Genomic DNA, 72,089 nt, shown 5'->3' on the forward strand with positions numbered 1-72,089 from the left:
AGATTATACCGTCAAAATGTGCACGGCTTTTAAATGATGAAAAGCTAAAATATAAATTGCATAGTTCTTATAACATATACAATTTTGCTTATAATTACCTTTCGTTGCTTCTTTTCCCATGCCCCAGATTGGATAAAAAGCGATATCAGCCAAATTGGGCCGGGTGACCCAGACAAAATATCTCTTACAATACGCCCAGCAGTTACCCCTAGAATAACCTGTAAGCCCGTGCAGGTATTTCCATAACTCCTTTGGCAACTCTTTGACATATACCCAGGGGCGGATTAAGGCTCACTGGTGCCCTAAGCACTGACAAATCTTGGTGCCCCCTCCTTTCCACGTACACCTGGGAAGATAACCCTAGGGTGCACCATGATCAAGAAACAGAACATTATGATTAATTTGCACTAGTTTTATCAATTTTTTTTTACAAATCTTCATTCGTTTTTTTCTTTCTTTTCACTCTTTTCTCAACTTTGTGGTGCCCCCTTCGGCCCTGGTGCCCTAAGCACATGCTTAGTCTGCTTAATGGTTAATACGCCCCTGCGTATACCAAGCTTCATAACAACAGACATAAAAATGTATTTTAAAAAATGCGTTACGTAGGGGAAGGCTTAGGTGAACACAATACATCATCTGGTGGCATGGGGCAGAAGACAGGCTTCATGCGATCCTCAGCATAAGAACAGAACATTTTTGTCCTAGCTGTTCCAATGGATTTGCTGTCTCCGCTGTTTAAGATGTTTTCTGTCGTTATCGATTTCCATCGTTCCAGTTGTTTCCGCTGACACTATGCAGCTAACATTTATGTAGGCAGATAACCCAGCCAGTTTTCATGATATCCTAGCGAGATTCTGCCTTTCCTCTTGTCTTTCCTTCGGCTTTCGGATTACTTTTGTCCCATATTCTTTAAGGCGGTTGTCTTCGCTTTTGAATTTGGTTTTTCTTTTTTGTTTCTGTACTTTTTGTACTTTTTGTATGAGCTGGAATTCATCGTCCGATGTTCCGTTGTCTTAAGGAGACCTCGATATGCTGTCCTCGATAGTATTTAATTTTGCTCTATACTTTAATCGTATGATGACACGGATGCCTATAAATCCACCATTACCAAAGAATATACGATCTGATAGGAGATGATATAGACTCAACTAAAATGCACGTGCATCCTTAGAGAAGCATATATTAGGCTACCAGCGTTTTCATTCTAAATCAGTCATATGTCTCACAACCGAGTGAAATTTATCGAACATAGTTGATGTACTATAATTTCAGATGATTGATGTATTATAAACTTTATGTCACTGACAAATTTATTTAAGTATAGACAAAAATTAGACGATACAGACTGCAGGAATACTTAGCCTAAAAATATGGTGTGATTTACGTTACCGTTTGCATGATAGCGTCGTGTATGCATTCTGCTTCCATATAATAGACATGATTCCTATTTAAGTGTTTACAGCATTGCTTTGAAAGCATATATTGAATTCAGTTGTGAGGTGTGAAAAACGGAAAATCACTGGGTTTGAAGAACAATACGTGTTTCTTTGAAATGATCCCATGAAAAAGAAATCATATAAGTGATCTGGAACGTACAAACATACTGTTTCAGTGATTATATCAATTGAAGTTGCTATGCAATACATAATGCTATCATATCAAATTTACTCTGACAAATTTCATTTTATTAATGGCAATATTGATATTTCCAAATTATGCATATATGGTAACGAATTCACTCCAGCGATTATTATTAATTTAGTGATTTTGTTTCAGAATCTAAGACTATTTGTCACTTCTCAATGGCACGGCATTTCTGAAACATTTTCCACTACGCTGACGCAGTCTAATCTCTTTATACCGACACACGACCCGTGCATTATGCTGTCTGAACTCAACCAATTCCTTCTGTATTACATCTAGGAAATATTTCTTGGTCGTTTCTACTGTTACATTCTGCACGCGTTTGATGATCTTATCTTTATGCTCCACATTCACTCTGTTCCATTCCTGTTAATGGAATTATGCCTTTCTCATTATTTTAGATTCTAGATAGTCATCCTTCATTAGAGCTTTGCTTGATCTGCTACTGGAGTACCCACGGTTTTATCCCTAGCTGACTTTACGGCCTTCATCTTAAGTGTTTTGCTTTGGCTGAACACTGACAGACTGACTGCCACCTCTTGGTTTTCAGACAGAAACCTTTGGTGCAAGTTGTAAAGATAGTCTTTTATTTCTCTTGCTTGCTTCTTTTCTTTCTTTATCTTCACTGTATCTTTCTCTCCTGACAAACATGCACTAGTATCCCTTCTTTACATGAACTTGATTACATTCTGGTTTATAAACTTCTTACTTTTGTGAACCGCGTTTTCTTGCTATCTATGTGGTGCCTTGTTTTTTTCAACATGTTTTCGATTTTTTGGTACCTTTCTAAAAATGTTGCTTTGCAGTCTGTACTGTTTTCGATAATTTCCATCAAAATATTTCCAGGGATGAGCTTTTACTTGTCCTTTTTCAATTTCTCTGATCCTTTTTATTAGCTTCTTCTACTAAGCGGTTGTGGAATTCTATTTGTTTACTACAGGACGAAATTTGCGAGGTGACATTTCGGCTTCTCTTACTTCGGCTTTATATTTAGTTCTGCGTTAGGGTTTCCATACTTTACTCGTTTTATCAGAGACTTTCTTCCAATACATTGTTTGTGAAGTCTGTCATGGGTTCTTTTCATGTTCCTTATTTTCATTTAGCAAGCCATTTATTTCATCCTTTGCTTCTTCAAAAGCTTAAACACTCTTTCTTCCTCGTTCGAAATTCATTTTGATGCTTAATATCAGTAATAGTGGCTGGCTTTTAGTAGCTCTAGGTTCTTCAGTCGCAGAATCGCAAGCTCCTGTTCGTTGCTCTGGCGTTTCAGTGCTTCATTTATTTCCCTGTATGCATAACTTAACTTTCTCTCTGCATCGTTTTAGGCCTTTGTAGAATTTTCTGCTGCAGGAATATAATAATTCTTTTGGCCGCTTTTTCTATGTAATTTGTCCATTCAGTGGCTCCCCCCTCCCTTCTCTCTATGTTTTTGGATTTCCGCGTGTGATTTTCCAATGGCTCTGTAACGATACAAACAATAAAACGTTGCTAATACTGCGTAACATAATTTGTGATTTACATTACTATTATTTAAATAACATTATCGGGGCCCCGAGTGGCCGAGTGGTCTAAAGCGCTCACCGTTAAATGCTACAGCAATTTTACAGCACATGCAAATTCAAAAGGGGGGGGGGGGAATTCCCCCCGCCCCCCCCCCCACGTTCCTGAGTATAGTATCATTTGCTATACAGGTATACTACGTTTCACGTGTCTTTGATTCATTTCAGAACCATTATTGACTTGTTTTGGTCAAAATTTCTCTATAAGCGATAATAAAATATAAAAGTGGAAATTATAAGTATTATGCTTATCTACTTCTTTTAGGCCAGAAAGGCAATGTGCCTCGATGGTAAAATGTTACTGTACTCAATGGTCATTAGAAATCTAGCCTGACTCAACCACGTTGTCGACTTGTAACTATATTTATGGTTAACCTTTCACACGTGTATAGTTAAGGAACAAGCCCTAATCATTCAATAGTTCATTTTGAGTGGTCGGGACAAAATAAAACTCGATTTTAAAACAGTGTTGAATTATGTTTTCAAACATTCTTTATGTCTCTCTCTGTCGCTGAATTTGTGTTTGGCACACACACACACACACACACACACACGGACAGACATACAAATTCCTATTTTTTAATGTTGTGACATTATACAGTATTTCCCTGCGAGTGCAGGTTATTACTTCATGCTCAACTGTTATGAAGGCAATTAATCAAGATCGCGCATGTGCTAGATTCTCGATAGAATGTATCCTCTGCTGACTCTATTTGTACAGGACCTATCCCCATCTTCGCTAGACAAGGTTCCGATAACCCTAGCTACATAGGGTTATCGGAACCTTGGCGAGCGAAGGTGACATATCCCCTTTTTGCTCTAAAGTGTCCTTTCTACGACATTCTAATCATTGTATACCACAGGATCGTCCGATGTTCCAGATGGCAAGTCTAGTTTTCTCCCCATGGCTTGCCAAGGCTATTGTTTTAAGCTAGGTGACTTCATTATCATCGTCGAACCATCATCATTATCATCGTTGTAACCATCATCATTACAATGATGTAGCTGAATCAAAATATCAGTAATGTCAGAAATCAACTGCTTATTTTGCCGAGGGCTTTATGTTTTTTTTTGAAACAGCTTGAAAAAAACTACTCTTTTTTGTGAAAAATCTAAATCCGTCATATTATGTTCGAGTTTTGTTTTTATCTTGAGATAAAGCGCCTCCCCCCCCCCAACTATATTCGTCTGATCATTAAATACTCGGTATCTAACTCTCGGTATTTAGTCAAAAGTGAGTGTACAATTATGGAGGTTAATAATATGTTAAAATTAGATAGAAGTAATTTAAATACAATGTCATTCTTTTCAACTTACAGGTTTGGCTGGTAATTTAGAAGGGGTTGTCTTAAGATTTGTAAGTTTCATTTGTAAGCAATCTGGTAAGTTGAAATCTGTTGGCTGGCTTCACGGGTTAAGGGGTGAGGCGGAGAAGATTAATTTTCATTCCTAAAATAAAACTGGCATCGGCCAACAAATTTCCGAGTTGAACTGGCGCGTGGCCACACGATTTCATTGTCAATTTTTTAATAATCCGCAGCAAATTTATTTAATCCGCCATTTTCATAATGTCTTATGACAACATCGTGCAAATTGTTCATTGACATGAATCTGAATGCGGCATAGACATATCTATGTTGGGGTTTGGACCGAGACAAGGAAATTTCAGTCAAGGTGTTACATTATTTGTCTCCCCACGAGGCTTGTAACCCCACAACTGGGATTTTCTTGTCTCGGTCCAAAACCTAACGTAGATTCTTTTTCTCACCCAATAATTTCCTTTAAAGTAAAAAAGAACGTCTCACATTTGCAATATAGTTCACGCGCAAATGTTTACATGCGGTGCATTAATACAAATATGTTTATGAGAACTGTAGTGTGACCGTGTCATCCGAAGTAGACAGTTTTTGTGCATGAGCCAAAAAAAATAACAACATAAAACGATGCATAGTATTGAGGTATTATCACATTTAATATATGGATGTTATATGAATTTAACAATAAATAGCTAATATTTATTACAAGAAAATGTTTCATTTTCATCAGTTATAATTTAGAAAATTATATTGTAAATAATGAAACGATACTGGGCCCAGACCTCTGTTGTAGTAGTATAGACTATTATTATAAAGAAAAGTTACATGTAGCATGAGTGTCCATGCTTGGGTTATTCACGGGTAATTAGTGATCTGTGTCACTATCGTATATAACTCTTCTTTTCTTTGGAGGAGGTGAAACTGTTTGTGACATACTTGTGTTGTCCTTAATATTGATTGTAAAATTAACCCCGTGAATAAAAGACCCTCCAAATACAGACCATAGCGGATAACAATGTGCGAAACTTTCACGTTCACGGATTTTCTGAAAATTTATTTTTCTGTCTTGGAAATATGGGAAGTGCTACCGTGAAATTCGCTTATGGATTAATGTTTTGACGGATAAATGATTCCTTCTGGCTGGTAAGTGCATTATTTGTCATTAAATATTATAGGTATATTTTTGATTCAACTGGGGCACAAAGGAGATGCTTAGCAAAATTAGAATAAAGCATGTTTGACTTAACACATTTTCTGGATGTTACTAAGTTTTCTGTAGTTGTTAAGAGGGTCGGGAGGCTATGAAGTGTATAGGTCTATATTCTATGTGCATGGATTAGTGTTTTCTGTCATAGTTCATTTCACACAGCATTGAGAATTTTATCCTATCTGTAGCAGTCATTTTTTTAGGTCAGCGTCATTAAATGTAGCTAACAGTTGACGATTTGTTTCACACGAATTATTTAAAACTAGCTACGTAGTTTAGCTACATTTAATGACGCTGACCTGAAAATGTGTCGAGCTAGGTCTGCATATAGACCATGCCGTGTGGAACGAACTAGCATATCACCAAAAAGTTTGACATCGTATGCATGTGTGTCTTTGTCTCTCTCGAAATGTTTTTGACTGGTGTGTTCTCAAAGATGGATTTACCTTAAGTTATTATGATTTTGTTATATATTTGATGTTGTTGTTATTTGAATTTAGAACAACTAGGTCAAACACAGCAGAAGACAACAAGGGTTTCTTTTTTAAAAAGTAGTTCTGAGCGCGTGGACACATTGACTGAGACGACTGGTCTGAGATGACTAGACTGAGATAAGAAAAGTAAGTATAGCAAAACAGCTATATTTCTCTGTCGCATGGGTGAGGAAAGATCTTCCTTCCCACGTATTTTTGACCTTTCGTCAGAGATATACTCAATATTAAAAACTGAACACACTCCGATGGTCTGTATTTTCATTTTGGAAATGCTCCTATTGCAGAATATTGATGCACCATAGTGTATATTGTAATGGATAAATGTATCTTCTGTAACAGGACTGAACATATTGCACATCTGGCGGAGACCCGGATGTAAAATTGTGACGACATTCATCATTTCTTAAAACGTTCACTTTAGTGGCGTAGAGGGAGCCAAAGATAGCTGAACTGGATGAGAATCCAGTCGGTTGTGTGTTGATGTTGCCACTCGGCATCTAATAGCGTCTGCAGCTGAAACCTTAGTCCGATACCCCCCCCCCCCCAATCTGTGTTGATATTGATGGACGATATGTGGGTTAGGATGTCATCTATTAATTAAATGTGCAGCTTTGCTGCATGCAAATCTTTCCGTAACACACCTGCGTACACTTTAAACACTTACCGTTAGTTTGTAACAGCCATATCTAGCGCGAAATTAAATTGGATTTACAAGTCGCCAAACATAAGATTTTGCTCCAAAAATATACTGTACATGCTCTTCAAGTCAATAACAAAAGGATACTCACAAATATGAATATTTGTTGTCTTTATCTGTCAGTCAATCTTTCTATCTTAGCACCATTATATACTCGTATTTAACCAGAAGTATGTTTATGTAATATACGTATGCGAACATACATTCATTCAAGCATATACATATCCATGCACCAGATGAAATGAGACAAACAGACAGACATGCAGATAGGTGAGAGCCACAAATGTCCTATACATGCATAGTGTGTCTAACATTGATATTTCTCCAAACTGTGTACTCTAAAAATTCCAACCGTTCAGGGAAATAAAATTAAAATAATCATCAAGGAGACTCGTACGTGCACCTGTCTGTTCAAGGATGGATGGCATTTGTCTTGAAAAAAATCATTCCTAGATATAACTCAAGTTATTTCATGAACAATATAAATAAACATTAGTAGAAATGCAAGTCTAAATCAAGAATAAAAGAACCTTAAAAAGTTAGAATTTTTTTCAAATTGTCGTTAAACCTCCATTAACTGCAATGATTAAAACTGTAAAAAAAACCAAATAAACATATTTTCATTATTCTTCAAGCGAGATAAATTGCAATACAAATCTTTTTACGCAGCGATACACTTTCGCACAATCGAATAATACAAACTAGAGCATGAGGTAGTAATGGAAAGATAATGAAGCTCTGAAATGGGCAGAGAACATTTATTTGAAAGCTGGGAACAGCGCAAGTTAGTGAAAAAAAAGATGTAAAAACAGTTGATCAAATATTCATAGAATTTCTTTCTAAGATAGTGAGATATCGATCTTGCTTGTGAAATGTGAGTGGTCTGTCACATTTTCTTGATCTACATCTGCCATTTTTATTGATTGAAATATCCGGAAGTGAGTTGCACAGAGACGCCATCTGGTGTTTTCAAGAGGATATAATAACCGTGAAATGGTCTATAGACGACACGACTTGCAATGTGCTTGCAGAACGTGTATTACTTCTTAATGTCAATTATTTGATATTACTGGTGTGTTCTTTTTATTATTTTTTCTAAATTTTAATCGAGAGCTTATGCAAGCAGCCTTCACGTAATCTTCGCGAATCTAATTTTCTATAGGATACAGTACGATTGTCTCCGTAGGACTCACCGCTTGCAGGAATAGTTTTTAGGAGGGAACATTTCCTTCTAGAATTTTCACGATTATGTTAATATGGTCGAAATGGACATGAAGCTGCGATATGTTGATGAATATAGGCAGGATTGTGAGCTAAGTCTATGATATCCGGTGATAAAATCTTGTCTCGGTTGTTTCCAAGGATGCGGCCGGGTGGAAAGGAGATCAATATCCTATACATGGCTGTGTCTGGGTGCGAGATGCTAACCAGCCCGGTTACTGCGCTGCAGATCACAGTAAAAAAAGGAATGGTTGCCTGTAATATTTTTTCATACATATGTATGCTATAACGCCCATTCGGAATGGTGATATCTAGTATCATCGCGTCTCAGGGCGGTTGCGTCTTACAGCTGTTTTAACCAAGAGTAGCCATAATGTTGAAACGACATGGTGTGTACGATGATTTCTGCAGAATCACACGCAAATATGAATCGCCACAGCAGCAGGGAGGGCGAATCATACAAGGTTTCCAGACCAAACAACCAGTTCCACCAATCAATTTACAACAGTATCCCGCATTTACGGATACAAACCCTTCCTCGTTTAGCATCGACAATAGAGATGTCTGCGCGTTAAAATAACGGGTTTCACGGGATAGTCAGCGCGGTTTATTGCGCTGCGGTTGCCCATGAAAACCATCGTGGATTTGCCCTCGTTGCTGCTCACAAATTGTTAACTAAAAAGTGTGTCGAGTCCGACTCGATATCTCGTTGCAGGGTCGTGTAAATTTATCGTCACAAATCCGTGCGGGCGCTGCTGTGCACGACTAAAGAAATTCCTGAATTTAACCAAATCCATGTCTCCGCTGCACCAGGTTTGATGGATATTTCTTAACGTGTGCACGTCAACGCCGTTGAACACCGCGAGCAGGTTACAATTATCTCTGATCACTTTTGGAATTTGTGTATATCGCTGAGTCACATAAATCACATCAGTGTTTTTATGGCGACCGCGGAAAAATATTCTTGCCGGGTTTGTCTGCTTATCCAGCATGACATCGTCGTACACAACCAGATTGTTAATCTCGCCATTGATGTCTTCAACGCCAGGTGCATCACCGATATCAGTTATGAACTCGATTACGTCTTCGTCGGTTCCCACAGCCATTTTTGCACTTTCGTTGAAATCTTTTAACACCTGATAGCATCGCTGATCGTCCACCGACGGTGCTACCAAATATAATTTGTCCCATTTCATCCACCTCATTATCAGATTCAGCAGCAGCTGTGTCTTACCTGATCCGGATGGTCCTATGATGATCATTCTAATTGAATTTGGTAGCACACTATTATGCTTCACCGGTTCTTTTATCTTCGTTGCAGAAAACTCGGTAACTTCCATTTGTATACAAATAAATAATATTATGGATTTATATTGTGTGAAGTGCCGTGCACGAACCCCCACAAACGATCTAACAACGATTACAACAAAAAATAATCGATTCGCGCTCACAGGAAGATGTGCTCGATGTGACACAAAAAAATTTAGATTCCAAAAAAAAAGTTTAGCGGAGGCGACATTGCAGCCCAACTTGGAAAGTTCCCTGGCGCTCCCTGGGCAAAGTATCCCGGTGAAAAACATCTCCCCGGATACAACTACTGTGGCCCCGGAACCAGACTTGACATAAGACTTGACATCGACAACCAGCCTAAACCTGGCGAGTATCCCGTGAATGCTATCGATGCAGCTTGTCATGTTCATGACGTAGCTTATAAAAATCCTGATTTGCAGCAGCGACATATCGCAGACGTAAAATTAATTCACGCGCTAAACGCCATTAAAAATAAATCTCTCAAAGAATCACTTGCTAACTGGTTAATAAAATCCGCAATGAAAACTAAACTAGTATTAGGCGCTAGTAATTAATAATGGAGGCAATTTATTATTCACCGATCGGATACTGGAGAGGTAACGCAGCAATCAGCAAACTCGCTAGCGCAGCAGGGGTTACGGCGGTTACTGCCAAAAATTGGCTATCAAAACAGGCAGTATGGCAAATTTATTTACCGCCGCCTAGCCGAATCAACTTTGCACATTTCGATGTTAGTGTGCCCAACGAAGTTCATCAGGCCGACATACTATTCCTGCCACATGATACAGTTCGGCGGAAAACGTACAAATACGCGTTAACAGTAGTTGATGTTGCAAGCAGATACAAGGAAGCAACGCCGTTGACAACAAAGACAGCATCTGAAGTGGCCGATGAGTTTAAACGAATTTATCAGCGAGGACCTCTACGATGGCCACATCTGCTACAAGTTGATCCTGGCAAAGAATTTCAGGGTGCAGTATCGTCGCTGATGAAGCAACATAACGTTACCATACGACGAGGACACACTGAAATTCATCGTGATCAGGCAATCGTTGAGAGATTTAATCGAACACTTGCCGAAAGATTATTTGGGTATCAGTACGCGAAGGAATTTATTCATGATGCGAGATCGCGCGAATGGGTTGCAAGATTACCAAGCGTGATAGCTGCGCTAAATAACGAGATCACCCGAACAACCAACATGAAACCTGCCATCGCAATCACAAAAAAATATATACAGTTACAACGTAATACTATTTCAACACAGCCAGTGTTGGGTAATGTCACAGTTCGATATTTATACGAACCGGGCGAACTTGAAGGTGGCAAACGAAGAGCTACGGATCCCATTTGGAGTGTTACCACACACAAGATATCCACCGTGACAAGATCCACTGGCAGACCAGCAATCTACAGATTATATTCAACTGCTCCTCAACGCGGATTTACCCGTGAGCAACTTCAGGTGGTTCCCGATGATACACAATTGCCGCCCAAATCGCTAAAGTGATTTCGATCACTAAGGTGATTCCGTTATCGTAGCTGCGCCTCTGCGTCTATTACACTCAAGACAGGTCAACATAATATTGTCACGTACGTGGCCAAGGGTGCTATTCTTTCTGTCTACCGTGAATTGTCTTGGGTCATTTTTCGGGTATTTCCACAGCATCACACAATTACAGCTCGCGCAATGATTATTTTGCTGTTGTTTCAGCGCAATAACGAATTCAGCATCAAGATCAAACTTCCGATTATTTTTTTTGTCGCTGTGTTTGTAATCGGTTAATTTTTTTCTTATCGTGTTAATCATCGCCGACTCGTCGACGACCGATGTCGTTGACGTATCTAGCACAATTCTTCCCAACTGAGACATTCTTCGCACTCGCGACACTGCCAGGTAAACTAAATTGGACCACTCGATGCGATCATCAACAATCCAAACTTTTGTGTGTTCGATGGTTAATCCCTGCGCGGAGTGAATTGTCATAGCGTAACCTAACATCCACGGTGATTTATCAGCGGCAAGTGCAGCATCAACAACATCAATATCGACCAGCACAATATCGTTTAACACCAGCTGTTGCTGTTCTGATTTCCCAGGAATGACAACATCGATATTTTGCTGTCGTGTATCTGTTGGTCTATAACACAGCGGCACCGGCAACATGGGAAATTTTTCTTTGTGTAGTTGAAATAATCGCTGCTGAAGCGCGTCCCTGACCGCCTTTCTACTTGCCACTATGAGATCATCTGGCTTCCACGTCGCCATGAAGTCTTTCATTGATGTCCTAGGAATTATCTTACGCATACAGTAGCACTGGGTTTTATTATTCTGTAGCCGGATCAGCTTCTTAAACTTCTTTAGTTTGTCATCAATCGCTCTGATGTCGTCGTCGATCTCTTCGTAATAGTCAACAAAATTTTTTAGCCAGTCATGTGGAGATTCGCCTGTAAACGGTGGTGGCTGATCGTGATCGCCGCACATAACGACTGCAGTATTCTTCGTCAACAACCACTCAAGAAACCGCTTTAACATATCCAGCGGTACCGTGGCTACCTCATCCCATAACACCTTCTCAGGAACATACTTTGTGCCCATTCGCTCAGGTGTCCACGTGCCTCCGCTGTACTTGAAGAAACTGTGATACGTGCACGCGTTAACGCCGCGCTGTTTCATCTCCCTGGCAAGTCTGTGTGTGGGAGTTAGCACGATCATATCAGAGTTTCGAAACAACTCAATTACCCTGGTTGTTTTACCACAACCGCCCGGTCCGTTCAGATACACAGTTCTGTGTCTGGCAACAGGATCGTGCACTGATGGTAACGTCGACGCCATCGATGCTGTCATCGCTGATTCAACGTAACTGTCTTTGATCGTAACATCAGCTGATTCGCAGTATTCATGCAATCGCTCCTGTTTCACACGCCAGTGGCCCCATTCCGCCGACTCTCCGACGATGCTCTTTACCGGTGGCAGATGCTCCCGTGATATATAAAATGAATCCGTTGCAACTCTCACCGCGGTCCGGGAAAATCTGTTTACCATCGACAGCAGATTTACGGTAACATAAGCCAACATCGACGATCTCAAATGGGTATACTGACGCGATTCCCCGTCGAGGTAACTAACAATTGTGCCTAATTTTTTTCCGTTCGATAACATCGCATCTTCGCGATGACAAAACACATCTCGGGCGGCAGCATCAGCTATTATAAAATTCAGCTCGGCCTCATCAAGGATTAATCTGCTGTGATGTATTTTGTGATCAAATGCTGCGCCCTGGGTAAACTTCCCTATAAGTCTTCGTCCAAGGTCCTTCGCTTCGCTTTCCCTCATGGCCATGTACCTGTTGACCTTTTCTGGGGTCCACTGGTCCATGGTTTCCTTGGAGACAAAAGCGACCGGCGTTGGTAACCAAACTGTAGTTTGTTTCTGATAACATATAATTGCCTCGCCGACGGTTAACGACGTTAGTATTCCGCTGTCTATCATGAATCGCAGCAACACAGTAGGCGCCCACGCTTTCTCGGCGAGATGTTTTCCAATCCACACATAATTGATCGGATGCAGCCCCGCAGCGAATCGAAACGAGGTCACCTTGGCGAATCCAGTCAGGTCATAATCGGGCAGTGGTCCATCAATGGATACTCTGGTCATCAACGCAGTCGGATGGCCGAATCTTTTCAAATACTCACTGCACTCTCCGTATCCAAGGAAGCTTCCCGGGTAACACGCGGCCATATCTACTGATATCATATCGCGGTAATCATACCGGGTATTCCACAATCCGCCGTGACCGTATTCGACACAGCTTAGTTTGACATCCTCGAGGAATCTATCACTGGTTGGCTTCCACGAGTTTCTGTCTCTGGCTATATGCGCGGCAACACTGGGAACAGTAAAGCAGCGAGTCAGCAGCTGATCTATCGAGGAATCATCAACTGAGTATTTTTCCGCGAGTGTTCTCATTGTGTGTTGCAACGACTCGGTTCGGTATACCTCCCCGTTGGGCTTTACGAATTGATCGTATTCAGATTCTTCGTCGCTGCTAAATAACCACACCGACACGGGATCTGTTTTACTCGTTTCATAGATGTAATCAAATATGTTACCGTCGTAGCACCTCACAACACGATCTCGCGGAAATATCCTAACCGACTCCGTCCAGGCGTGACTGTTGTGATCAATAATTTCAATAGGGGATCCGTAACTGTTGTATTTTGATTTGTATAGTTGCTCTCCGGTCAACGACTTTACCGTGATGGGAAATCTCAGCGACCTTTCTAGCGCAGCAACATCCGCTATTGATGCTCCGCTGTCATTGACGCTGCTGGCCCAATCCATTATCTTGGATTTTCTTGCCGCGGTTAAACCGTTGCCTCGCATGGCGTTGCTGAAATGTTCCATTACTCGCTCAGCTACGCAGTTTAACGTCGTTGACATTCGCATAGGAGCGAGTTTACCAATTTCTGGTTTTTTTTATCGGATATAATCCGTAAACGACCGCAGTTACAGGGTACGCTCTGTTATAATATGGACTATCAATTCCAACAAGCATACCTGGTCTGCTAGCGCGACTCAACAAAACAGTTTTGCCACCAGCAAGAACAGGATCGCGTTTATCGCGGGTAATCCATTTATCGTTGCCATCCTCGTCGACGACTCCGGTTATAAATTTTATCAACAGCGTGTAGTTGGTATCGCCGAGATTTTTAATGATGCTACTGACGCGGTCATCTGACATCGTACCGTCGATGACGTCGCCGACGGGATCATTATACCCAAATAATTCCTCAAAGATATCATCGACGGAGAGATCGTTGATAATTTTATACGTCGAGAACACGTGAGCCGCGCCGTCGTCACGAAATTCTTTTTTCGCCTGCTGGATGATCCTGTTCAGCTTGGTCGGCGTATTTCGTTGCGGATCGCTGGTTAATTTGTCAAGATCAAATCTTTTCCTGGTTGACCTCGTCGATGGCAACCTATCAAAGTCATTCATATATAACAATAGGGCAAATTATGTTTAATTAAAAAAAATCATATATATATATGCCTGAAAACTATTGTGCGTGGAAAATCATGGGAACCAAAGAGCAGTGCCAGCGTAAATGTGTCGGCGTGTATTGTTTTTCACACAATTAAAATTTCAAGCGAGGATCTAACGGTGGAGTTATTTGCGCCGTATGCAACGTTGCAGTCCGTGGCAAAACAAAGTTCTGTTTGGGATGTGGCGGTAAACGATTTCGTGAGCTGGCCAGATATTATCTGCGCAAATACAACCGCGCATACACAGAACAGGAATATATCAGTGATCACCCGATACACTATTTAGACAAACAAATGCCATCTAGTATAGACAAATGGAGTTCAGAAGACACCCAGTCTACGATTGCTACGAATCCTCCACAGACGGAACGGTTAGAAACTGCAGATTGAAAAAACCAATCGAAGTTATTGATAATAACGGTTATAAACGTGTCTCGATCAGGAAATCCGGCAAGGTAAAACGTTATCTTATTCACAGGTTTGTTTTCGAGTGCCATCATGGTCCGATCAAGCAGGGATTAGTTATTGATCACATTAACCGAGATAAACTAGGTAATCGCTTAACGAATCTAAGAGCAGTTACTCCGAGCGAAAACGCCCGTAACTCAACAAGAGCTGCTCACAGGCTTCCTCGAAGGCCAGTCATTGCCGTAATGGACTCAGATGAGATAGAATTTCCCTCAATGAATTCCGCTGCTAAATATTTTGATATGGATTCAAGATCAATACATCGAAACATTAATCTCGTGACAAAATTAGTTTACTCGAAGAAATACGACAAACTCATATCCTTTTATGAACCCGATTGGCCTTAACATCATGTTAAAGAAACAAATCAGCTATAGATATATGGACGAGACAACGGTTGCAACACTTATCGATGAAATTAACGCAGTGAAAAAATATACCACATCAAGTGAGATCTTCAACGCTGACTGGTTGCAAAATCAGTACGATTCTATCTCGGAATCTCGCGCACAAGGCTACAAAACTCACAAGCGCGATTACAGAACAGCAAAGATGCTTGATAACGAACTCAGGTACAACATTATCTGCCAGCATCGAGATCAAATCAAAGTCTTCGTACCTGTAGCCAGAACGCTAAAATCGATCCTTGACGACATCGGAAAAATATTTGAGCAGGAAAAAATCTCAAGGGTGCTTTCCGATAAACTCGATAAATTACTCATCGACGAATAATAATTGTTGAAAACAATTCTCGGAAATGATTCCTTGAAATAATTCTTCTCCGGCAACAATTACGATAACAATTATTTTATGTAAATTTGCTGCGTTTTGACAAAGAAAAATTTACACAACATTTTTTTTTTACGCCGCCGAAAATCAAGTAATTATTTTTACCGCAGTAATTTTTATTCGCTGTTGTATAGATGAAAAACACCTTAGATCCGGAGCAGGTCAAACAAATTCAGCTTCAACGCGGCGTTGTCCCGATCGCTGCCATCGCCAAGCAGTTTCACGTCGGATACAACCGAATTTACGAGATATGGCGCCAACAAGACCCAGAGTCTATTCGGGTAAAGGTTACGACGAAACCAAACCAAACCGAGATAGCGTCGTTGACACGACAGCGAGATTCGGCTGAACAGCGCTACAAGCAACTTGAAGAGAAAACAGCGCAGCTAACTGACTCTAATAACCAGCTCGTGAATGACTTGTTGGTGGCCCGCGGAGAATCAGCGAAGCTATCATCGCGGATAGCATTGTATGACACAAAGTGTCACGAATTGCTTGCGGCTCTAACACAGCTAAAAAAAATAATACTGAACTCGTCGAACGAGTTAGCAGGCTAAAACAGCGTCTAGCGAAGAAGAAGAAGAAAAAACCCACAGCGTGTGGAGAATCGCAAAGCGATTCCACACAACGCGACGGCGATTGGAAGCAACAACTCAACGAAGTTTTCCGATGAGATATCAACAGCATATCAGCGTCGTCATGATTCGCTCGAGAAATTTGAGCGCGTCGACGCCGCCTCGCGGACGCGATTTGGTTTCGCGGTAATCCGAAAACTCACACGTGCTGTGGTAACTGTCGGCGAGGATTATCTCAAAAACACATTTTTTTTCACACCCTTGTAGCGTCAGCGCGCTCTCGCGGACTAATTTGAGACGGTCAAAGATCGACTTGTGTTTGCGCCCCGGTACGATGATGGATAAAAATTCTTCACCGCGGTATCCCTCGTAGAAGTAACAAATTCTCATATTATATTTAACCAAACATATTTGTTTAAATGCTATATCATGGTATATTTTCCCCCGCGAGAACGTCCGTCAACTGCTGCAACGACAAGCACGAGTGTGCATAATTCAAAATTTCATCATCGCTGAAGAACACGACGACGTCGCCGTGGTCGCACAACCGCGTTACATCATCGCGACACAGTAACATGCTATCGGTGCCGCCATCAGATATTCGTATTCTGGTGTCTTTTAACGGGTATGCGGTTCCATCATAGTTTCGTGCAAATGCAGCCCTGATTGCATCTGCGAGTTCTCGTCGGTCAAGTATGGTTACACGGACATGCTGATATGTCATCGCTATCGTATAGTGATTTATTTAATATAATTGATCACGACGTGACTGTCGTTGATTGTTATCCCGGAGACGCTAGCGTTTCTTCCCGTCGGGGAATCATCGGAATCGCTTTCGGAATCGCTGAGTGATTCGTCACTGGAGTCGCTCTGTGTGAAATCGCTCTGCGATTCAAATTCAGATTCGTAACCGGATTCGTAAATAGTTTCCCAATCTGAATCGCTGTCGGTGAAGTCGCTGTCGCTGCACGAAGACATTATGTGTTACGCGCGCGATATCGCTAATTGAAAATCGAAGATTTTTTACGATGAAAATCCTCTAGGATGAAAGTCCTTAGGATGGAAATCGTTTTACGATGAAAGTCCTTAGGATTTTACTAGCAGGTTTATACTTATCGTTTCCCCGCGCAGGTCTAACAGTCGCTGTTGTTGGTCAGTGACTTTAAAATTTATTCTTGTCAGCGTCGGGTTATGACATCGTAGAAACACCGGATTAATTGGCTCCTGCACAATCAAAAACCCAGGCGGTTGTGTGGGGGTAAACGAGTACAGTATAAAACCCTGCCGGGCTTGATTTGATTCACCAACGTCCACACTGTAACTGCCATCGATGACGTCACACACAAGATTGACCGCGACGACGTCGGTGATGTTCACAATTCCCGGAGAGATGTGCCTGCCATCACTGGATATGCTGTTGTTGTACTCGAGGACAGCAGGTTCCGGAAATGATCGTTTGTACGCTGTCATGATATCCTTGAAGGATTGATCCAGGAGATTAGACAACGACGTTAACATCTCAGGTACTTTATATTCGGGAAACCTAAAATTTCGTAATTCGGCCTCCGTTATGTTAAATTTGCTCAAAAAATTTTGTTTATCCGGAGCATCAATTACTGATTGAACCAACCGCCGGTTAAAATATCTCATATCGTCGATTAGTTGATTTATTATCTCGATATGTTTAATAATTTTATCACGTGGACTATACAGGTCAGAAATATGCTCCTGAAAGGATTGTTGCAGAAGTTTAAGTTGGCCATCAAATAAATTGTTTATTTTAGTAAAATTGGCAGTGATCTCCCGATACTTGATGAAACTACTATATCGTCCGGATTTCATAAGCCAAACTAGTAGTTCTTTCTCCAAAAATAGATGTAAGACAACTTGATCTCGATAAGTCATTGACCATTCTGTGCTTTTCATGCGCGATATAAGATCGGTCCAATCTGAGTCTGGAAGGTAAAATTTCTTGGTTATTACCTTGTCACTGCTAACGTCGTCGGGGTAATGATACGCCATAGTATCTGTGTAATAATTTTCCTTTACAGGTTCTGGTGGACGCGGTTTCACATCAGGAGCGTCCGCTGGCCACCCTAGCACGGCTTTGATTGAACTGTTGTAAATGTCAACGGCGTAACCCGGCGTTGAGATTTCGATGATCGTGGACAGCGTTGGCTCGTGTGCTGATATGCTAATCTTTGCTTCGTTTCCAGTGACACGTTTTATTTGACGCTGTATTTCTTTGTTGATTTCTTCTATCTGATAACTTCCAGTGGGAAGTGTAATAGTATTCCAATCCGGGGTTCCAGCGGCGTTATTCTGATATGAAAATACAAATGAGTTATTCGGCGATTGTCCGTGAAATGATGTCGACCTGATGTTGGGCCAACTGTGATATACTCACAACTGCGCCAGCGCGATTTCGGTAACTGGAATTGCAGTTGGAAAATTAATTCCGAATTCGGGCTGCGTCGACGATATTGATATCATCGATGTTTTTACCGGAGTTGTATTTGCGGCTATGTCGAGCAACGCTTGTCGTTCCATCGTTATTGTTATTGTTGGTTTTCAAATGAAAACAATAGTCGCTGTAGCACGCAGACATCAGCGCGAACTCGGAATCTGATATGTTGTTGTCGTCGACGCTAGATGATATCAGCGATGACAGCCTTGAGTAGGCGCTGTTGGCCGCGTTGGACAGTTGTTGGTGTTCGTGTAGTTTTGTCGTCGCGCACGAAGATATTTTTTTCGCAATGATGTTGGCGACTCCCGCAATTGACGTTGAGGCTGAAATTGCGATTGTGATCGCGATTTCAGCAGTTACCGGAGTTAGCGCAGACAATAGCACACCAGTGGATGCAACCACCGCGGATACCGAGTACACTGCGATGTCCAGCGCGGTCACACGGCGTCGGTATTTTTTTATTTTTGTTGCGCATCTGTCCATGGTGGCTTTCAACGTTGATTGCCATTCGCGTACCTGATTGTATCGATACTGTTGAGCATCTGGTGTCGCTGAAATTTATTTAAAATCGCCAGGGATTTTCAATTACACGGTAACCAATTGAGGCGTTGCAGCGACGAATTCCAAACACCACCAGTAAGATGTTGCGGTTAAACTATCATCTTCGGCTTCAAGCATAAATGTTTCCTCGGTTCCGCTGTTTAGTATTACAGTGCAAACCCCGGAATACTTATCAGTGGAGTGTCTCCAAGGATATGTTGTGAAGATTTCAAACTTAGCAGCGGAAAACACAGACAGCCTGTACACACCGGTGGCCGTTGCTGTGTATTTGATAACGTTATTCTGTCGTGACCATGTTGCAAACCCCGATGATACCGTAAATACGATGTTGGTGATGTGCCCGGGAGTAACTGCAGCGGGGACCTTAATCAGACCGGTTTTGTTAACGATATCAGGAATTCCTGATACGATATCTTGCTGTGTTTGTTTGATCGTGTCAATGTTGGTTTTGATTTCAGAAAGCTTCATATCGACGACTGGAGGATTCCCAAAGAACTTATTTGCGGTCCTAGCATCCTCTTGATAGTTTCTTTGAATTCTTCTAAACGCGGTTACGTGGACATCATACTCTGCACGCAGCGTATTTAGTTTACCGTTGACGATGTCTACGTATTGTTTGTTTGACGCATCCTGGTCGGATTCGGGATTTGCCAACGAGGTTATTTTGTTGCCGCTCATGTCAAGTCCGCCTGTCATTGTGTCGCCGGATTTTTTTACGCTGTCGCGGACTAACGGAATAACGGCGCTGTACTGCGCGTCGACGTATTGTTTATTCGCGGCATCTTCGGGGCCTATCGGATCCGCTAACACAGTTATTTTGTTGTTGTTCATGCTGAGTTCGCCTGTCATTATGTCGCCGGATTTTGATACACGCGTCGCTGCAGCTCTTCGTGCGTCCTCTCGGAGAGCTGCAATTGATATCGACGAATCTCTGATTTTGCCGCCGTCAGCGAACACAACAAGGTTGTCCGGGACAGCTCCAGAAACTTTGATAATTATTTCACCCAGTTTAACATTACTGGTTTTTAGTTTCCCGTGTGTGTCCTGAAAAATAACAACCTCATCTGGTTCAACTCCGGCCACATTTAAAAGATTATCAACGTCATCTTTGGTCGCATACTTCGATAAATCGACGTCTTCGCGGCGTTCCTTGGTTCTGCTTGATCAACCATTATTTGTTACCGCCGTTTTCAAATGTGGTGTATTTGTGCACGACTTTGTGAGGGGGCATTGATGGGTTTTTTGATATCGCATCAAGGACGTTTAGCACCTGGTGCCCACAGATAGGTGGATCGGTTAGTGTTTGGGTTGGCAGCGTTGACTGCCAAACTGGAATTGGAAACCCTTGGACGTACCTGAGAAACTCAACTGGCGGTGCTAGCCCGTACGAATCGAAATAGAGAATTCCACGTGGATCGATCGCGTAAGCAACCCAATGATTTCCAGGACCTTCTCGGTTGTCAAGGTTGATAATTCCTGTCTCGGCGCGTTTTGGTTGCGCTGGTAATTCGTCTCGCATAAATACGCCACGGAATTTTTTTATACGCAGTTGCTTGACAGCGTCGAGTAAATCGAAGTTGGACGCTGGAAGCGTTTTTAAAACCGCTTTGGGTACCATGACGCGGGAGTTCCCGGGAGTCTGAGACCGCGGCCTGTTTTTTTATAACCCGATCCTTGCGACATTGCCCTCAGAGCTTGTAGCGCTACTGCCTTAGCTGGGTCAGGAACCCCAGTGCTAGTTTGAATCAGAGATTGAAGCGCTCTAGAAGCAAGCGATGGTGCTTTAGAAGTAAGCGATGGTGTTATCCTAACTCACAGCCTAGTTTGATTAAGTGCTCTAGAAGCAAGTAATGGTCCCATTGCCATTGCCAATGGTGCTATTTGTGATATATTTCCACCTCGTTTGTTATATCCCTGTCCAAGTGCCTTTTTGAGACCGATTCCTGCTGCGGTCCCAACTGCTCCTAGCGCTGCGGCTTTTGCTGCGGAGGCTAACGCTGGTGCTGCTGCTGTGGCAATTATTGGAATGAGTGGAAATATTCCACCGGATTTAATCATGTCACGGACAGCTGTGGCGGTAAAATCAAGTCTGATTCCGGTTCCCGATGCTCTTGCGCGATTGATTTGATTAAGCTGTGTTTGAGTAACCGACAACTTATTTTGACCACCACTAAGTTGTGCGTGTTTAAGTGTTATTGACGCTCCAGACGCTGATGCTTGCTTGGATTTTAGTTTGTTGATCTGACCAGGAGTCAACGCGACGTTGGCGTGATGATACGACATTTTATTTAACAGGGGTTGGTTTAATTGAAACTTACAGGTTTTCCACTGGTGCATCAATGACTCTCATCCTGCCGCCAGTACCCTCGAGCAACATTGCTTTATCGGAAAGTATAACCGCGACGGCTCTGTAATTGGCTATAACTCCTGCGTCTCTATTCACGGTAGCCCTGAAGTGAATATCAACGACGGACTGTCTGGCTAGATCAAGATGCTTCAGCGAGAAGTAACAGATTGGATACTGAGATATAAAATTCAACTGTGATATTTGCAAACCAGTGTCGATATTTAGATCACGTGCCAGATACTTTGTCAATCGATGATATGCACGTGCAACATGGTTGTTAGCGAAATTTAAGTGTATATCTTCGGATGGTTCTTGATGACCATTTATTCTCAGAGAAACGTCAGTGACGCCAACTGTGTCAAATATCATGTGAGAGCGTTCTTGTGAGTGCAGTCGCCCAAGATCCTGAAAAGCAATGAAAATATGTCGTGGCGCTGAAACCCCCTGCTGTGTTGCTATATTCCATGTGAACAAACCATTGACGTTACTTTGAATACTATCTGTGGTTGTTGTGAGCCACTGTATCAGCGTTTTGCCGCCCTGATCCATGAAGGAAAGCAGTCGCTGTTCTTGGGCAAGTGCAGGGGACAGCACTGGCATCCACAGTGACAGTTTTGTTATTTCTACTTTACCTTCATCACCTACAGGTCGCCATATCGCATCATTGTCGTCGCCTTTTCTAACAAGCACGACTGTATGCTTTGCTCCGAAAATTACCTTTCTGACCCCGCGGCAAAATCCAAAGATATGAGACAGTGGGATTGCGCACGAAAAATTTCTGCTATTACCTGTTAGCGCCAACCTACGCGTCGCAAAACCTAGGTTATATTCAGGATTGTGGCTGTGTGGCATCAAAAATGCAGCACCTGGTCTTGCTATAGCTCCAGCTGGCTGTGGATCAGCTGCAGTATCACGCGGCACTTGTACATAACGAAATTGATCCGGATTAGGATGACTAGAAGTGTCCTTGGCAAACATCATTGATGGGCCAGTTGATCTTGTGTAATCGTCGGAATATCTTGCTAAACCAATTATTGTTGTGGCAACATCGACATCCTTCTGAATCGCTTCGATGTTTTTTCCATCAATCATGTAAATAGCGCTATCAAACAGCGCCATAATTCCGTTGTTGACAAAACCGACTTTAACGGCACCCCCGTAGTCTGTGCCGTCGGCGGCTTTTATAATTTTCCCTTCTACCTCGATAAATGCTTCAGCGGGCAGGAAATATCTGCCGGTATCCTGAACCTGAAGTTCAATTCGCCCCCGCCTATTTGGTTCTCGTGCGTCATACGAATAATACTGATAATCACGTACCGACTCGTTCTTGGAGACTGGCGCATCTACGTCGAATGCGGTGTCAGACTCATATTTATACATTTTATTGTAAAAGTTATCGTCTAAAACGAAGGCCGCTTCCCGCGACCAAACTCGTATTTATTTGCTCGGGGATTTCGTTGACTAGCGCGGCCAGCCTTTGATTTGCGGCCTCGTTTATTACTTTACTGACACTCGCTGGCATATCTGCGGTGGCTGGTAATGCTACCTTTGGAGGTTTTTTTCTGCGTACCAATCGTGCTAGTTTGTCCTTGACCCACGAGACTGCCTTGCCGGCAGCGCTGCCAACCGCGCTAAGAGCGCTATCTTTAACAACGTCAAAAGCTTTTGCTCCTAATTGTTTCACGAGTGGAATTGCTTTAGGTGCCGCTCCAGCAAAGAGTTTTGTGGCAACATCACCGAAACCATCTCCGTAAGTCATCCTGTATACGGGCAGTCGTGAATTTACTACGTGGACCATGACTGGTCTGCGCTCGGAATCGTGTACTAACATTTTATTTATTTGCTATTTCTCTAATCGTCGATAAGCTCATCAATAAGTTCGCGATAGATGGGCGCGTCCATGATGCCACCACGAAATAGTCGCTGACAGATATCAGCGGCTTCATTAATTATTTCTGGCGAGTTATTTCCGGCGCGTTTTCCTCCGATGAGAACCTCCAACAGTGACACATCGTTGATAACGCTATCAGGGCAGGTAATGTGACCACGAAGACCACTACCTGTAGCTTCAAAGAGGCCAAGATCTTCGAGAACATCAGAATTTTCTGGACGCTTCTCTGGTGGCGGCGAATAGGGAGGCGGAGGTCCTTGTCGTCCACTTTTGTCAAGTTTCTTTATTGCGCCTATAAGTGCTGAGTATTTCGGATCGCTAGATTTAACCGTTTTCTTGTCGTAGTACAGACGATAAACCCATTTAACAAAATTGTCATCATTTGTGTACTTATATTTATCGGCTAAAAATTTTCCTTTGTTGTATAAACCCGCTAAAATCAATTCAGGCAATTTTTCTTCTGGAGTGTTTTTAAGTAATTTAATAAAATCCGGATTAAATTTTGCAGTTAGTTCAACAATTTCCTTTTCTGGTTTGGGTGCAGCAGCTTCGGCGACTTCAGCGACTTCAGCGATGGGCGGAAGTTGAGCTTTAACTATTTCAGCCGGAAGATCTTTTAAAGACTTTTTTGTTTGTTTGGCCCGCTTTGCAATCTTTTCAGTCCGCTCAGCAGTTTGTTTTAGCACTGGAAGAATACCCGGTTTTGTTATATCTGTTGGATCTCCAAGTAAAGCTTCCTTGGTGACCGCCGCAGCCCTTTCAGTAGCTGATGTGACGGGTTTAAATAATTCTTCTGCACCTGTTGCAAATTCAACCTGTGCTAGCTGCCGCGCTTGTAATTTTTCTCTGACACTATCTCGCACAGGAAGAAATTTTTTTATTGCTTCTAGTCGCTCTCGAGCTAGTCTAGCGGAATGTGCTTCTCCGATATTTGCCATTATTGTTAACCCGAATTTTTAATTCCTTAGTTAACAATTTGTGAGCAGCAACGAGGGCAAATCCACAATGGTTTTCATGGGCAACCGCAGCGCAATAAACCGCGCTGACTATCCCGTGAAACCCGTTATTTTAACGCGCAGACATCTCTATTGTCGATGCTAAACGAGGAAGGGTTTGTATCCGTAAATGCGGAATACTGTTGTAAATTGATTGGTGGAACTGGTTGTTTGGTCTGGAAACCTTGTATGATTCGCCTTCCCTGCTGCTGCCACATATTACCATTCAAGAGCCACAGATCCATTTAGAGGATTGGTCAATACAATATACGTTGTCAGAAGAAACATTAGTTCGAGCACCGGGGGAGGAAAGATTTTATTGCCACATGTATCTCGCTTTAATAATTATAAATATAGAGTAGGCGGCGTCCTCAATAATTCCGACGGAGAGAGAGTGAGAGAGAGAGAGAGAGAGCAGATCCGCAAACTGTTGCTGAACTTCGACGTGTATGTGTCGGATGGTTTCAGATCAAAGTTGCTGACAAAGCTGTGTGCTACCATGTAAGAACGATCCTCAGGAACCGATACGCATCTAACTTGGCTGACCTCTCAGACCGTCTTACTTTTGAGCTATATAACGACTCCAGGGTCTTAAAATTAGTAATTGAAAAGAGTAATTGATTATTCAAATAATAATGTATATTCCTAGAATGCAAATTGATCATGTGAAAAAACTTACAGTATTGCGAATCCCAAATAATCCTAGAATTACTAACACAAGGCCTAATGAATAACCTATTGAATCATCTTTAGTGGTATTCCAAATAGTTTCCAACGCTAAAAGTGCCGGTAGTGACCGGTGGTATCTAATGACTAATGTACCAATGATGTGAATCGTAATGATGTGCCAACAGTCTTTTGTTGAATCACAGTAATATGATCCAAGGTTTCCTTTGTCTGAATTCACTATAATTTCCAGTTAATGTCTCTTTCCAATAACATTATTGAGCACTTTGTATTTCCAGTGAAGATCTTATAGTACGAATGAATTATGTCTAGATAAAGAAGATTATATAAAAACAAAACTAAGACACAAAAGAAGAGCCAGGATGTAGGACAAACGTTCATTTCCAGAACAATCCAAGCTATAATTAGACAAAGTCTGCTACTAAAAGTATAAAATTGAATGTGGTAAACATCAGGTAGACCCAGCATTTCATGGGGAATTTCCAATGTTCTGGACTAAGATTGAAATAAAACATGCTATTTACAAAACCAAAATTAATTATTATGGTCAGATATAAAATGCAGTCTTACATAACCCATATCATATAATGAACAGAAAATCTAATAAACAATGTAAATTAAATAAACATAACAGCTGACTTTCAAAGACTAATACTGGTTCAGGGCACTAACAGAGGGGAGAGTTACACAGTCAGCGTTAACTCGTTGGAGTTAACGTTGTAAGTCAGAGTTTGCAAGCAAGACTAGGCAGCAGTACATTGCAATGTTTAGTATATTATACCCGGAGTTTTGCGCCACCACAGGACAATACTAAACAAGATCGAAACCACGTTGGATATTAACCTAAATTCGTCAGCTTGAGGCAAAACACATCGTCGATCTTGAGGTGCTATGATTTGTTCCGTTGCATTAAACAACGCACTTATTTTGAATATGCTTGCAGATCTTCTGCTTAGTCGGCGCTCTCTCCCACATACTATTCTGCTTCAATACCCATAAGATAAGACAGGTACTATACAAGAGGCGCTGTCAGATACGCGAGACTGGGCTTCTGAGTGATGTGCACATTGACTGCGTAGCCAAATAGCCATGACCTCACACTGTGCTCCTAATTATATGCTTGGCAGCTTCAATAGTCCCCTTTTGCAGCTGTGAATCAGGCAGTTGTGTACTTGGTTCTTACGTTGTAGGTCGGCATAGTTAAAGCACGTCGAAGAAGCAAGCTCCTTTTGGTCTATCGCCTGCGTATTACGTCTCGACATCCTCCAGCCGGGCCAGACGAGCGGGTTTTACGCCATTGGAAACCTCTGCATTATGCTGATAAGGTCTCACTGGACAGTTTATCTGGTGAATTTTTATCCAATAATGACCTATTGCAGAAAAATGAGAATACTTTTACACTGAAGATACAAATAAAAACAAACTAATGATTTTTGTAGAAAGCATACATGTGAGATTTTGACTGCAGCAATCAGGTTAATTCCTGATGCAACTGGTGGCTTTTATACTGAAACAACACTGCCACCAACCCCTAAAGTTTACATTCATTTTTGACAGGAAATAGCTATTTTGAATATTTTCCTGCGACAAGGCAGCTAAAAGAATCAGTATGTGCCTTATGCATGAATAAAGTTCACTAGTACTATAACAAATTAGCGTACCTTTCATCACCCCTCAACCATCTAGATTGTTAGATATTTACCTCTGTAGCAGTCATACGTAAATAGCTAAGCCAAGTCTGCTGCTCATTTGCAACCCAAGTTACGCATTTGATCTCCAATGCTCGTCTAACTATGACAGGCAGTCACCAACAAGCCAACCCATTTCCAAGCCTAACTCAAAGTAAATATAAACCACATTACAGATTTAGCTTATGTGTGAATTTATAAATGCTAGGCTTGTGATAATTAGGTTCATGCCTTCTACCTTCAAAATAGGAGGTGTCAAAATACGTAACGATCCAGTGAGACCTAAGGTTGACGCTTTCATAGACTATTATGGGTGCTAGGAAATGTGTACTCCATGGTTGTGAGCCGTCGTAGTACGTGATGACGTGTCTAACTGGCGCTTTGCAAATCCAACCAGAGCAATAGGCCAGGCGACAGGTGCATAGCAGACAATCCAGCTCTTCTGGGTCCATAACCATCCGGTAACATATAAGTCTGCAGTTATTTGCGCTGCCATATGTAAACTGGCCAATGATGATGGACCCATTTTCTTGTCTTCAAGCAATCAGACTTCCGCCTGCTTTTTTCAGGAGATAATAGCGTCAGCCACTTGCAAATGCGTCAAAACTCCAGCCTTAATCATAAGCAGCATCGGCACGGGAAGGTTCATATTTCGCGGGCGTACATAAGTGTCCGCTAAAACTGGCAGGAAACTGTTAGGCTTATTCCATCTCCTTGCGTTTTCAAAATATTCCATTACCCGCTGACACGGTTAAGGTTTCCATCCCCGAGGGGTGCTATCGTTTTAGGAAGTCATCTCCTCAGCGCAAGCAGTAGGTATACCTTGCAATTGCTCATACTCCTCAGCTTGTATAGTCAGAAGTTCCGCCTCATGTGCGCAGTCATGTACATTTCAGTACTCTCACGTTTTGAAACCCATGTCCATTTTGATATATATTAAAAATATACTTTTTGGAAAAATATGGTATATGGTATTAAAAGCAGCACTTCAATGATTTTCATTTGTGCTTTCACTATTTCACTATGTTACCATTGTGGGGTACCAAGCTACCGTAGCCAACATTTTAAGAGTCTTTTTTAAAAGAAACTCTCACTGTGACCTCCAACCCCGCTGCTCAGATTTGCAAGCTTTTAGCCGACGAATATCTGACTTGATGTGAAAAATCAGAATCTTATGCCTGAGAGGTGTTGCAAATAATACTGGAAGACATGTGAACAATCAATGAAATAAATGCACTTTAATTTTTTTGTTATTCCTGTCATTGTAATAAAAAATGAGCAAATTATTCTATTTCATTAATCTAAAACTATTTACTACGTTCTTGTTAGTGGTGACACGCAATCTAGTCATTGTCGTATCATGTTATGACGTAATAATTCAAATTGTTATGAACGTACATAGTTTTATCCTATCTGATTAGATATAAACGATCTGGAATGTTTGACATATGGATTTATCTGTGCCAACACCTTACACCATACTAATAACAACAACAAGCCCCCATCCATCGATCCCACGATTTCCGACGAAAACATGCAAGCGCATGATTCAATTGACCATTTGAAGTTAAAACCATGTTATCGCACAGTCCTTCCTGCACCCCAATATTTACCCCTTTTGCCAAAGAAAAGACGTGGCCGTTTTTACAAGCCAATATACATTCAGAAATTATTGCATTTTGCTTCGACAGTATGTTCCACAAACTTAGTAAAAAGTAAGGGGATCTCACTAAAAATGGGCAAAATCTTGTTTCTGAAAAATCCAAATGCACAGAGAGAAAGAGCAGCGAATGCTTAAACAACACGTGGCAGGCACAACCTTGCTAAAGCCAGATTCATCAAGCAGAGAGAACATAATACAACAAATCCGTCGTTGACACGTTCTCCATTCTTGATGAATCTGACTTTCTCCAAGTTGCTTCGGACTTTATTTACTTTGTGAGTGATTAGGTAAAATCTGCACACCGATAAATACGCAAACATTTTCATTTAATCCTTTATTAGCAACTATGGGCTTGAGGGCAGTTAAAAATAGCCATTATTTACATCAAAGATTCTTATTATATCATGTGGTTGAAAAAGCTGAGTACGTTCCGATTGTCGCATGCATGTGTCGTGATCTTATGATTACCTCAGACACTGTTAACTATACGAGGAAGGACAACTGTCCAGTGTGAGGTCAAATGTTGTTGTTGTTATTGGGTTTAACGTCATTTTCCAGCACAGGATAGGCTATACAAAGTGGCTAGTATAAATGGTGGAAGAAGAACCAGGCGAAATCCCCGGAAAGAACCACCGACCCACGAGAAGCTACTGGCAAGCTTTCTCACGTACCCACAGTGGCCGAGCCTGAGATTTGAACTCAGGTAGACAGAGGTGAGATGGCACTGATCCGTAACGGTGAGCGCTTTAGACCACTTTAGACCACTCGAGGTCTCCACTGAGATTCAATTAATAGAATTACTCATGTGCATCGGTGATGGATAGGAAATGTCCCTTAAGGGTCAGAGATCTCAAACAAAAATTTATGATTCCGAGGGCGGATTTCCCTGTCCACAAACCGATGCATAATTAAGGATTCTTTATCTTACAGTCATGAACGAAACAAAGTGGCGAGGTCAAGATAGACTATTGTGAAAATTGAAGCTACTGCGTAAATATTAGGTACAATGTAATTTTGATGCATTCAAAATTTCAGTTAACGTTAAATCACGTCGAAACACATATTAGCGTTCAAATAACGGTGATAAACATTAAATGACATCTAAACACATATTAGCGTTCAAATAACGGCGGTCTAGGTAATGGCGAATCACAGCGTTCGGATTGTGTGCTGATACAAATGTGTACAGGTAAAAAGAAACTCTTATCCCTAACATTATACGAGACATTTCTCGATTCAAGTCTGATGTATAATTTATTGTTCTTGCACGAACAACGATACGTTTTAACAAATAACAAGCATAACAAAGGACACTTACCACTCGAAACCGGATTACATAATCCTTACCAGTCCTATAGCTAGATCTATCAGAGCAAAACGCCCTGTTTGTGAAACACTAGCTTCGGGCATTGTAGGGTGTTACTGTGTTACAATTAATGCTCATCTTATTTGTTCTGAAATAATGCTAAACTTATAATGGAAATCAGGGGGAGTTTGTTAGAGTGTGTGTGTGTGTGTTTGTGTGTGTGTGTGTGTGATTTGAATTTTTTTACGTAGCTTTAACAATATTTCAGTCATTTCGCTACGGTGCCTAGCACTGGGGTATCATGTCCCAGACACGAGGCCGACCAGTCCTAACACTAACCTCTTTATGCTGAGCGCCAAGCGAGGCAGATGTTAGTACCATTTTTGTAAGTCTTTGATATGTCTCGGCCGGGGATGGAACCCACGACCTCCCGCATCCGAGGCGGACGCTCTAACCATTAGGCCACCGGAGCGGTCTTGTCAGTTTGTATAAAGGGAAGATCTTATGATCAAAGACAGAAGTTACCTTATGAAATATAGCGATACACCTGTGGAAATATCAGAAGGACTGTGTAATTCACAGGTGGCAGTTGGATTTATAAATAAATATTTGGCAATATTGATGTACATTTCTTGGCCTGTTATTGACCTCTCAGAAGGTGTAAGAGCAAATCATACTTTTAAAACTTATAATTAATTACTTTCTTCATAACAGTCAATTTAAAATAAAGTAAGAATAGAGGGGCAAAAGAAAAACACGAAGACTGAGCGTTTTGCTGTTCGTTGCTGTTCATTTGTGCCTTAAATATCATGAGATGTATCATTGCAACAAATAAATTGGACGTCATTGAGAGCCGTGTTGTCGCCCTTGAACAAAATACCCCCTGCCTGGAACGGTTCGATCTTGGTTTGAATTCCGCAGATAGCAGAATTTAATGGGCAACTCTGACTCCAGTCACCGTAGGTGCCCCATGGGCCATGTCCCGGTGGGTGAGAAAGTTCTTTTTGGTGCAAGCTTGAATCGAAATCACGGCACATGAATTTTATGTAGTCAGCCGCTGTGTCATCACCACTAAACTGAAAAAGAGTGAAGGAATAAAACTTCAAGTACTCTGTGTGTTTAGGAAGGAAATAATAATCTCAGTGCACTTCCCCAATTTTAAATATACTAAAATTTGATAATAGACTTGAAAATGTGATCAGTTAAATGGCTGATTGATACGTTTCTCTATTTCAGTAGATACCTTAAAATACATATTTTTCAAGAAGAAAAGAAGATGATAGAGATGGGAAGGAAGATGAAATATTGACAATGAAGAAGAAGAAGATTAAGAAGAAGAACAAGAACAAGAAGAAGAAAAAGAAGAAGAAGAACAAGAAGAAGAAGAAAAGGAAGAAGAATGGAGTGTTGCGACTCTATGGTCTTAAACTATGTAACAGAAAGAAGTGAAACCACCAAGTTTTCTAAAATTCAACAAATAATTGATTTACCTCGAAAACAAAATGAAAGTGTAACAGGAACTTTGAGCATTGTGAAATAAATCGAAAATAATCTTAAATATTCTATCTTACGTCGATAAGCATAGAATGTTTGAATGAGTTTTAGGTAGGGTGTATATATCTGTATTGGGTTTTCGTCTGACCATAGTTCTGTTGGATTACGATAAGACAATATCGGACGTAAAAGAGAGAATATCGTTGATCAAGGAGAAGAAAAAACCCTGACACGTATTAAGGTTGTTTTTATTGAAGGAAAAAATAGCTCCATAGCTGTACTGCACAATGGAAAAGAGCACAGTCTATAACCAAGACTGTTGATAACCCGAGGAGACTAGAAAGATAGAGAGAGAAGAAATACGGAACGCCGACCTGTTACCAACAGTGATGAAAAGACCGGCTGAAACCAGTTGAGTTCGGTCAGTCACTCCATCATATGACGAAATTTGTTTTATTTGTGCAGCAGAACGGCTAATTGAATTTCGCATAAATTTTGTAACTCTGTTTCTAACAGAAAGTGAATCATTCATAGGTCATGTTCAATTTCATTTTTATTAATGTAATTGATTAAATTGTTATATTTTACATACGGGGGCTCGTGTTCTTTTTGTTTTATATTTCTGCTAGGAATTATTTTGTTCAATGCATTAATTTTATTTTATTTTATCGTTCGCTTGATCCGGGCAATAATACAGTGGCCAATCATCTCCTATATAACGATAACCTAAAACCACAAGGAATGTGGAAGATCACACATCATCTCCACCAAGCGACACTTGTTGACCATTAAAATAAATTCCTTATTGTTAATTTCACATTTGCTTAATCACTTTCCTAAAACATCATCAGCACTGTTAATTTGCTAATGCCAGTTATTACTATATCATGATGTTTAGGGCATTTTACGAATTGTTTCATTATTCAAATATTTTCAAACAATTATTATAACTGCTGTGCTAGATCAAATACAGGTGAGTGGAACAACGATACAATTAGCTATTCTCAATAAACACAATGAAGCATAGGAAACACCAACACAAACTGAAACTGTTACCATACCTGCCAATAACCAGTTTAAGGTTATTCTTTTGAATTTGTTGTTCATGCCTTTGTCGTGTTCGAGCTTCTTGATCAAATAAATGTGTTTTTTTTTAAAACATTGATATTTTCAAAGTTTTTGATGACGTTGTTTCAGTTGATGCTTTGTGACTCGGTTTCTAGATATTAAGGCTACTCTATTTATCGAGTAACATTTTTCACCCTATTTATCAAAGAACAGTTTAATCAAATAACTTTTTTTAGTATGTGGTCTATTGTGAACTGGTTCAAAGATACTGGAATTATTCGCTTTTTAACTGCTTATAAATATGTTACTCATGGTCGACTAACTGTAAACCTAAAGAGCATTTTCCAAAAGCATGGTGTAGGAAACAGTAACAGAGCTTAATGTTACACGACAAAAATTGTGTTGATAACACTTTTCATTTCGCTCAACATTTTTGTAATTAACAAAGAACACGTTAGCAAAGCTTCGCTTAGACAAATATTTCTTCTGAAGACTTTATGGGATTTGGTTCAATGTAGACAAGCTCTTGTTGTCTGATTTGGAGAGGTTTATGTTTTATAAAGGATCTGCTAGACTGCTCTGGTTGATTATTCATTACTAAATGCAGCAACTGCTCCAGCGGTATGTAGAAGAACATGCAAAGTAAAGTCTTTCCTTTTTGACAGAATGAATAAGTTGCCGAAAACTGTTATACAACCACCTATCAAATAATAATTAGCGCTGTTTGAGTCTTCTTTAAATCTTTTATATCGTATGATCTCATTATACTGTGATGTGTTATATTCTTAAAACTTTCGGCTAGATCTTTTTAAATTTTTTTAAACATTTACCATGCTCTTCATCATTTCCAGCTCTAAGTGGATCTTTTCATTTTTTTGAAGTTAGTTTAACTGGTTCTTTGCTTGAGATTGTTTTCATGTTTTGTTGTCTTCCATCTATTTAACTTTAAAGTGTTGAAAGTTAACTAAAACGATCTTAGAAAGGATAGTTGCACGATGACGTATAACGTTACTTACAAATGTATTTTCTTATAAAAGATCGATTCCAAGTAATTTTCAAAATAAGGCTAAGTTAAGGATAAGACTGAATTTAAGGGGAACTACTGCTACTGGAATCCTTGCCATAACGTTCCATTATAAAGGAGAAAAATAAATCAGAGGAAAACCCAGGAGAAAACAAGAAAATATAAGACATTGGAATATATAAAATGAAGCGAAAACAAGGGAAATCATAGAACGAATACAACAAGAACGGACAGGAAAAAGGGCATACTAAAGACAAGAGATTACAAGAACGAATACAACAAGAATGAACAGGAAAAAGGGCATACTAAAAACAAGGAAAAAGGGCATGCTAAAGACAAGAGATTACAAGAACGAATACAACAAGAACGGACAGGAAAAAGGGCATACTAAAGACAAGAGATTACAAGAACGAATACAACAAGAACGGACAGGAAAAAGGGCATACTAAAGACAAGAGGTTACAAGAACGAATACAACAAGAACGGACAGGAAAAAGGGCATACTAAAGACAAGAGATTACAAGAACGAATACAACAAGAACGGACAGGAAAAAGGGCATACTAAAGACAAGAGATTACAAGAACGAATACAACAAGAACGGACAGGAAAAAGGGCATACTAAAGACAAGAGATTACAAGAACGAATACAACAAGAACGGACAGGAAAAAGGGCATACTAAAGACAAGAGATTACAAGAACGAATACAACAAGAACGGACAGGAAAAAGGGCATACTAAAGACAAGAGATTACAAGAACGAATCCAACAAGAACGGACAGGAAAAAGGGCATACTAAAGACAAGAGATTACAAGAACGAATGCAACAAGAATGGACAGGAAAAAGGGCATACTAAAGACAAGAGATTACAAGAACGAATACAACAAGAATGGACAGGAAAAAGGGCATACTAAAGACAAGAGATTACAAGAACGAATACAACAAGAATGGACAGGGAAAAGGGCATACTAAAGACAAGAGATTACAAGAACGAATACAACAAGAATGGACAGGAAAAAGGGCATACTAAAGACAAGAGATTACAAGAACGAATACAACAAGAATGGACAGGAAAAAGGGCATACTAAAGACAAGAGATTACAAGAACGAATACAACAAGAATGGACAGGAAAAAGGGCATACTAAAGACAAGAGATTACAAGAACGAATACAACAAGAATGGACAGGAAAAAGGGCATACTAAAGACAAGAGATTACAAGAACGAATACAACAAGAATGGACAGGAAAAAGGGCATGCTAATGATACTTCTGATACTTGATATTGATTTAGAACGTAAAAAGCGCACAGAAATGGTTAATTTTATCAACAATCATATTATCGACGTCTTTTTCCTGACGGAAACATGGCTAAAAACATCAGGCGATGAGCCTAAGTGCGCCGATCTAACACCCACCGGTTACTCCATCAAGTTGTTCCCCCGCCACTCTCGCGGAGGTGGAATTGCTGTCATCACAAAGAACTCCATGATCAAACGTCTTAACCACACCACAAATGTCATTTTCTACCACACATTGTGTGAACTAGTCCAAACCACATTTACACTGGAACAACTGTCAGTCCATTTTTTCTGCCTATACCGCCCTCCTCCTTGTAGAAAAAACAAGCTGATTGAATCTCTCTTTTTGGAGCAGTTTCCGAATCTCCTGGAGTATGGAAATTCGATAGGTGGCAACCTGATTATTCTTAGAGATTTCAACTTTCACTTTAACTGTCTCGGAAACCTAAACGCATCAAAACTCGTAGATTCCATTAATGTTTTCAACCTCAAACAGTCAGTTAACCAACCCACCCATAAACATGGTCACATTTTATACTGGATTTTTCATAGATCTGATGATAATATTCTACGGTCCTCCCTGGTATCCCACGAACTTGCATCACATCACCTCTGCATTATATGCCATCTTGACGTATCAGTCCCTAGCCCTCTACATTTATTTGCTACTAAGAGAAACCTCCGTATGATACACAGAACCAAACTAATGCATGACATCCAAGCAAACCTAACAACTTGCCTACCTCCTACAGCAGAACAACTCGATAACTGCCTGCGTTCATTGCTCGACAAACATGCCCCAGCCACCAAGTGCAGAGTATCAATTCAAAAGTGTTCTCCATGATGTATCAGTGTTAGGGACCAGCTTCGCACTGCTAAAAGAGACCGCCGTAAAGCTGAGAGGCTTTGGGTTTCCACCAGACTCACTATTCATAAGCAAATCTCTGAAGCCGCAAAGAAGAACGGCACAAACATTGTCCATGCAGCAAGGAACAAATGTACACCACTTCCAACTACCTTCTCTCTAGTCGACCTTCTGGACCTGTTTGCAAATTTCTTCCTTGACAAAGTACAAACCATTAGAGATAAGTTTGACAGCACAATTTCAATTGACTCGTCGTTACCATACAGTTGGGATATAGAATTTCAACGGCAGCCATTAGCAGCATTTGGACCTGTCTCTATGGATTTAGTACGTACAATCGTGATGAAGAGTGCATCAAAGTCATATGAACTTGATCCAGTTCCGACATCACTGCTGCTTGAGTGCTTAGATCCAGTATTGCCTTCACTAACTGATGTTATTAATACCTCTCTCTCATCCGGGGAATTCCCATCATTTTTCAAAACCGATATTGTAAAGCCTCTGCTGAAGAAACCAAAACTCGACCATAACAATTTAAAGAACTACCGCCCAGTTTCTACTCTCCCATTCATATAACAAATCTTAGAAAAGGTTGTTCTATCCCAACTTGTATCTCACCTGAATTCAAACAGTCTTTTTAGCAATGTACAATCAGCATATCGCCCTTGCCACAGTACTGAAATTACTTTTCTAAAAGTAGTTAATGACATTCTCTCTGCTTTGGATAGCGGAAAGATTACAGTCCTCACCCTCCTTGGTTTGTCTGCATCATTTGACACAATAGACCATGCTATATTACTTCACCGTCTCATGCATATATTTGGCATTCATGATACAGCCTTACTGTGGTTCAAGTCCTACTTGGTCAACATGACACAAGTTGTGTCTGCAAATGGAATACACTCCAGCCCAGTTAATCTATGTTCTGGTGTTCCACAGGCATCTGTTCTTGGACATGGTCTCTTCATTCTATACACTCAGTCGCTCTCAAGTATCATATATTATCATCCAGTGTCTCACCAGTTGTATGCTGATGACATCCAAATATACAAATCTAGCCACCCAACTGAAGTTGATGCTACCATCCAAGGTGTACAGAGGTGCATTTCTGATGTGAAATCACGGATGACATGTAACAAGCTACAGATGAATGATGATAAAAATGAGGCCATTCTGATCACAACAGAAATAATTTCTCAGTCACATCCTTTACCTCAACAATAAATATCAGTAACACCAACATTAAATTCACACAATCAGTACGAAACCTAGGTGTCACTCTGGACCGTACTCTCACGTTGAACCAACATGTCATGAACATATGCAAGGCTGCATATCTTGAGCTGAGACGCATCAGCTCCATTCGCAAATATCTTTCAGATGGTGCCACTAAAACACTTGTATGTTCATTAGTATTTTCAAGACTGGATTATTGTAACTCAGTTCTGTCTGGTTCATCTCAATATCTACTTCAGAAGGTTCAGAAAGTTCAAAACACAGCTGCTCGGATCATACTTAGAGTAATATGACCAGAACACACCTCCCCGCTGCTCTGTACCCTACACTGGCTATCCATTCGATCCAGAAACAAACACAAAATGTGTTCTCTGTGACACGTTTCACTGACGGACTCTAGTCCAACATAACTATCCGACCCACCCATGTGTACAAATCAGCAAGATAATTACGCTCCTCTTCTGACAATCGTATACTCATTATTCCCACTACGAAAACGAAATCATATGGACAACGTTCTTTTGCATATCAGGGCCCAACAACGTGGAATAAATTGCCCACTGAACTTCGACACAAAGACACAGTGATCCCATTCAAGAGTGCTCTTAAAACTCACTTATTTCGACTGCAAGAACAAACTTAAAGACCTAATAATGTTCCCTACCTTAAATATTTACAGCATGTTTTTATGTTTTCTAATTTCAGTGTGTTTGGTTTCTGTAATAATATCATTATATATGTTGTTTATGTTATAAGTGTTGTCTAATGTTGTAATGCGCTTAGAGCTTCTAAAGATTATGAGGTATACAAAGTCCTTATTATTATTAGTTCTTGGAAAAAAATGTGAATCACATCTGTGTGAGATGCATTACGTCTTAGTCTTGCTCAAAATCTCGCAGACAAAAGGTAGTCTTTGACATCACACATGCTTATCAGCATTTTCCAGATATACCAGTGATGTCATCCGTTTCCATATCAGGACACTACCTTCATTGTAGTGGCCTTATCAGTTTTTCAGGTGTACAATTTGGCTGTTTAACTGTAACATTTGGTATTATAAATCATGTTTTCTTTCTGGTGTTTTGATCTAAAAGAATTTTAATAATGTGTACATTTAAATTCCATCATTTTCTGATTCGCTGTTTTCTTCACGTTTGTTCTAGCATTCCAGAAAAGAGTATTCTTTAAAAACTAAATTTTGTCAATGCTGCTGTTTAATACTGCTATCTGTGTATTGTGCTTCATTAGTTTATTTTAAAGTAATAATATTTTAGTTGCTACCATCTGATAAACCGCTCATTAATACTTCCATTTTCCATGTACAACCATTTATCTTTCATTCACATGGTCGTCGAAACCTGTTCAGCTTTGTATATGTCCCCTTGTATATTGCATAGAGATAACTCTTCGTAATGCATACTCTCGGAATCAATTCCATTTAGGTCTTCTAGGTTGTAAACCACTGGAGTGTTATTATTACTTACCTGATTTTCAATATTTCCTCCGTAAAATTTAGGAATGTATCCTTAAGCGCATATTGTGTTATATTTTGTAAGTTTGTTTCACCAGTGTTTAATTCTAAATATATAAACTTGTAAAATAATTTAATAGTTTGGTCTATACATGTGAACTATTTTCTTCTTTGTTCCCTTCATCCAGCGTCATGTCTATTGTATCTGTAAAAAATCTTTGGCGAAAATGCAAAACCATTTCTAGCTTCGTTTTGAGTAAATTTGGTCTAAACCTTGTCATAATAGATACCTTGTTGTCTGAGTAAGCTGCATTGTACTCATTGACTGTTTTAGAAATTTACAGAGTTCTAGATATGTTTTTGTTGCTTTATTGAAACATAATTTGTTACTTTTGGAACAATCTTGTATACTATGATATTTCGACCCTTTGTAACTGGTTGAATGTTTTAGAACTAAGCTTTGACTCACCAGACTCGCCTCTACTTGCAGAGAGAATGAGGTAAGGAAAGTCCGTTGGGATTCCATATCAGTATTACACATTGTCCAGCCGATCCACGTGCCCCATCCTCCTTCCTCGGATGTTATCTCACCATTGTCGCGAGAAACGTCAAATGGCTGACAGCGTAGGGAGATTGCGTTTAGACCTGTATCGTCATGATCATGTTGATCCTTTTGGATCTGAAAGTTAAAGCGAGTTAAAATGGAACTCATCTATGTTTCCTATATACAGGGCGCTAACCTTTTTGATTTTCTGTTGCAGTGGCCATATCACAACAGACGATCCGGTTGAATCAGTTTCTGTGAACTTTGGCACGAACCTGTATGGACACCGGAGACACTTATTAATCACCACGCTTTTTATCTAAAAAGAATTTCTCAGCATCTGCTTCCTAATTACATCAATCAGTTAGAGCACATCAAATACTCTAGAAACATATTTGTTTGTGCTATTTTTAAGGTCACATCTGACACATTATTGGTTATATAGTTGCATCCGGGCTGGCATGGGTGTGAGGCAAGGCCTACGAGAACTGAAACAACTGCTAAGGAGTGGTGAGTTGACCTGGCATACATTTGCAAATAGGCTTGCATGTCTTCTTGTGGCAGCCCAAATGTCAGTTCCAGCGTTGAGGAACAGGGTTAAGACTACTAACAAATAGCCGATTTCGGCTCATAGGTGCACCGTTCAGCTTTTGACCAGACAGTTTATGTAGAGTAAGGTAAAATTGATGCAATTTTGAAGGACTACCGCGCCACTGTGTCAGAAAATCATGGGCTCAAAATAAACGCTTTGACAATTCTTAAAGTAATGGTGTTGCTGCGAAAACATCACCGATCGCGAGCGCTTGAGACCTGAAGGCCTGAAGTTAGACTAGTGTAAAAAGATGCAGAAACCCGCATCAGGCCAGACGAACGACCAATACAATACAACTCGTTTCAGGAGTGAAGCCAATGCAGTGATGTGCATTTCGAGATCGAGCAGCTTGTCGCTCAAGCTAATGCCGCCACATATAGGCTTATTGAAGAGTATATAAACATGGGGTCTGGCTGGCATTTTGTGTAGTACATGAATTCAATCTTGGTATTTAGTAGTACCTCTCCTTTCAAGTCTGTAGCTACATTCTTATGCCAATGTCCATTCTGCTATGATCCGTTATCAAAGTAAGAAACATTACAGTGAGTAGGATATTATATCCGACGATCACGATGACTTGCAAGGCAATTATTGTCAGCAAGTTGGAGAGCTAGACTTTGATGGAATTCATTTTCTCGTGAAGGTTATCGACATAGGCACGTGCGAGCGCTACAATCCCGAAATGACAATCAGGAAAAATGAGGGTATACCCGCTACTTAAGGTCACACTGTGAACCTATTTGTGGCGATGAGAACTACTATGCCTGGATAAAATACTTCATCCATATTGTTGGCAATCAAAACAAATACAGGAATAAGAAGCATGTGTGCCACCTCTACGCCTTCAACCAGGCCCACCAACCTAAGGCCCGCACTAACAACTGTCGCGGCATAAGCTTGACGACACAGTCCGTGACCTTATCGAGCCCAGGAGGAAAAATGGATCCTGTCCTTTCAGAATCACTACCGTTACATGAGCGTTCTATACATTTTATATGTTAATTTCAAGGCACTGAACGTACTGGTGAATGGCCCAGCCGGTGATAAAATAAAAGCAACAAAAAATCGTTAACCAGGTCCAGTATAGTTTCTGGTGCTTGATTGTCCTCCGCGACGAAGTTTTTAAGGTACCGGTGTTACACCTGGGCGTGGATTCTGTGGCGATCTTCATCAAGTGTCTGAGGTTAGAGGTAGACGATTATTTTTAGATGTTTTCTGTGGGCCCACAGAGATGATTAAGGACGTGCGATATTTTCAGAAAGCGATAAGTTACATCTGTGGCGGAGAGCTAGTGGTGGACAGGGCGATGAACCAATGCCACATAACCTGGCTGGTACAGTTGCGCTGACCATATTGCATGTAGCCTCAAGCTGCGCAACAATCCTCCGCTCCCGAATAACAAATTAAGGTACTAGCTGTGCTGCATGCCTTTGAGTAGAATGCCAAAAAACGTTTAGAATGACAGAAATTTCCAAACAGTATTTCCCGCACTTTTTCAATACGGAAGCTAATTAGCATGCTATGCTCCCAAATTTGCATGACTTTCACTGCTTTGTCTCCGACGGTATGCGCATAGAACGACTAGAATCATTCTACGATTGGTACCACACTCAATCATCAAACTCTTGAGACTTTCAGGAAGAAATGTTGAAACATTGCCGATCCAAAGTGAATATTTTACACCGTTGCTGTGGAAAAAAATTCTGTAATAATCTCTGGATTATGGACATATCGATCCTTTGAAGGAAGTTTATGTCATCGCTAAAGCGTGTGGATTAGTGTACTACCGAAAGAAGTTCATGCCCGAGAACAAACTAATGGTAATTCCTTCTTAATCCTACCTCTCTGTCAGCCGTCGATATTCCGTCAAACAACTGCGATGGTTTTATTACTTGGGTTGAAGTGAGGACAAATGTATACAATATGCTAAAAATGGTGAAGAAAAGAAAATGTGAAGTCTCTCTCAGTCGATCGCTGGGATCTAAAAACCCACAGATGATATGCGAATTCCAGGGATGCTTATCTCACGAATGTCCATCGTGTTTTCCATCTCAAAGATTACAGTTGAAGAGTTGTTCGAGCTAACGACGCCTGAGGTTAGAAATTCAGGGATACCAAGTGGTAGAAATGAATGAACACAAGTACAATAGACTTTAAATTGATCCAATATTTAGACGCATGCGTGGCAGTTACGACGTCGTCGACATCGAGCTTTGAACCCACGCAAGAGTTTGTTTGGAGGACGAACGAATGCCACACATTTGCTGCAAGACAGGAATGTGTGTGGGTCTCAGATTGTCTGGATCGTGGATACCGTTAGTTGAAATAATAATAAGTTTGACACTTTTCTACAACATAACAATATCATAAAGACGACCACTACAATTAAAAGAAATTTCTTAAACTGAAGCGAGACGTAAGTGGTTATCTATATTGGTGTCAAACTTCAGAAGACAAAAAGAAATTTAAGAGCCACCATTTTGGCACACTTGGAAAGGAACGAAAGAAGACGATCGTTTACCAAAGTCAAGTAAACAGTATAAGATCACCATTTCATTGTGACGACAAAAGCTGACTGTGAAAGACGTCGAATATTTCGACACAGCAGTCTAGTCAGGGATCCACAATGAATTCCTTGTTCAATTTCGATGCTAGTACATTTTCAGCGATACTGCCGAATGCAGTACAGCAGCTGAGTGAGGGACTCACTTCGAACTGTAAGTTAAATTCTACTTTTAGCACACTTTCAATAATACTGACGAATTTGACAAAGCAATCAAATGAGGGGTTCACAACAGAGTTCACGTTTGAACATGAACTCGAATGCGATGATATGCACTGAGACCAGAGTGACGCACATTTATGATGCTGCAAGACATTTGCTGCTAAGATGTGATCATCTAAATCTATGCCGTTCGTATGCCTTATCGTTCACAATGCGAAAGTGATTCATCACGGTACTCGTGATTTACTGGTAAATGTGTTGTGTGTACCTAATTTGGACATCATCCATACACTTGCAAACCACTTTTGATACACTAGCTCATCGAGATGTACAAATAAGAGAAGAATACTCATTTTCTGTGGCTTTGCCTGACTACTGCGACTTTGAAATTAGGCCCAAGTCGTTAAAACATTGGGCCAAAGATCTGGGTGGAATGCCAAACAAAAAAAAAATAAAATACATTAGCCAGCGAATCCTTATTTGTCTACTAGGGATGAAGAGACAAAGTATAGCTTTTCATCATTTATTGTGTGAAGATCCGAGAATTGAGAATACAGTTTTGGATTTCATGGAACAAGATACAGCGATGACTATTCACGGTCCACTCGTCCGTTCACGAAGGACATTACTGACATTTCTGAAGATAGGCAACATCTCATGGAGCAAATAACATAGGTTAGCGCAGTTAATACTCAACCAGTAGGAATGATACCTCTACCAGCCGCTGATTCTGCTACACTACAGAGTGTTAATCCGGAATTCAACCTAGGATTTACAGCACCTCGATCTCAGGTTAACTCAGATGTGGATTTTCATGTGTGATACCACTGTCGCATATCTTCGGATTTTGTAGACATTTTATGAAAGTTATCTTCGGAGCAAAACATACAGTTACCCTGGTTAGAAAAGCCACTGACAACGAATCTATCTGGCGTGCTGAGATTGGTGTGGGTGGTGCTGGTAAAGTAACACTGTCGAAACTAGCCAACTCCGTCATTGACTGAAGAACAACGATTATTGTCCTCCATGAATGACGGCGGCAAATCAACGCTGTCGTGGTTGTCAATGACCACAGACACAGTTCCAGGCACATCAGGAACAATTTCATGGCAGATCGCATTACAGCAGGGAATTGAATTGCAGCACCAGGACACGGAATTTCAGCGTGCCACCAGATATACCGATCAGACAGCAAACCCACTGGTGTTTGATAGATTAGCGGTGTCTACGATTTCGCTGAGGACAAATGGACATCAAGAACCATCCGAGCCATAATACTGAATTTTGACCAAAACATTGTTGTACGTGCTTATCATCGTTGATGAGATTTACGGGGCGTGATCAGAATGCAGACTTCAGCCTGTAGATATCTCAGCGGGATTTCTCAACGCTGTATCCAATCTACTATTTTTCGTTCAGATTAAAAAACTTTAATCCGCATCGAAGAAGAATTCCGGGGCAAAAAATAAATCTGAAATTAGGGGCATGGCACGGCCCAAATAAATTATTGTTGACTGAACGTTAACTCAAGTACTACAATGACGCACATAAATCAAGAACTGGTGGGAGACTTGATCTTTGTGTGAATGCGACCAGCAACACAACAAAAACCGGAGGTATATTTCCGTTTCTAGCGGCGTTACCAGCACTAATTCATCAGCCGCTCCAGCTGTTCCAAAGCAGTTGCACTTGTTGCTGTTTATGACAGCTGCGGATATGGCACTGAAACAAGCAACAGGACAAGGTATGAACATCTCAAAAAAGGACGCGGTCTAAGATTATCAGGAACGCTGTATGGTCAAGGTCTAAGGCTGCCGGGGACGTTTTGCTAAACCTCCCCATATCCAAATTTGATTTATTTGGTACTGCTCGGCGATTAAACAAAAAATTCAGAGATGTTAACATGCGTGATCAATTACCGGTAAAACCAAATCGTGTTGAAACCGTCATTGTTAATCTCGATGAAAGTTCTCGCCGTTGTACTTAGTGGGTTGCATACGCAGTTGATCCGCGTGGAGTTGTTTATTTTGATTCGTATGGATTGGCACCACCGAGAGAACTTTTAATGTATAGTGGTTTGGTCGTTGACCAACATTATCAACACAGACAATAACGGATCCAAGAATATGCGGTCCAGAAGTGCTTGTGATACTTAACGCCATGTCAAAGTCATCATGAACCACCAACGGGGTTCTGCCGCCTCATAGAGTTGTGCTTGAGTATACCGTGCGTCGTTTTAAACAGGTTAATGGTTTATAATGGTAGATATTTACAGAAGATCTGCTAAAGGCAAGCTCCAGGGTGACATTAATTTATCCAAATACGCAACACGAGATGAACTCACTGATCTTTCGCATCTCGCCGATGTTGGCCGAAATGAAGTTGTTGGTTAAAGACGAGCAATATCCCGTTGACAGATATTATTTTGCGAGTTCCGGGCGCAACCGAATATAAATTAGTGGTGTTTACTAAAACCGGTAAGATTAAAAACTCAATGGGATCGCTACTAACAATCGCTGGGGAGACTACTGGAAGCATTAGAAAAATTTGTGATATAATGTATGGCGATCTCGATATGAGCTGAAATACAATTATCAGTGCGAGAGAACCAAGTCAGACGATGACCTTGCAACAAACAATAAGTGGACAACAAAAATATCACATCAAAACTTATATAAGTAAGTACATTGCTGAAACCGGCGATGCAATGACTGGTGAACTCAACATGGGCGGAATTAGCATTGATAATTCGAGAGAACCAGAATCAAACAATGACGCTGCAACGAAAAATACATGGAGAATAGCAATATCCCAACGACGACTTGGTTCATGGCAAATAACGATGGACTGACCACGCTCAGATCTGAATATGCTAATCATGTAACCGCGTTTACAAATTTTCGTATAAACATAAATAGAACCCTAGATAATTTCTTTGGAAATCACACGGTTATCAGCACAAAGCTCTCTGAAATAGCCGAAACATCAAAGCAATCCAAAAAACGTGTAATTTACACGACTCAGCTCATCAAAGAGGTATACACTGTTGTGTCTGGAACGGCAACTTGGTCACTGCAAAACAGCTACTCGGAAATAACTTACTCTGCGACATAAATATGTTATCGATACTGTCAGCGGGGTTAAACGACGGTGCAATATGAGACAACGAATTTGCTGCAATTAGGGATATTTATTATCGATATCACAAGAATGCCAACACACCCTTGTGGGAAACAAAGTTGCCAACGTTGCCAACGGCACATTTAGATTCCGCCGTATAGATAATAATGACTGCAGAAATAATGACACGACTGGAACAGATCATGACTAACACAACACAGCCGACTACCACAATAATATCAGCAACATCAAAACCGCCAGAATTCGATATTGGTTTTCCATCTCCGATAAGAGCTCCCAATGGTCGGACACTTAAGATCGCACTGGCACAATTACAACTTTATTATAGTTGGCCAAACATCAGGAAAATCATTTGGCAGATTAGATCCTAATAATTCACTGGTATTCTCGCATAAAACCGCAACTGATGCAACTGGTAGGCAAGCCCCAATCTGGGACGTCATTTCCATCCCAACAGGATCATATCAAATTGAACAAATCAATGATGACCTTCATCGCAGAATTAAATCAATAGCAGGAAAAGAATCAAAGCTGCTGTAATCACCAATTTCTGATAGAACACACGACCACAACGATCTGATTATTTTTTGGGCAAACATACTAGAGCAAAAATTCCAGAGCTTAGACAACACTTTCAGTGGAGGGCTTGGATAGAGCGACATAAGAAAAACTTAACCAATCCAGTAATATGGTGATAACTTTGTTAGATACAGACAAAAATATTTTGAAAGTTCTGGACGAGAGTAATATAAGGGAAGATGTGGCAGACTATGTTAAAAGAGGTCAAATATACCCAGAATGGCTTTATGATGATGCGAAAACGACGTAATCAGGTTTAGAGAGAAACCATAGATTGGGGTTTCTAGTAAGTCGTTTATTGATAAAATAACGCAGAAACATAAAATTGCACAAAGCAGTCTGAGAGGGCTTTTTGAGCCGTATATAATTGAATATTCAAAATATAGTCTTAAGTAAGAAATCGTTGGCATATATCACATATGAGATTAGCGAAATTTGATGCAGAATACTTTCAAAATTCTGTGTTAGAAACAACAATTAGCTGGAACCAACCATTTGTATTACCCAGGGGCGAATACAAACAGTTATTTCGCGATTATTTTAAGATTGCCGCGCAACAAATATCTACGTTCAAACTACTCGGATTGTATATCGATAAAATGAAGCAGGATCGCAATGTCATAATTGACGAATATTTTCCGAAGATGATTTCGAAATGGGAGAGGTTCCGGGGCTCTAAAGATATTCTCTGACATAATAAAGATCCAACAGGTGGTGGTTGTCCTGTATCGCCTGGTATTGTCAATATCACGTCGACGATTTCTGTAAATCTAATCTATGACATAGTCGACGGTAGCTACACCGCGTCTGGGCAAGCATTTAGCTATATCATTTGTTCATGTAAGTCCGCCAATGACAATTCCATTTCCCGCTGGAGTAATTTGATAAATATGTACTCGGCCGGTAGTGTCTATCTGTCCTCTTCATGCTGCTGCTGCATCATCTCAAAATCATCCTTGATTTTTTCAACATCGAGTTGAATCGCGTGACCATCTTGCTACAATTGTTTGATTGTAGAGATAATCTCGTTGATGTTTTCCTGGTTCAATATACAAAAAAATGTATTTGTTTAATAAAAGATTTTATCTAGAACCATTCGATAACGTTTTCCTGGATCGTGTAAACTTAGCGTGATGAATCTATTCGGGGTTTCCTGAACGTGTGAGAAGTTTTTAAACTTACCATGTCACCCGGACACCATCTTGTATGAGTATTTCGTAGCGCATGTGTATCATCCCCGTTTAATATAACCAAGAATTTATTGTTATCACTAATTACTTTGGAAATCTGAGCATACCGCTGGGTGACGTAAATGACATCTGTGTTTTTATGTTTGCCCCGTGAACATATTCTGGCTGAATTTGCTTGTTTGTCAAAAACGATATCATCGTAAGATCCTCGACGACGGCACTTCATCGATGTCTGTGATAAATTCAATAACATCGTGTTCGGCCGCTGCAGATTCATTAAATTCCTTGAGAACACAAAAACATCCTTGGTCATCCACGAATGGCGCTACTAAATAAAGTTTGTTCCGTTTGAGCCACCTCATTATCAGGTTGAGCAACAACTGAGTTTTACCCGACTCAGATGGACCAACTATAATAACTCGAATGGAATTTGGTACCACTGGATGTTGCTTGACCAGTGCTTGCTCATGTGCAGCTAAAAAGTCAATCAGGTTAATATTGTACAGATATACTATTATTTATAATCATGAGTTTATATTGTGTTGGATGCAAGACTGTCACTGGTAAAAAATTTCTGAGAGCAACCACGTTGAGCAATAACAGGCCGTCAGTAACAGGCAAATGCGTAAAATGCGGCACACAAAAATATAAATTTGTGAGTATTCCTGTTTCAGCAGCTGATGGCGATATTGCTAAGGCTCTCGGTAAAGCACATGGAACATCATCGGCTAAGTATCATGGAGAAAAACATCTTCCAGGATATAATTATTGTGGTCCTGGAACTCGCCTTGATATTAGACTTGATGAAAAAACAATCAACCAAAACCTGGCAAATTTCCTGTAAATGCGATTGATCATGTGTGCCATGTTCATGATGTTGCGTATAAAAATCCAGATCTACAACAGCGACATATTGCGGTTGTCAAGATAATTCACACACTGAATTCGATAAAGACTAAAACCATACGAGAATCACTCACAAATTAGTTGATAAGATCGGCGATGAAAGGTAAAATAGCGTTAGGAGCTGGCAATTATCCGCCAAACAATTTCAAAATGGAGTCGATTTATTATAGTCCAATCGGATACTGGAGAGGTTCAGCTGCAATTAAAAAACACTCACATATGCTGTAGCCGCAGATTGGTTGTCACGACAGGCTATATGGATAATTTATCATCCACGTCACAGAACGACTCAACATGAACGATTTGATGTCAGCACACCCAATGAATTTCATCAGCCTGATATCTTGTTTTTACTACATGATGTACAAAAACGGTGCACATACAAATACGCGTTGACTGTCGTAGATGTTGCAAGTAGATACAAAAGAGGCTGAACCGTTGCGCAGTATCACCATCACTCACTCGTTTGAATCCAGTGGCATGACAGTTTCATATGTCTGGAGACACGTCCGGATGCAGTGGATTGCCATTGGTCATTACAGCACATGATCTGATCCTTGCGCCATCTACGCAGCTCTTGCCATCTGCCTTCCCAGCGGGGAAAGAGCATATCTGCTCAGCCGCCTAATCAGCCAGAAGGGACTATCCAGAGAGAGAGAGAGAGAGAGAGAGAGAGAACTAGGTATAGCAACGCACTCTGGATTAATATTCGCAAGTAGTACATTTTTCTGTGTGTTACTTACTTTAGCGGAAGATGCATGAACTAACCTGGAACGCGAGAGTTCTGCTTGAACGTGACTTCAAGATGTCCTAGTTCTACGGCAGTTCTACTTATGAGTCTCTCTCAGACAGCTGATGTTAATAGTAAATAAGACTTGCATCGGAAATAGAGGAGAGTATTCCGATTTCGAACAAAGTGTTTTATGAACTATTTTTCATTGCTATCATTATAATGGCGCGATAAACCAAACTAAAATTAAGACAAAACGAATATCGACTTCGCAGGTTGTGATTTAAACACTTTAATTCGTCTTGTACTACATCTTGTACACAAACAAATTAAAAGGATCTTAGTTTGCAAAATCTCTTCAGTCATTAAGTCATACGAAACGTGTATAAAGGGAATAAAAAACAGGACAAATAAAAGCTTTACGAAGTTAAATACACTCAACACAAAACCAGAAGTGTCAAAACTGCCATATAAACTGATACGTTATTCTCACCTTAACGTATACATGCAGTCATCGTGTGTGTGCTTGTGTGTGTGTGTGTTTGTGTGTGAGGAAATAAAAACCACGAGGACAAATTTGAAAAAAATCAGCTTCACTGACGCGAGTTTAAACATAGCTAGAGAAGAATGAGCCTCATTCCCGTAAATCCCAAGCCCATTCTTTTGGTCCATATAAACATAGACCAAATATTGGAATATTATAGGGGCTGTTTTATTGGTACATATGTTAAGAAAGCAATTCATCCTTTTAAAAGTAAATAACACTTAATCTACCATTCCAAGGTCACGAATACTTTTAAAGATAAACTCTCTGTGCTTTGGGTACATTGTGAGCGTGACTAAATTCAGTTATTCATAGAAGTGGTTATCTCTAAAAAGCATAAGAGCTTCAATGCTGATGCCCTGGCCTTGCGTGACGCCAATGAGATCGACACGTTGTACATCAGCTGATGGGAACGTGCTCCTCACCGGAAACTGATTAAGTGAAGTCAATGTCCAAAAAGGCGCCTTAAGGACGGAAACCTTAATTTGCTTATGAAAACGTTTTTGTTTTTACTTTTCTGTAAGAATATTGATTGTTCGCCGAATCACTCAGGTGTGTTGAAACCCTCGCTCGTCTGGCTCGAGCTTCAAAGAACCACTCGGGATTTGGCGAACATTGATAACGGACACCCCCAAAAGACCCCCCACGAACACCCCCTCCAACATGTATGATCCCTACAATCTTACATAAAAGTGCGCGCGTTGCACTGCTGGGCGAAGTGACGCCATGTATCCGTATACATTTATCAACAGTATTGACTGAAACGTGCAATCCTGTTAGCTTATCCAGTCGAAGAAAGTTTACAAAAACGCAGAGAAATAAGAGCCGCTCTTTTTCTATATTGTAACTGACGTGTATTTTAATTTGTAAATCAGGATGCAGTTCATAATCTTCGAATTTTCATGTATGTACTTGCTAAACATCATATAATTGCTTTATTTATCGGAAATAGAATTAGAGAAAGCCAACGTACCGGATCGGCATCCATGTCAGGGAATTTTAAAATTGAATATATATATATATATATATATATATATGTGTGTGTGTGTGTGTGTGTGTGTGTGTGTGTGTGTGTGTGTGTGAAGTGCTTTTATATGTATTTTGAAATTCTAAACATATGAATAACTATCTTACTTGATTTTATCTGATATGTGAGTTTGCCGAATGCCACTAATGTCTTGAAAGGCTTCTCTTTTGGATTAGGGTTTTAACGGCCCTCTCGGGATTGGTCCTGATTTTGTTTTAAAGGCTGATATAAGAACAAAGCATACTATTGGATTGAAATTTTAAGAATTTTATGTCGTTTCTATGCAACAGATAACGTCATCCCTTCAAGCGTTAGTTGCTGTGTGAATTGACAACTGGCAGTTTATACCACAATACACGTAAAAGAAAACTCGTAATAAAACTGACGACACGTGTATCTTTTCTTCCGCTGCCAGCCTAGTTTAGTCAAGAACCCTACCCCCAAATTACCTCCCCCCCCCACATTTAATAACAAAAAAGAAAACAATTGTTTAACAAGGGATATATTTTGACTGAAAATAACAGATGCTTAAGATTTTCTATATCGGTGACAAAAAAGGTTGATTCTATCTAATATAATTTTAAAATAGCAAAGCGAAATATATGTTCGATACATATGGATGCTTGAACGTTATAATGCCGTCCTAAATGTCGTCATGGTTTGTGTGTTGTACGTATGTAATACGGAAAACGTTATCTATGGATATTTAGAACCAGACATTTTTTAAAATTGTCTCTGTGTACCTTCATGTTGTATCCAACGGCGTATGATCCGCTGGGACAATATTGTGCTTGGTACCAGGTACCCCAGGATCCACCATTGCTAACGCCTATGATCTTCACGGCACTTCTTGGGGCATTTTCAATTAAAAGGAAGGCATCTCCGAAGACAACCAGGCTCAGAAAAACAAATGCATCGACCATGTTGATTGAGACTACCAGTGAAGAATTATGTCGCTATGTCTAATACCTTGAAATACGCAGAATCCCTTTTTATCAGTATATTTGTGACTGTGTCATTTAGAGGGATCAGATAAACAGACCTTGATGTCAACTGTTCACTGATAATGCGCCCAAACTGTCTGTAAACATTGCGGGCTGACCATATTTGTAGGATTTTCCAGTAAAACCAGTAATCGTTTCAGTTGGATATTTAAATTTACCACAAAAATGTGATTTTTGGGGAAATTATTTAGGAAGGTGTTCAAATTAAACTCATCTTTGATGCTTTTTATTTAATAAAAAGTTACTAATCCCATCATCAAAGCTGTTTCTCGTGTTTAATTTGTATCTATATATAAACAATGTTTTATTTAAGAATATAGGCAATTCATATTAAAAAGTTGTTTTTCAACCATATTGAACTCAAAAGCTCTCACAATTCCCGTTTATGTAGCACTTACAAATGAAATTTTGAATTAACGAATTTGTGTCGTATATACGGTGATGTCACCCAGTAAAACTGGCTCTAAGTATTGACCTTTAACCTGCAACTAATCTTACGACATACCTAATCATGTAATCGTCATGTCTGTCTCGTGCATGCTGCACACATTACATGTTCTGTTTTTCTGAATTTAATTGTGCCAGGCAATGTAAATACAAATGAAAACATTGCAGTTCCAAGACAAAACAATGTTTACATTGAAATCTAAAGATAGTAAATGATCAATATCATTTAACGTAGAATTTGATCAAATTTATGTGATGGTATCTGACAGGACATCGTCACCAATTCCATTTAGGTCATCACTAAGCTGAGCGCTAATATAGCGTCTCATTACGGAAACAAATCCTCTATTAGGAATATACAAACAAACACTTGAATAACAACACGAATCCTTCTATTAGGAATATACAAACAAACACTTGAATAAAAAAAACAACAATTCCTTCTATTAGGAATATACAAACACACAATAGAAGAATAAAACGAATCCTTCTATTAGGAATAAACAAAACACCACTTGAATAACAAAACGAAAACTTCCATTAGGAATAAACAAACAACACTTGCATAATAAAACAAATCCTTTAATTAGGAATTAACAAAACACCCACTTGAATATTAAAACGAAAATTTCTGTTAGGAATACACAAACAAACACTTGAATAATGAAACGAATCCTTCTATTAGGAATAGCCAAACACTTGAACAATAAAACAAATCCCTCTATTTGGAAAATACAAACACACGTGAACAATAAAACGAATACTTCTATTAGGAATATGCAAACACTTGAATAATATAACGAATCCTTCTATTAGGAATATACAAAACACAAACTTGAGTAATAAAAGAATAATTCTATTAGGAGTATACATACGAACACTTGAGTAATAAACGAACCCTTCTTACTTGAATATACAAAACACATGTTTGAATAATGAAAAGGATCCTTCTCTTAGGAATATACAAACAAACACTTGAATAATGAAACGAAACCTGCTTCTAGGAATATAAAAACACACACTTGAATAATAAAACGAATAATTGTATTAGGAATATACAAAGAAAACACTTGAAGAATAAAACGAATCCTTCTATTAGAAATATACACAACACACACTTGAATAATAAAAAGAATCCTTCTATTACGAGTATACAAAAAGAACACTTGAATATAAAGCGAATCTTCTATCTTGAATATACAAAACACATATTTGAATAATGAAAAAAATCCTTCTCTTAGGAATAAACAAACACCTGAATACTTAAACGAATCCTACTATTAGGAATATACCAACACTTGAATAATGAAACGAATCCTTCTATTATGAATATACAAACAAACACTTGAATAATGAAACGAATCCTTCTGTCACGAATATACAAACAAACACATGAATAATGAAACGAATCCTTCTATTAGGAATATACAAACAAACACTTGAATAATGAAACGAATCCTTCTGTTACGAATATACAAACAAACACTTGAATAATAAAACGAATCCTTCTTTTAGGAATATACAAACACACACTAGAATAACAAAACGAATAATTTTATTAGGAATATACAACCAAACACTTGAAGAATAAAACGAATCCTTCTGTTAAGAATATACAGAACACACACTTGAATAATAAAAGGGATCCTTCTATTAATAATAAACAAAACACATATTTGAATAATGAGAAGAATCCTTCTGTTAGGAGTATACAAACAAACACGTGAATAATAAAATGAATCCTTCTATCTTGAATAAACAAACCACATATTTGAATAATGAAAAGAATCCTTCTCCTAGGAATGTGCAAATAAACACCTGAATACTAAAACGAATCATTCTATTAGGAATATACAAACACTTGAAAAATTAAACGAATCCTTCATTAGGAATATATAAACGCATTTGAAGAATAAAACGAATACTTCCATTAGGAATATACAAACAAACATTTGAAGAATAAAACGAATCCTTCGATTAGGAATATACAAACACACACTTGAATAATAAAACGAATCCTTCTATTAGGAATATACAAAAGACGTATTTGAATAATAAAAAGAATCCTTCTATTAGGAATATATATAAAAATAACTTGAATAATAAAACGAATACTTCTATTAGAAATATACAAACTCACACTTGAATAATAAAACGAATCCTTTTTTAATAATGTACAAACACTTGAATAATAAAACAAATCCTTCTATTAGGAATATACAAACACTTGGAGAATAAAAAGAATCCTTCCATTAGGAATATACAAAACACACACGTTAATGAAAAGAATCTTTCTATTAGGAGTATACAAAACATACCTGAATAAGAAAACGAATCCTTCTATTAGGAATATACAAAAGACACACTTGAATTTAAAACGAATCCTTCTGTTAGGAATATACAAACAAACACTTGAATAATAAACCAATCATTCTATTAGGAATAAACAAACAAACACTTGAATAATAAAACGAATCCTTCTATTAGGAATATGCAAATCACACATTTGAATAATAAAAGAGAACCCTTCTATTATAACTATACAGACACTTGAATAATAAAACGAATCCTTCTATTAGGAATATACAAATAAACACGTTAATAATAAAACGAATCCTTCTATTAGGAATATACAAAACACACACTGGACCAATAAAATAATCCTTCTATTAGGAATATACAAAACACACATTTTAATAATAAAAATAATCCTTCTATTAGGAATATGCAGAACCCACACTTAAATAGTAAAATAATCCTTCTATTAGGAATATGCAGAACCCACACTTAAATAATAACATAATCTTTCTATTAGGAATATAGAAAACACATTTTGAATAATAAAACGAATCCTTCTATTAGGAATAAACAAAACGCATTTTGAATAATGAAAAGAATGCTTCTATTAGGAAATACAAAACACACTTGAATAAAAAAATAATCCTTCTGTTAGGAATATACAAAACACACACTTGATTAATAAAAAGAATCCTTCTATTAGGATTATACAAACCACACACTTGAATAATACAACGAATGCTTCTATTAGGTATATAAATACACACATTGGAATAATAAAACGACTCCTCCTATTCGGATAATACAAGCACACGCTTGAACAACGAACTGATTCCTTCTATTAGGAATGTGCAAGCCACACTCTTGAGTAATACAACGAATCTTTCTATGCGGAATACTCAAAACACACAGTTGAATAATACAACGCATTCTTCTATGAGGAACATACAAAACAAGGTTGAATAAAGAAAACGAAATTGCAATTATTTACAAATTTAGCCTTTACTTCAGCGAGCAGACATTCGTACGAAATATTATTTTTCTTCTATTTGATGAACCATTTTAAAGCTCTTATAACAGTTAACAATTTCTAATATCACGCTTCTCTGCCTTAAAAAAACAACATGTTTGTCATGTGTCTCTTTAGATGCTTATTTCTCTAAATACACGAGTAGATTAATTTTCATCATTTTCCTTGACATTCTGGTGAAATTTTGTTCCCTACAAGGTCTCAACCGTACTAGTATACTTTTTTTTTTACGACAGAATCTGAAGTAAACATTTGTACATCGCTGTAATCATGGGCATTTCTGGTCATGCTATAACTATTTTTACATGTAATAACTTGCTTATTTGAAAAATATTTTGCAAGCCAAGGAATATTTTAAGAATTATTTCAGGTTCCCATTCCACTGTATTTTATCGTGTTGAACGACGCGACCTGAACGTTTATAACGAAATATAGAGCTAAATTGAAAGGGTGCGAACAATCAGTTTCTGTTGCAGTAATATATCGAAGTGAATCAGATAAATGAGTGCAACCCATAGTCAAGCTGTTAGGGAGCTTGAACAAATGCCAGCGCATCAGTCATTGATTGTCCGGTCCAATTTCAACCTCTATTGTATTAAAGACACAGTTTTATTCTATCTGGGAACAAATACCGGGATAGACATGACTCATCTGAAATCAGAAATCTTCTTTTAATGTCTTCAACAACATATAATGAATACAATTTTTAGCAAGAAACGCTAAAAATGTCTTCGGGTTATCATGCGATCTGAAAAAAAGAGCGAAAGAAAAATAAAAAGAAGAACGGAGAGAGACCATGATATTTGTCGATAATTAAAAAAGTATCAGGTTGATATTCTATATCTAGATACACGAATCAGAGACGAGTTAAACTTTTTTCCACAACATTTTATTTTCCACAAGTGACACATGTATATTGTATCATATCACTTTATAAAAGAATCTCTTTGTCATCCCTATTGTCAATGTCTATGTGATGGTACAGTAAGCAGTATGGATCCATCTTTGTTCTCTCTTGTAATGGTGAATAGTACATTACATCTAACTACTCGAACCTATTGCAAGTAAACTATAATCTGGCCACGTAATAAAATCATTCGATAGTTCTTTCATGCATTTCTTTTATTTCTTAGTGCATACTTTACTGTACGTTTAGTGCAATGTTGGATAAACTTTGCCTGTACATGACAAATATATTGTTGTTTTTAGTTACAGGTCATTATGTGCATAGTTAGATGTGGGGTTTGTAAAAGGTTTAATATGTCAGAAGATAATCACGCCACATGCATTATCTGTATTGTTTTACAATTAAACTACATTTGTGAAATCTGTGATCTGTTGAGAGAGAAGAGATAGGTGATGATTTCTGCCGAACATTGTCCTATCAGCTTTGTTGCTGATGGTGCCTCATTAGTGAACTTCCTGATGTTGCAGTGACACAAAATTGAGACATCATTGAGAAGAAAAAGACCCTGCATTCTTTATCACCATGGATTACCCGTATAATTCGAGCATTAGTGTCGTCCACTTTATCACCGCTCTCTCCTCTTAGTTATCCTAGTACTGAACAGATTTCCAGGCCAGTACCAACATAGTACGGTGACCCATGTAGACCAGCCCTGGAGAACTGCATGCTGCACGAACATACCTGTACTGGATATAGTGACCAATCACTAGATAGCCAGTACCAAGCATTGGAAATGATATGAGCTGGCTATATATCGTATTTGTTCCGGTTATGGCATCATCTACATTAATGCCCAGTATACACAGCTCTGGGTATGGTGATCTGCCTTCTCAAAATACTTACTCCCTGACCCATGTAACCATAGGCATTAGCCATGTGACCGTAAGTAGTGAATGGGGACACCCTAGGGACAAGGGGACTTTAATGTTAAATAGGGGTATATCCACTCTGGGGACAATGGAAATTTAACATGGGAAGCAATATCCACTCTGGGGACAATGGAAATTTAACATGGAAAAAAAAGGCATCCACTCTGGGGACAAGGGAATTTAACATGGGAGAAAGGAAATATTCATTCTAGGGACAAAGGCATTTGAACAATGGGAGAAAAAAATATCCATTCTAGGGACAAAGGCAATTGAACATGGGATTTTTTTAAATTAAAAAATAACAAATAAAAAAAGGGGTAGGCAATGGAAAGTCAATCTCTTTTCGAGAAATGTGGGTGGCCCTGAAAAGGGCCTTTGGGTTTCTTCTTCTTCTTCTTCTAACTCCTCCACTTCTTCCACCAAGTCCTCACTTTTCCATTATTCCTTTCTTCTTCTTCTTTTCCTCCTCTGTTATCCAGTCAGGATGGCCCATCTCTCTGAATTTCTGTTGGATCTTCATCCAGTTGTTATTCAATCTTTCAAACTCTAATTTCTTCTTCTTATTCTCTTCTTCCTTTCTCTCTTTGTTCCATTTTTCTTTTATCTTCATCACTTCTACTTTCATTACCTCTCTCCATCTTCAAAATTTCTCCACTAGGTAAAGAGGGATAACAGTATTCCATAGCTTCTAATAATCTAGAATGACTTCTCTCAAACTGTTGATTTCTATGGTATTGTCAAATTCCGCATACAGGATGACGTTGACTGTGTTCTCTGGGGGTAGTGCACTCGCAAACTGAATTTTCACACGAATCTGTCCGGATTTTATCGGGTGGAAATGTCCCTCGTCGCTGCCTTGGTCTGGAGTGAAGTCGAAAGCCCACAAAGCGTAGCCTATTACATAATCCTCGTACGTAATACCGTGACTGGTGTTGGTTCCTAACTGTCCGGTAGCTTCGTACAGGGACAAGTACGATCTCAAATAATTCCTGTCACCGAGCTTAGGCTCAAAAGGTCGGGTACACAAGGTCTTGCCGTCGCGACTGACTTCGATCTTGGACACATTGTAATGTTGAAACTCAAAAGGATTTTCGTTGTAGGCTCCGTTGAAGGCTGAATTCTTGACGATACCAAGGATTAAACGCTTGGGTAACTGTCCTTGGAAAAGATGATCTTCGATCATGGATCGCTGTCCAGCAGGAATGGTGAACGTTTTCACTTCCACTCTTCGTATCGGATACTTGGCAGTCGTTCTGCTCAACGTCTGACTGACGTCGTTTCCCACTTTAGGTAACACTTCCACACGACGCACGTAGAGTCTGGCTTCTTGAATGATAGTTTTGTAAGTGGCATCAGCAGCAGCCATTAAATGGAAAGAGGCACTGCTACGATTCAGTCTCAAGCGGATATCCACCCCGTTCAGCAATTACTTTTCTTGTAACCACATGTCTAGATGCAAGCGATCCATCAGTTCTAAACTACGACTTAGATGAATTTTCGTTCGTCGTTCTACAAATCCCGTTGTATTTTGAGCATCCCCAGCAGCTGTAATGCTGTTGAACTTAGTCGCTTTGTCAGGTTTCCATACCACGCAGGCATCCAGATGAGTGTTCTTGGCTTCTTTTCCGTACGTCAAGAGATTTTCCAGGTAGGCCCGATAAGGATAAGTATCCATGCTGCTGCTGACCAGTTTGTTATTCAAGTACAAGTCCACTTCGCTAAACAAGGAATGCATGAAATTGTTGACGGGAGCTACTACATCATCACTGTCTATGTTAGCGTTGGGTGGTTCGATCACTTTCACTTTCAAATACAGGTAACTGCTATTCAGATCGATGTAATCTTCGGGTTGTCCTTTGATTTCAAACTCGATGGGAGCGGAATCCGTCAAAGAGGAGACGGGATGAAATTCCACCCACTGAGATTCTTGCATGGTCATCATCGTGGGGGGCATGGCAAACAGATCCAGTTCCGACTTGGAACAAACGCAAGACTCTCGGTGCATCATTTTTGTCTCTTTCTCAATAATCGAAAACGTCTAAGTCTCGAACGGTTCTTCTTTTCTTTGCCTTTCTCGCTTTAGAAGTGTGAAGTCTGGTGAAAGGGTGTTTTCTTCGTCGTCTCTTTCTGCCTTGTCCTTGCTGAATGCCTGACTCGGTAGCGTGCAGGGCATTTATAGGTGTGTCTCGGCGACCCAAAAGGTCTTTGCCCGTTTGCAGCAAGACATTTTTGCCTGCCCTCATGAAGGCTTCTTTAGGGTTTTGTTTGTCGATGATGACATTTTGGAGAAATTCTTTGCCTTGCGTCAGTGCCGCATCTTTCAAGGCGTGCAATCCGCGTGTCACCATCGGTTTCAACACCGGGGCCACCGAACGAAAGGCCGATTTTAACATATCTCCTAAACCGTGTCTTCGCTGTCGAGCAACCCCTCGGTACACTGGATACATGACTTAAGATTCGTGAGAGAACCGTTTTCGAAAATGGAGTTTCACCGTGACTTTTCCTTTGGTGAATGGAATATTTTGTCCCAGATCTCCTTTAATAGCAATGTTGACCGTGTCCAAATACGACTTGCTGACAGGCAAATAGTGAGGATGTACAAATTCGCGGTGGACGTGGTAAGTGTTTCCACCTTCCTCGTCAGCGTTCGTGGCAGAATCCACTTTGAAAGGAATGACACGCAGTAACGGCACAGAGGTGTGTCCCACCACGTTGTACTCCACCACATCGGAGTACACGAACATCAAATTCAGTCCTTGGTTCAGTTCTACCGGGGCACGAAATAACTTGCTAAAAGACTCGTTGTCGTAAATGATTGGTAATTCCTTTTTCTTGATCATGGCCATTCTCATGTCCATGTCTCCGCCCAACATGTCAAACAATTCAGGACAAAATAAAATGGACAGGATTTTACTCCCGTCAAATTGCATCAAGAAGCGACGAGCTGCTTTGTGGTACTCCATGGTGACACTTTTTTTGACACTTTCCAAAGCTTTAAGAAACACGACATTAAACCTGGAGGCTATGGTGCTGACCAAATGTTGACCACTAAAATAATAGCCTGGAGGAATGAACAAGTGATAGGTGGTGTAGTTTTGATTTTTTGTGCTAGGGGTTTTCTTGTCATATTTGCCATAGGTATCCAAGTACTGTTGCAATTGTTCGTCATGAACTTCCACATCAAAAACATTTTGATTGGGAAGGACATTGAGGACTTGGGTTGGGTGAATGATTTCTACCAAAGCCACTTCCCAATGGGCTTCGTGATATAACTGGATGGCTTGAGGTAATTTGGCCGTGTAACAGCACAACGTGTTGTTGGGAAACACCTCCATGGAACTGTCACTGGGTAAGGTTAAGTAAAATTGGTTTTGGTGACTCATAATTCCGGAGTTCTGTGGCTGTCCGAGGGGTTACTGGACGTCAGAGGCGTGTCTCCGCCTAAAATGGGGTCGTTGTTGTTGTTATTGGAGTGGTGACTGGCACTGGCACTGGACACAAAGTTCTCGTGGTTCCCGTTCGAAGAGAATTTCAGGGAGGGATTGGGAAGCAGGTAACCGATGCAGCTGCTCAATAAAATGGTCCACAATTGTTTGTCTCCTTGTTGCAAACTCAAATTGGCAATGGCTGCCCCGATGACACAATACACCACGAAGATTTGGCAGAAAAAGACGATTTGCGTTTTAGGCACACGTTCTCCGCACCACACCCACAAGGGTTGTTTTTGTAAATCTTGCACAGAAGAACTGGGTGAAGGAGTGGTAGCCGTAGTAGCTGCGTCTGTGTGAAAGGGCATGATGGTCACTTCTTTTTATAGTCGATGACTTGCGAAGCGTCGATCCAAGAATCAAAACTGGGTGGATATCCTTTCCAACGTACTTTGACTTCTTTGACACGTCGTTTGCCCACTTTACGGGTTCTGCGTTCGAGAATGCTTTCGATGTCGTACACGTCGTCTTCTTTTTTGGTGACACGTTGTAACTCGGGCAAATAAAACGTTCCTTTGAGCACTTCTCCGTTCATGTCTTCCAATTTATAGACGGCAGGATGACGGCCATGCACTCGTCCAGTGACACGAAACAATTCGGTCGTCCAGTTAGGTAAGTAACCTTTGTCGAAAGTGCGTTTGGTTTTGCCAATGCGCACCCAATCTCCTACGGCCAACATTCCACTTTTCTTGGGGACAGCCCTCGTCGGGGACGTACCAAACAGGCGCTTAAACACCAACACTTCGTTGTCGGGAGTCACTTCTTGCAGGGCACGTCCGATGCTTCGATGGTAAGATTGGTTGTACGCTTGCACCAGGTGCGGTAAGATGTCGATGTACTTCAGAGTGTGGTGATGCGTAAAATATTTCCACATGCGTTCTTTCAAAGTGCGTTGAAAACGTTCCACGATGCTGGCTTTGGTTTCGGGATTCTCGGTGGTAAAAAAATGAATGTCACGTTTCTTTAATTCTTTTTGGAAAGCTTGGTTCAGAAATTCGGTACCTTTGTCCGTTTGCCATCGAAGAGGGTGACGACCGCTTTGTTTCAACACCCGTTGCAGGGCTCGCACTAACTCGCTGCTGGATTTGGAAGTCAAGGGTACGACCCAGGCAAATTTGGAAAAGACGTCGATGACACAAAACAAATATTTGTAGCCACGATTGTAGCTGGCCAAATGAGAGACATCGGCTAAATCGGCTTGCCATTGATGATCGATGCCTTCCACTCGGGTGCGACTTCTGGCAAACTTGCGTCGAATGGGTTTGTGTAAAGTGTAGGTAGCTTGTTCTTGTAACCATCGTTGCACTTGAGGTAAACGGAGACTTTTTAGTCGAGTTTTGGCAGCACGATACAATTTTTGAACTCCTGCGTAACCTGCAGGATGAGAGGGATCGTAGTAAATGCTGGCTAACACTTTTTCCACTTTTTTTTGTGTTTGTGTGTTAATAAGGCACCCACTCTTGGAAGATGCTACTCTTTTTCTCTTGGGGTACTTTCTTGGATTGCAATGCTTTGCGTGTGCGACCGGCAATAGGTGTCGAGGAGTATGTCGGAACAGGGGATATTTTTTTTCTTGTTTCACTTCTGTCTTCACTTTCTTTTTCTCTTGTGATGAAGAAGGGGTGGCCATCATCTTTTTAATCCATCCAATTCTGGAGGTAGGTGTTGTTAACTTGCGTACTTTTTCTGGTGTAGTTAGAAATCCTTCTTCTTCTTCTTCTTCTCCTTTTTCTGTCTTGATCACTGGTAGTGGTGGTACTGGTACTGGTGATGGTGCTGGACTTTTCATCAAGGTCTTAAAATCTTTCAGAGTGGGTAGAGCTGTTTCGTCTAAAGCTTTCTGGTGAAAGAGTTGCATTCGTTGCAAGAGTTGACCGTACTTTTGCGATTTTTCTGTTTCGGACAAATCTTGGCGATCCATCAAGGACTGCAATTCGTGTTGTAACTGGGACATCTCGCTCAAATGGGGATTGGGAGGTAAATGCGGGGTGCGTTGTTCTTGCCAACGATGGTATTCCATCCATCGTTTGTAAGGCACTAAAGCTAGTTTTCGTCCTTCCATGGGGTTGTCAGGGGTGAATTCTGAGATCTTGGGACTTCCGAGGGCCTTTTTATCTTGCTCCCACCAGTCCTCCCAACATGGTTCCCAAGACTCCTTTCAGTAAGGGACCTAACAAGAGGGGTAAAATGCCTCCACGTTGGACCAACATCTTCTTCTTTTGACGAATGGGAATTTTCTTTTGAACCATTTGGCGCAGAACGTGACGATGTTTGCCTAAGCATTATTTCTGGTGTTTGGACAAAAGGAACGTGCCTTTCAAGACGTTCAAAGAGCATTCGCACACGGTATCGATGACCTCTTTGGAGGCTGATTGAATGAATTTTTTTCGTAGGGGTGGAGAAGCTTTGGACAGGACAGATAACATGTCCCAATGTTTGACTAAACGAGGAGGCAGACCTTTTCTTTTCTTTCCTTGGGGCTGTTTAGAAGAGGGATGTTTTCTGTAGGGTGACATCTTTGAGTCTTCAGCACCAAAAACACTGATACCCCGACTTGGTCACAGGCCTTTTTTATACTGGAACGCGTCGCCACTGATTGTCTTTACGTCGTATCAACTTCAGGACAGGCATGACACGGCGTGCAGGGGTACGCAACGGACTAAATCGAGCCAGTTCTTGCTTGGACAAATCCAGTAAACTTTGTAACCTGCCAGATCTTTCTTGGACTTTGATTTTGGGAGAAGGTACTTTGTGAGCAGCATCCACTCCACTAAATTGGAGGGTCCTGCCACTGGGGAAGTTCTTGGGGTCATCAACGGAGAAGTTCTTGGTGTGATCAACGTCTCCAAGTACTCTTCAGTTCTTGGTGTCATCAACGGAGAAGTGGATGAACGTGAGGCTGCCGGAGACGCAGTCACCGCCGTGACAGGTCGTGGTTTGCGAGTGTAAGGTTGCATCCTGGCCGAAGTGCCTCTCTTGCGACTAGTTTTCTTCTGTGGACTTTTCTCTTTCTGGGGACATTTTCTCTGTTCCTTTTTCTGAGGGCTTCTTTTCTTTTTCCGGGGTGGTGTCTGGTAAGAGGAGGGTCCCGCCACTGGAGAAGTTCTCCTTGGGGACCTGGTCTTTTTCTTCTTCTTGGAGCTTCGTTTGACTTTTTTCTTGGGGAGAAGTTTGGGGACATTAGGATCCCATCTTAAGAGAGAGCGAATGATGACCCCTCCTAGAGTACCGCTCCCTCCAGGTTTCAAAATGATTTGTTTTTTGGTTTGAGTGTCGATGCGGGGATCGGCCAGTTGGGTCAAAGCGACTTTGTTTCGATCAAAAAAGCGTTTGGTTTGATGAGGAATCTGAATGATTCCTTGGAGTAATTGACGTGCTGTCACCGTGAACCATCGTAAGACTTCTTTGAGTCTAGCTTCTAAGACACGAGCTCGTATTTGTGGATTTTTTTCTCGACTGATGCCATACAAGGCACGAATCAATTTGACGGGAAGATGCGACTGAAGGGACGTCATGTTCAAAATGTGTGTGAGACAAACGAAAAGGGTCTGAGGTTTTTATAGATTTTTTTTTGTGGAGTGAAATTAAGTCGAGGACTGAGACGTGTACAGGACAGGCCCTCCCTCTTGGCACCAGTGGTGAAACAAGTGGGTACGAAATCGCAAATCATCGGGGGTCGTAGGTTTCAAATCGACGAGTAAATAGGAGTGTGGATTTTGAGTGGCATCGTCGTACGCCTGAGTCAGCCAAGGCGTTCCTAACTGTTTGGCTAAGACTTGCACTTGTGATTTATCTCGAGGGCTTTTAAACAAGACCACGTAATGCGCATTGAGACTGATGGTGCGATGGGCTTTACTTTGTTGAAACAAATTTTGGGTGATGTAAACGACACTGGCATTACGGTGATGCCCTTTGCGCTTGAACCACAGTTTAATTTCTTCTTCGTCTTCTCCTAACATGTCGTCAAAAATGACCAAATGGGTTTGACGGGATTCAGAGACGATGCCGTCGTCTTCTTTAGGAATGCCTTCCACAAACACGATGGAATCGCCTTGACTTTCTCGCAAGAGGCTGTACGCCGATTGCCACTCTTTGTAACACCACACGATCCGCTGAGGTGGTCGATCGATCAAATGATGTTTATGTTCGATCAAACGTTTGACGAATTCGGTTTTGCCTGAACCGCTAGGTCCAGCAATGAGCATGCTAAAAGGATGGCGAAGATACAAAGCCTCCCAACTGGCACGATCTAAGTGTTCGTCGATGACTTTGACAGTGGAGGAAGAGGGAGCAGAGACAGCAGAGGTAGCCATAGTGTGAAGAATGTCACTTGTGACACGAAAACAAACAAGACAAGAGTTTATATACTTTTTTTCAAAACACGTTTATTGAATGTTTTAAACATGAATACGAAAGACAAAAATACATAAAAGCCAAAGGCTTAAGTACAAGGATAAAAGGCACATGATAACCATTAACGTGGAATAAACACAAGTGTCTGTACAACATGTTTTTGGTAATGTTCTGACCAGTTCTATAGGGGGTAAGGTCACACAAGTGTCCTCCCGAAAGGGTCTTTCAGGCCTGTCCACGACAGTTCTGTCCTGGGTGACGGGTTCTTCTGGCACCGTCACTAACACAGGTTGAAAAGTAACTTTTTTCCTTGAACAACTCTCGTGCATACTGGGCCACTTCTTGGGTCCAAGCCTCAAAATCCCATTCTTTCCAGGCACAGACATCTGTCCAATGGGGATGTAAGTCACAAGCTACACACACATCGTCATACACGTCTTGGGTAGCTAAAAGTTGACGAATCTTTTTTTCCCGTAGAGGTCGAGAAGTATCCAGATGAAAACGGAAGGCTTTGAGCAAAAGGAGTCTCTCGTGAACATTTAAAGGCACCACTTTCATGTTGAATGGGTGGTAAATACTGTTCGTAAAGAGTCCACAAGGAATCGGCTGGTAAACGAAATCCTAGAAAACAAGTCACTAAGACACACACTATGCGTCCTCCCAAATTGAATGGATACAGTTCTTGTAATAATCGATGGTAATGATCCACGGTTTGAATATGGTCATGGAGTTCCTTCCACGGAATCTGTTGGATTACATACGACATAAGTCGTGGCATGGCAGCCTGTTTTTATAGTCTCTTTGTTTCGGAAACAAAACACGTACTTTCTAGTCAGACATCTTCGTTCTCCAGTGTTGAATATGAATGTTGCATACTGTAACCGAAACGTCAGACTTCGTTTAGAAGTTTCCTCTTCCGCTAAGTAGATTCCACGTAAAATATGTCGGTAATCCTTTACCTTGTCTTTCTCAATGTGTTGCACTAGGTGAATCTCGAAGTAACCAAAATGATCAACATGTGGATCATCGGGGGCCTGGAAGTATTGAACAAGGTCTGACCACTGAAACAATTTCTGACGAATCAGTTCTCTTATACCATTCAGGTACCAGTGGTTAAAGATCTGGTGACGTAACGGATGCAATTGTTCTTTACGTTTGACTTGTATTTTGACCAGCTCTCGGTAAATCGTTCTCTCAATTCCACAGGCAAACACGAATGTTCTCTTGTAAAGTATCCATGAATAGGTCAGTCCGTACAATTCACAATCTTCTCCTAGAGCAAAAGTAATCCACATAGTGATTAATTTCTGACCACTGCCATTCAGGGTAACGTCCAAGAATGTCACTGAACTCTTTTGATGTAAACGGTCTAGAGTAATACAATAGGACGAATGCACACTTGACCCAAAGAAATCTAACACACTGGTTGACTTTTTTCACTTTCCTCTTGTGAATTTCTCGGCACAAAAGTTCTACAGTCACCCATTGAGATTTCACTCTGGCAAGTCCCTGTCAAACTTCCTTGTAAATCTTCTCTTGCAGTTCTTTAGGTAATGATTCAATATCGTTTTTGAAATGAAGTTTAAATACTGGTCTCGGTGATGTCCAACATTTGACTCCTAGCCAAAGTGGTTTCTTCTTCGTCAACGACATGTTAAGTTACTTTAATGTCTCGGTCCCACTAAGGGTAAGTAATGACAATTCGGTGACCATCGAGCATGTTCTACGTAGGCCGAATCTTGTGGTTCCCAGTGGTGAAGTGACACACCGCAACTGAAGCACTTGACTTTATCTCCTTCGCACAAGTAGAAAAATCCGGCTCTGGCTAATTCTTCGGGGGTTGGTCCTCCCAGATACTTAGGCCATTTTCCTTTGAACGATTGAAGACGATTTTCAAAGTCGCAGTATTCCGACAAACGCACAGGAAACGAATATTCGTCTTTCACAGGTTCGTTTCGATGAGGGTTGGGTGACATGGACAGGAGTTTGCTCAGAGCTGGATGACATCCGTAGGGGGGTAGACGTGAAGGTGAACATTCTCCTTCAAAACGAAACCCAGTAAAATGTCCAAGAGGACGAGCGGCATCGCTTTCCCATCCTTCAGGTTTGACACGCACAGCATCACTTTCCATGATAGGGGTAGTGAGAACAAAGTTCCCACGATGCTTTACGGCATCACTAAGGTCACAACGTACAGCATCGTACCCATCGCAAGGCTCACAATCGCATTCCACTTCCGAAGCCCCACACTTGAATTGTGCCAATCTGAACTTGTTTTGTGTTTCTCTGAAAGTATTCATCTTGTTCGCTTGGTCTTGGTAGTCACAATGAACTATCGATCTTGCCTATGGTTCCTTCTTATATACAGACCAATACCGATGTGACCGTACGGCAACGTAAAGTGATTGGGAAGTGTCACTCGCTTCTGGTACACGATTTGATAGACTTTTTCCAAGGGTCGACTGACGATGTGGTGAGTGTGTAAACGTACAATCTTGTTCGGTTGATAGGTGGTCACTTTAAAGTGTTGATCTTTTCTAGACTGTAAGGCTTCTTTCAGTACCCCAAAGTTGACCACTCGACTGGTACGATAATTCAGAGTCAATCCTTTCACTTTGCACGTCGTGTGCACTTCTCCTTGTTTGTCCCGGTATTCGTAACCGTAATTTTTGGGACCGCCACTGACGAAACTTAGAATCTTGTCGTCGGGATGCTCGTCTGTCCAGGCTCCTAAACGGTCTCCTTCGATGTCAGGGTGTTGTTGACTCGGGTGATGGATGTAAATGCAACTGTCCGTGTCAAAGTACAGGACGCGTTCCCCTAACAGTTCTAAAGCTTCGTACAGTTTTAAGCGAGCATGAGCTGTCACGTAAGCCTCAATGATGACATTTCCAAAAGGGTCGTCTTGTACAAAGTCCAAATCTTCTTCGTAATTGACCAAGATCAAATTCTCTCGAACGACGTCCACGTGTTTCATGTATTTGGTTTTGTCGTGAATCATCTGGAAGTAGCGGGAAGGTTCTGTCAAATATTCCGTCTTGGGTAAACACGGTCGTTGTGCCATTTTACCCCACAAGCAATTTAACATCACTTTGGCAAACGATCGCCTGCCTTCGTTTTTCTCGATGTGGTCTAAAGAGATACCATCTTGTTCATAGTATTTCTCTTTGAATTGTATTTGGCCTTCGGGAGTGTGACACCAGGACGGATAGCCGCTGGCTTCTTGCTTCAGTTTCAGAAAGGCATCCACGTAGTCAGCGAAAATGCCTTTCTGCGTGGGGTCACCCTTGTGGTATTGTTGTGTCTTGGGAAAGTGGCAAATTTCGTACACTTCTAACAGTTGGTATCCCATGTCCAGAGCTTTGAACAATTCTACGCTGACCCAGGTTCCCGTCAAGGCCTGTTCTTCCTGGGTGTGATGACAAGGTTGGTCTTGGTTGCACGTTTCGGCACAAGTACGGCACAAAGGAAACATCAGTTTGCCTTGACAATGGTGAGGTAAGACGGGATGGTATAGGTTCGTGGGAGGCAAAACTTTACACTTGATCAAGCCTTCGTATTGTCGAATGTTTTTCAGGTCGATGTGTTCCGTGAACAATTGTGGGTGCCCTGCAGGAAAGCGACAATATTTGCACACGTAGGGATACAGCGAACACACGTCCATGTATTTGATTTGTTCTCCTTTCTCTTCGTCCGCTTGGTACAGCAAACAAGTGGCATTGGTCCTTCCTCCGTGCAAACTTTCCCTCGGGTTCAGGGGTTCTATCAGCTTGTAACTTTCCACGACACGTTTAAACTCGGGATCGGTTTTCATACGGTGATCGTACTCGTGTTCCCACATTTCCACCACTTGGTATCCTTCCTGTTCTAACTTTAGGCGTCGCTGACAAGTGTCCTGGTACAGGTCTTCCATGGTCCGTTGTAAAAACTGATTTTTAGTGCCACGGTCAGGGTAACAGACGGGACATCCGTGAAATAAGCAACCGTTAAACTCGTACACGATCTTGGGGTTTTCTAAGTCCCAGCCATCGACCGAATGTGTTCCGGTGGTCTTTTCGCCTCCTCCGTTGCGGGCATGCTGAATCCATTTGTCTTCCTTGTCGCACAAGTAATGTAACCAGCATATGGCTTTGACCGAGTATTGACGTTTGACATAGTGGGTCGTTTGAGGACTGATGACAGCCACGGTGTTTTCAGGCATGAATCGTTGTCGATACCATAAGGAACACGCTTTGGCAATGGTGCAAGCTTCTTTCAAAGGATCGACCCCTCCGTGTTCCATGAACAGTTCTCGAAATTTTCCACAGCAACGCCGTAAAATGTCCACGTCGGAACGACAATACTTTAGCATTTCTTCCTGAAAGTCGAAGGGGTCAGAGGCATGAGCCTGGTACCAAGCGTAGAAAGCTTCTCGTTGTTCGGTACGCATGTTGTCGGGGTCGTAATAGTGAGCCTCAGGTAAATGGGGTAGAACGGCGTGTTGATTGGCTTCCGTATTGAAAAAGTGTGGAAAGTACCCTTTAGCCATTTCTGTCATTCCAAACGTTTTAGGGATTCGACTCAAAGGCATGGTTAAGTAACTCATCGAATCTTTAAACTGCACTTGTCCCACTTGCATGAAAATGATTTTGGCACCGTTCAAAGTCACTTTAGGACGTTCGGTGCCATGTTCCGTATAGTATCTGAGAAGAAACTGTCCATCGTATCCGGAGAAATTGTGAGCCATCACCGTGGCATGGCGATGACAATCTCCGTAACGTTCGATGTCCTCTTGGCTCCACGTCTTGTCGATGGAGTCTAAGACCCATTGATCGAAATCGGCTAGCGTATTCGGTCCTGGAAAGATTTTTTCACGTCCTCCAGGAATCTTGCTGCAGTGAGGGCAATGACCGAAGATAGGTTCTTGAATGCACTTCTCGCACACTCGATGAGCCACGCAAAAATTAGGAATGTGAATGCCGGTCTCTTGCATGCATTCGAAATCAAAAAAGATGAAATTGCCTTTCTTCTTGTGACCGTTCTCTTTCTCTGGTGGGGATTGGTATTTTTGCACGTAGCATTCATGTTCCAAGTCCACGATGTGGTGACAAATGTGACATTTTTTCTTTCCTGAACATACGTGTGCCTTGGCACTATTGGTACGTAGGCCGTGTCCACACGTAGGGCACAATCGGAGCAGTTGACAAGCACATTTCTTCTGTGAACCTTGCGTCTTCAGATGTTGTTGGTAACAGGCAGGGCTGACAAACGTGCGCAGACAAGCAGGACAATCTACTCTTTCTTGCCCTTCGCTCAGACAGGGTTGAGAGGCCAAACATCCTGGGCATTTCGATCCACAGTGCTTGTGTTGCTCTCAATTATTATAACCACGGTCACATTTCTCACAGTAATATTTGTATCCCAGGAATCCAGTGATACTGGTAATGGTATCGAAATGGTCATCGTGATGATAAAGGTGAATGTATTTTCCGTCCTTAAAGTCTTTCCCTCGAAACAACAGAGACCCGCGCACTTCTTGAGGGTACACTTTCAAGGTGTATCGTGGAGCTAGGGCATCTTGCAATTTTTGCATCTCAGGAATGCCACAGGGTTTGTCTTTGGGCAGGTCGGCTTGTCGTAACAGGAGTTCTGCTTCACTTCGTTGTTTGGCTCGGTCCGATTTTCGAATAGTCTCCCAGGCTCTTTTCCATTCTACCGTGTCGTTTTTGTTGGCATAGGTTCGTCCCACCACGATGGCACGGGCTAAACACATCTGGTCTTGAGGGTTGTTAATTCGGACGAGACTTGTTTTGGTGTTGCGAAGGTCGTCCACCAATAAGACCTTATTGCGTCCAGTCCCTTGAGGAGGAGAGACGTGGGCCATTTTCAGTGTTGCTTTTCCATCGGTCATGTCAAACTGGTCATTAGATTGTTGTACGTGTTGAATTTTGTCCATGACTTTGGAAGGGGTTAGTTCTGCGGGTCTTCTAAACTCGATCCAGACAGGGGATTTCAAGCTGTCGTGATCTATGGATAGTGTCAAGCGATCGTCTTCTTTGGGTTGACATTGTCGCTTGAGTGCGGTGAGCAAAGAATCCCACATCTCGGTGATAAACCCTTCTGCTTTCTCCAATGGTACGTCGGACTTGAAATCTTTAAACTTCACTGTGTAGGTGTAAGCCGTGGTTCTAAATTTTCTAGAGGAGCGCTTTTCCGTCTCTCGAATGGAATAGTACTTTTCAGGGTTGACTAAGGGTGGTGAACTTTGTTTAGAGGGTTCGGATTCTGGTTCACTCATGTCCTCTTCAAAATCACTGGCATGAATTTGTGCCAAGACTTCAGCCCTGGTACGAGGCGATAGATCACGTTTCTGCCTCTTACTTTCTTCTTCTTTCTTCTCGAATGAATAGGATCGTTTCATCTTAAGTGCAAAACGTCAAATGACTCAAGTTTAAACACCATAGACTAATTTATAGTCATGGCAAGCCAGCGTATATAAAAGGGTGTGTGTCTTGTCCTTTCACTATTCATTTCATTCTCAAACCGAGCACAACGATGGAAGAGACTAGCCAAATCGAACGTTTCGTCAGAGCTTTGCGAGGGGTCATTAGAAAATTCTCTTCAGACCAGCCGACGGACTACTCTCCTTCCTTTCGAGATAAAAGTCAAGATACTTGCTATATCTGTCAAAAGAAAGGGCATTGGTCTTCAGAGTGTCCAGACCGTCAAAAAAGAAAAACAACAGGGGCTAGAAAAGACAAAAGTAAAGATACCTGTTATTATTGTCAAGAAAAAGGACATTGGTCTCCAGATTGCCCAAAAAAGAAAGAAAAGGAGTCAGAAGAAGAGAGGGATTCTTCAGAGGAAGAAGAGAGGGATTCTTCAGAGGAAGAAGAGGAAGAAAGAAGACAATTCTATTTACAAGAGGCAAAGAAAAAGAAACAGGAGAAGAAAAGAAGAAGGGAAGAAAGTGAGGAGGAAGAAGAGGAAAAGCCTGTGACGGTGAAGAAATTGAAAAAACAGAGAGACTAAACAATGAGACAGAAGAAGTGTATGAACTTTTTAAAGTGCTCTGTTGTGAATTGTGAATTGGATTGTAACTATTGATAAAAGATTACATTAATTATATAAGGTAAGTGTCTTTGAGTTTTGATTTTAAATAAGAAGCTACACTCACGCACTCATATGCACGTACTATAGGGGTAAAATGGTTTTTTTTTGTTGATTTTTGAGTTACTGGCAAATTGAAAGGCTATCTCTTTTCGAGAGACGTGGGTGGTCCTG

General features: G+C 40.6%; 1 protein-coding gene across 1 annotated transcript; it reads right to left on the reverse strand.

Annotated features, from left to right (window-relative positions):
• Positions 1-30,706: 30,706 nt before the first annotated feature.
• LOC149786053 (vitelline membrane outer layer protein 1-like) lies at positions 30,707-51,428 on the reverse strand. The gene is made up of 3 exons (XM_089978140.1): positions 51,114-51,428; positions 38,862-39,071; positions 30,707-31,012 (listed from the first exon to the last, which is right to left on the reverse strand). Exons 1-3 carry the CDS (start codon positions 51,291-51,293, stop codon positions 30,737-30,739), a joined length of 666 nt encoding a protein of 221 aa, XP_089834266.1. The 5' UTR covers positions 51,294-51,428; the 3' UTR covers positions 30,707-30,736.
• Positions 51,429-72,089: the final 20,661 nt, after the last annotated feature.

The sequence above is a fragment of the Sinohyriopsis cumingii genome, chromosome 12, assembly GCF_028554795.1.
Source record: "Sinohyriopsis cumingii isolate HCF-2022 chromosome 12, ASM2855479v2, whole genome shotgun sequence".
In the NCBI taxonomy this organism is placed as follows: domain Eukaryota; kingdom Metazoa; phylum Mollusca; class Bivalvia; order Unionida; family Unionidae; genus Sinohyriopsis; species Sinohyriopsis cumingii.

Coding starts and splice junctions, on each gene's coding strand:
- LOC149786053 (XM_089978140.1), bottom strand. CDS start 51,293: ATGGTCGATGCATTTGTTTTTCTGAGCCTGGTTGTCTTCGGAGATGCC. Junction 39,072..51,113: donor CCGTTGGATACAACATGAAG/GTACACAGAGAC, acceptor TTTAACTTTCAG/ATCCAAAAGGATCAACATGA. Junction 31,013..38,861: donor TGCAAGTAGAGGCGAGTCTG/GTGAGTCAAAGC, acceptor ACTCTTTTTCAG/TTTAGTGGTGATGACACAGC.